A 70,684-nucleotide genomic window follows, 5' to 3' on the forward strand; every position below is an offset into this window, starting at 1 on the left:
GGAGAGACTAAAAGGCACACACGGTGAAACTCATAAAGATGTGATGGTCTGAGAGACCCTCAGAGAGAGGGAGGGAAGGGAGGAGGGAGAGAGAGAAAGAGAGGAGCTGATGGCAGACAGAGTCCTAGAAAGACTGGGACCAAAAAATATCTGGAGTCAGAGAGACAGACAGATAGACCCGGACAGACAGATCTGCCTGACAGAGATGAAGGTGAAGGAGGCAAAGAAGAAACAAAGAAAACAGGGATGCGGTGAGGAGAGGGGAGGGAGCGAGACAAAGAGAGAGCAGGAGGCAAGTGCAGAGAAGGAGGAGGGAGCGAGGCCGGGGAGGAGGATATATATTTTCTTTATGATCCTCTTCAATCTCACTCGGCTCACTGCTGAGCAGTTCCCCTCTCAGGTGCTGCCCGGTGGTGGATGTGCCCAGAAAGCTGATAGGTTGAAGCTGCTGCCATAGCTGCCCCCAGGCTCTCTCCCAGTGCCCACCAGGGGCATCCCAGAGACCCCTGCGTGAATACGAAAACCCAGCCCGCCTTCCTTACTTCCTCCCCCAAAATGCTGCAACCAAAAGAGGCTGAAGCTTGGCCCGAAATTTTGCAGAGTTAATGGAGCCTGACACAAACAGTGCGAGGTGGAGCGGGACAGAGGAGAGAGAAATAGAGGCAGGCCGGCAAGCAAGGCGGGCAAGTCCTCGAGGAAGTGCTGCGGACACACTTTGCTTAGGGATCACTTGGAGAAGAGCGAGGAGAGGGAAGGACTGGGAAGATGTCTGCCTTTGAGAGCTAAATAAGCAGCATGCAAAGGATAAGTGAAATAAGATACTCGTGACTGTCCATTAATTGGGGGTCAACAATGTAGACACATTCTGAGCAATCGTGATCAATGCCTTCAAGCAACTCTCCACTATAAAAGGCCCCCACGAATATACACATGAAATAAGAAACCCACAAAAAGGAGAAACTGAGGCACAGAATAGAGATCCTGAGGCCAGTGTACTTGCATGAATCTAGGTTTTAAGGGACCAGTGATGGAGCAACCAGCCAAGTTTCTGAAGACCTAAGACTTAGCATGGCAAGCTGGACCCCGCCTTCTTTCCCCAGGCTTTCTTGAGCTGAGCTCTGCAAAGACTAGCTCCCCCAGCTCCTCTCAGGGCAACAACTCACGCAGTCTGAAGGGGACTTGTTCTCCGCACCTCTTTCTCCGTCAGCTGCATTTGAAGGTCCCAGAGGCCAGATGTCTGATTACAGCTAGAGCCCAAAGAGTCTCTTTAGCAGCAGGAAGAATCTTAACACCGTGGGTTTGGGCCTCCCAGAGGTAAATTCGGAGGCTGCAGGACAATAACTGAGGTCACCTACCTCTTCCTACAGCCATCTCAAAGGGGTATGGGTGGATGGCCACCAGAGGACGGGAAAGGAGGTACATCACGAACCAGGGAAAAGGAAGACCCAATACCCAGGGTCCCTGTCAACAGCTAGGTAGGTCTGTACTTCTGATATAGGGACCAAGGTTGGGCAACCCAGGTTCCAGGCCAGCTGATGGATGCTGCGAGGCAGCTCTAGATCTGTTTCTTGGCTGGATCAAGCAAAGCTGCGACTGGGGAGCTCTGTAATACTAGAGGGGATCGCTAGGGAGTGCTCACCAACAGCCAGGCTCCGGAGAGGCAGGAGCAGGCGGACTTGGAGGAGACCGGAAGGCAATCGATCAGAGTCGCCCTGGCAACCAGGCTGAGCCTGAGACAGACAGCACATCGATAATGCAATCATCGTTAAATGACTTCAAGCCCTAATTAATAATCCGGGCCAACCGAGGCCATGCCTGACTGGGGTCGGGAGGAGGGGATGTCATTGTTGGGGGATCACTAGAAGCTTCTGGACAATTAATCAATTAATCCACTCACTCAATAATTGGCTCCTTTGTCCTGTGCCGTGCCCCCCTCCCCCACCCCATCCACCTCTGACTGCGGAGAGGGTAAGAAGAGCTGTGGGGCTAATCATTTCCAAGGGTCACGTGCCTCCTTCTCTCCTTTTTATTCACAAGTCTGTTTCCTGGACCAACTCCCAGAAACCTTCCCCAAGGTTGGACTTTCCTATGCTCTTCTGCAAGACCTACCAAAGGGTGAATATTTCAGGACCTGGATCCCTAGCTATCCAGACGCCTCCCTGTAACCCCCTACTCCTTATCCCATCGCATCCCCCAAGCGCACGCACACAGAGGCACGCACACAGGCTAATCACCGACCCACAGCCCACCCTGACTGAGGAAAGAGCACTGAACTCCAAGCCCAGAGGGTCAGGTAAATCCCAGCCACACCAGCCCACCACTAAATATGTGACCTTGGGCAGATAACATCTCCTCTCCAAAGACTTCATTTTCCCCATCTGTTACCTGAGGGGATCCAACTGATTTGTAAGATTTTCTAAGATTCCTTCCTGTCCTATATATAGTATCCTATTATGCTAATAATTGCAGCACCTGGATCATCTCCCACTCCTCTCTGCTCAGTTTCTTTACCTTAGGGAGGTAAGAGCGGGATTGGAAGGAGTGCCAGGCACTGATTTATCAAGTTCCCCATCCCCAAAGAATTCACCTTGAGACCTGGAAAAGGGGAGATGGCTGAAGAGTGTACGGAAGGACGCTTCCCCAGCCCATCCCCCACCTGCAGAATCCGTCTGGTCCTTGCCACCCACCTTGCTTATTGCTCTCCACAACCCCCAGCAGGAAATGAAAAAGGTACAGGAAATTGCACTTTAAATCCCCCAGCTCCTGGCTCCCTCCACCAAGCCAGGGAGCTTGGGACAGACTAACCTCCCAAACCAGGCTTTCTCTGTTTGTAATTAGTAAGCCACTTAGGAAGGGAGGGGGCTCCCTGCAGAAAGAGCCCCTCCCTCCAAAAGAGACAGACGGGCTATCCAAAAAAGGAGTGTTGGGGAGAGCGTGTGGGTTTGGAGAGAAGGAACCAGAAGATCTTGGAAAGATAAAGAGAGTCAGTGAGACACCTGGACTGGACAGGTGATAGCCTCATTTCTGGGAGAGCTGACTTATAGTGCCACCTGTAGCCGGGTGAAACGGGGTGTAGCCAAAGGCTGGGATGGGGAGGGAGGGTGGAGAGGAAACCCTCCAGAGAAACCCTGCAGAGAAGACAAGGGAACAGAACCCACCAGGTCCATCCCACTCCCATGGACACTTAGTAGTTTAATAAAGTTCAGGATGTCCAGGGCTTATGTGTAATTAAAGCCAGGAGCTGGGTAATTACATTTCTTCTCCAGGTTCTACCCTTTACCCTCTTCCTCCCCCACATACACACATCTTTCATGAAAGACACTGAACTTTAGAAAATATCTCCACTAAAGAGATGGGCTTCATTTCAGCAAAAGAAATTTAAAGTACACTTTGAAAAGTATTTTAGAGTTAGAGTTGGTAAATGCTAGAACACACAGAGGAACACACACACACACACACACACACACACACACACACACAAGTACATACCCCAAAGAGGAAAAGGAAAACACACTCTTGACTGCTATTTCTTTTCATGTGGGATTGACCTCCAGATGATGTGTCCCACATCATGGGGCAAAATACAGTCTCTCTAAACATGAGGAAAGTAATTTCCCCCTAACCCTAAGCTCCAGGAGGGAGATGATTGTTTCCCGCCAGGGTCATGGCAAACATGCTGCCGAAGGACTACACAGCCCATAGGTAAGAGCCCCACGTGCAGGTGCCTAGCCTGCTGTCCTGTCCCCCAAGCCCTCCCTCTTCCGTTTTATCTCAACCTCTCTGTACCTCTCAGTGTCCTTCCTTTGAACTCACCCTGTGAACCCAGTCCTGGGGAAGGGAAAGGGTCCAAAGAGAGGAGAAGACAGGGCCCTGATCTCTGGAATGTGAGAAGAGAGACACACAAGACAGGAGATCCAGGCAGAAAAAAAAAAAATGCATGTAAGTTAATAGAGTGTAGCCAGATCCTTCAAGTACTGAGAGGCCTATGGAAAGGAGAGTAGAAATAAAGATTGAGAGTATAAAGCAATATCAGAAAGGAGTAAATGCCAGGATTAGAGGCTAGAAGGTACAAAGGACTTGGGAGGCAAGAGGCTGAACTGTCCAGCAGGTATGGAGAGAATAAGCTGGGAAGATAGCAAAAGTGAGGATGAGGATGATTTAAAATGCCTAATACCTTTAGGGCTTCCCTGGTGGCGCAGTGGTTGAGAGTCCGCCTGCCGAGGCAGGGGACATGGGTTTGTGCCCCAGTCCAGGAAGATCCAGATGCCGCGGAGCAGCTGGGCCCGTGAGCCATGGCCGCTGAGCCTGTGCCTCCGGAGCCTGTGCTCTGCAACGGGAGAGGCCACAACAGTGAGAGGCCCGCGTACCACAAAAAAAAAAAAAAAAAGCCTAATACCTTTAGATTTATAAAACTTTACAACAATACACAGTTCTTTTGCATAAATCTCATTTTATCCTCAATCAAAAGCCACAGAAGCAGGTACTGGTATCGCTATTTTATAGATAATGAAATTAAGGCACAGAGAAGTTGAGTAACTTGCTTTGGTTCACAGAGCTGGTAAGTGGCAGAGCAAGGAATCAAGTTGTGTGTATGGTGCCAACTCCTGCAGGTTCTGTTTCTTGGGAAGCAGCCAGGCTTGGGGTCTAGTTCTGTAAAGAAGAGACTAATCCCCAGAGGGCAAAAGACCTGCCTCCTTGTGCCTTTTTCAGCATCTTCTGCTCAGGAGACCCCTGTTAGTCAACTTGTCTAGGCCTCATCTGTGAAATGGGGAAGTAATATCTTAACCTCTGAAGATGGAAGGCTAAACCAGGTAACTGATTGAAGATTTTTAGCTTTAATATGCATAACTCAATCCATGAAAGGGGTGAGTAGCCAGGATAAAGGTCTCAAAGCCTTCGGTCTTCCCATTACCCCTCCCCATTCCCATCTCCCTCTCCCTCTTTCTGTCTACTGACCCCAGGAGGCCTCTTCCCCACATTTCACAGTCTGAGCAGCTGTCTCCACCCAGCCGTGTCTCACTAGCCCATGAAATCCAGCCTCATTTATCCTCACGCTGTAAGAGGCCACAGCAAGGCCAGGGAAGTCAGCCTGGCTTCCCAGGATCTCGTCCACCCAGCCCAGGGTCACTGTGGAGCTACAATGTGGGACACTTATTGCTGCTCCACAACACCACCACAACGGCCACCCCATCATATCCCATCCCTGGAGTGATGGTCCTCTGGGACATCTCAGCTCGAAGCCCAAGCCGCTCCCTCCAGCAATGCTGCCCTCCCAAACTCTGCCTCCTCCAACCCCCTGCCTCCCCAGCACACATTCCCCAAAGAGAACACAGGCGCGTCTACATTCGAATCTACCTGTTTCTTCCTCATCATCTGCCTCCAAGGTTCACATTCCCTACCCCAAGATAATACACTCACTGAGAGCTCAAACTCTGTCCCTCTCCTCTCAATTTTCCTGCTCCCAGCTAACTTAATGAGTGCCATTTTCCTTGTCTCCTAGGAAGTCTTCTAATCCTCCTCGTCTTCCTCTACCTTCCCTCCTTCAGTCATTCCCAGTCTCCTGTCATCAGAGTCATGTTGGCATGACTGTTGACAGTCATGTTGTTGGCCCAGTTGCTTTTGAGCAACTCAACTCACAAGCATTTGATGGGGGAGTGCCTCTAGGTCTTGGCTATTAGCCTCATCTTACCCTCAGCCTAGGAGCTCTCCCAAGGCAGGGCCCAGGCTCCTCCCTCTGGATCTCCCCTCACTCTACTCAGGAAGAGTGTGTGACTCACTGATTCTGCTCCCTAGGAGAGAGGAAGGAAGTGAGAAAGAAACCCAAGCAGGGACAGAGTTCTGAGCCCACACTTTGCCCTGTAAGGTTTAGTGTCCAGGCAGCTGGAGGGAATTGCTCTCCAGCGCAGTACTGCTTTCCTTTAGAATTCCAGGGTACCTTTGGATATGTGTGTGTGTGTGTGTGTGTGTGTGTGTGCTTGTGTGACCCGCATGGAGGGGAGAGGAAGATGTGGATCCGAGGCTCTAGGAGTCTAGTTCCTGTCTGTGGTTGGAGTACTGGGGAATCTGGAGTCCTAGACACACTGCAGCCTCCCAGCAGATCCAGTCCCATGCCTGCATCTACAGAGAGCAGCCGCGGCAGGACTGACACAGCTTGGACTCTGGGCATGCCCCATACTCCCTGGGTTTGAATCTGCTCGGTCCAGTGCACCAATCCACGTGGTTTCCTATGTTCTGCGGTTCAATGCAATCCCCATCCTCCCTTCTTGTCCACACTCAGGGTTCAGAGCTTAGAGCATTTGTTAAAATTCCTGATATTCAATTGGTTTGGGGCCTATAAAGTCTATTACTTTGGTTCTTCTCTCCTCGAAACATTTTTTAACTCCGGGCTAAGGAGACGGGGGTGGGGTGGGGGAGCAAATTGAGGAAGGGTGAGGAATAATAATGGTCTAATATTTATTGAGTACATTCTGTGTGCCAAGTGTGTTACATCTATAATCGCAGTGCTAATCGCACCTAAGATTATTTCCCACATTTTACAGGTGAGTAAGCCCAGGTTAAGAGGCTACACGGTGAGGAACTAGGGCTGGTATTCAAACTTAGCCCAAGACCCACTGCTTAACAACTGCCACCCACAACCAGGGAAGTCCTGGCAGAGACTGGGAGCCAGCAATCCATGCCTGCAGCTTCACAAAAGGAAAGCAGAGAAAAAAAACAGACCAAACTCAAACTCTGGCTCAGACCAGAAGAGCCCGAATCAGGATGGGGAGGGGGCAAAGCCCAGGGACCACACCTGAAACCTAGGGGTAGACAGGTCAGAGAAAGCCCCGGGCAGAAACAGAGGGCCCGCTCGGGGGCTGGGAGGCCGCGGCCGCCGCGGGCGGAGCGCGCGAGATAGGAAGGTGAACGCGGAGGAGGAGGCCAAGGCGCGTGTAGACAGAGCTGAAGGACAACGGCGCGGAGGCAGCGGGCTACGTCGTCTACGAGGCGAAGAAGAGATCGATGGCGGCGGCAGGGGGAGGAAAGATAAAGTTCAGGGGAAAGTGTGAATCGGCGGAGGGAGGGGGAGACCCTGTGGAAGAAACACGGAGACTGAAACAAAAAGAGGACCCGAGGGTTAGAGGCAAAGCGCGGAGATGGGGAGCCGAAGTCAGCAGCAGTGAGGGAAAGTGGGAGGAAGGACGGAGAGAGAAGCGAGGAAGAGTAGACCCGAAAAAAAAGCCAGAAGCGCACTCTGGCCGTCTGGTGGGGGAAGAGACCTTCATCTCAAGGACACTGAGAAAGGCAGATGAATGGTGGAGAAATGGGGGAGCCGCGACCCCGGTGGGGCGGGCATCGGCCCAGCCGGCCGCCCCCGCTCCGCGCCCAGTGGGCCCCGAGCACGCCCGCACTCCCTGCCCACCCCTGCCTGGCCCAGCCCGTGCTCGGCGCTGGCATGAAATTGGCTGCAGCTGTAATGAGTCCGCGCCGCGCGGAGGAGGCTGAGGGCCCGCCAGGGAGCCCTGCGCGCCTTGTTTAGCTTGTTTATTGTTCAGGCCTAATTAAAACGTTCCACCGCGCTGCGTTTACATCCGCCCCCCGCTAATGAATTCTCAGCCGCCGTGAGATTTCGGAAACTGCGGCGGGCCGGAAGGGGGGTAGGAGGTGGCGGGACTGGCGAAGGAGTGAAGGAGGGGGTGCGCACAAACACACACCCTTACACAGCCAAAGGAGCAATTAAACATCCGGTGATTGGCTCCGAGGTCCGAGCGAGCGTCCCCAGCCCCGTGGCCCCAAACCCCGGCAGGCAGGCAGGCGTTTGGAGGGGATGGAAGGCAGGGCTCGGAGGAGGGGTGGGGAGAGGGAGGTCACGAGCGAGTGTGTATGTCCTGTGCGTGGCAGGCCTGCGTGTGACTGAGTACGTGTGCGTGTGAGTGCACCTGCTACCGGGAGCGCGACCGCGGAGCGGCCTGTGCGCGGGGACTGTGTGTCTGTCGATCTGTCCTGGCTGTTCAGGCCGGTTTCTCCTCCGCAGGGGGAGTCTCGCTTGGCTTACAATGTTTCTGGTCGCTCTGAGCGTAGCATTTTGCCGTTTTGCTGTTTGCCTCCTTGTCACGACCTCAGCGAGGGCAGATGGAGCCAGTGGAAGGAGAGAGACAGACGGTGATGCTTGAGCAGCCGGTGCTCCCTGCCGGCCCCATGTCTCCCATAGACACGCGCGCGCGCACACACACACACACGCACACGATCCCGCGCACATCCACTGCATGTAGCCAAATAAAACACACAAAAACCGAGATGCCATTCACATGTAGACTACATGGAAACACACAAATGAGCAAACGCTCTCAGACACAGCAATTTGCCAGTCACACACGCAGATGGAAAGATGAGAGCCTGGGGCACAAAGCCAAATGGATCACGCCCCCCCCCAACACACACAGAAGACATGCAAACTTGGGTACACACTTCTCCAGACAGTTGTGCGTGAATGTGTCACTGCCTGACACGTCAGTGTACCATCCATTGGGCCCCAATGCCTCTCACAGCAAATTCAGATCACCCAGCCCCACCTTCAGAATGTGCCCCTCTCGATTCCCCTTCATGCTGGTTCCCCACCCCAACTTTTTATTTCAGGCCAGCAAAGCTATCCCCTGCCTGGGTGATGGTTTGCTCCTGCTCCAGGGCCATCAGAGAGGTGTTCTTCCTCGTTTCCTACTCCATTCCATGCCTTGTTGGGTTTCTCCCTCCACAGCCTACATATAATTCTCCTCCTCCAGGCAGCCTTCCCTGATGAACTAATTGACTCTGAATCTGCCCTGGTCGTTTACACTTGTTGATCTGTGCAGTGGTGTGTGTCACCAGGTTACTTTGACTGTTACGTTGGCAGGGAGAGAGACTGTAAGCTCCCCAAGGGCAGGACCACTTGACCAAATATTTCAGGCCAATGTCAGGCTTCAGGGCCAGGCTGGAATGTTCCTGGGAGTACTATTACCTGGTTTTAACAGGCAGAAAAATGAAACTGGTCCTCAAGAAGCCATCAGGAAAGTCTTCTGTCACATCCTGCAAGTATCTCCTTCAGAATGACCTTTCAGAGCCACTTTGGAGGACATACCCTCCACTGGGTCTTCCCACATTCACCTTGTTCTTAACTGGAAATACTGCTTCCCAGTATGGCTTCCCAACTGGGTGCTACCTCATTCTGCACCCTTGGAGAAAATTTGGCTCTTTTCAAAAATTAGATTCACCCTAAAGAATAAAAAGTTGCCTCTGGTGAGGATGCTCAGAGCTGTACAGCAGGCTCTAAAGGTGATCCCCAAAGAGGAATGCCAGGAATGACCAGGCAACTGCAGGAGCAGCAGCCTGAAAGTGCTACTTTGAAGAAGATGGCATGCATTGGAATAGGTTCTTTATATTAAAAAAAAAAAAAAACACAAGGTCACCCCAAACATCCACAAGTTGACTGCCTCCCCAACTTACCCGAAGAGTTGTTTCATCCCAACCCAACCTCTTTGGAGAGACAAGTGCCCTGCCTGCTACACCCCACCCCCTTAGTCTCTCTCCTCTCTTCTCAACAGCCAAGTCTCTCTCCATTCCCCTCTCCCTCCTGCAGTTAGAGGCTCCCTCCCCCTCCCTGTCTTTCATCTACACAGGCCTCCATCATATTTCTTTCTCCACCTCTGTCTGTCCCTGTCTTCTGTCAATTTCTCTACTCCCTTTTTCAATATCAGTTTCTCTCCCCTGATCTCTATTGAGGCTCTGCCATTCCTTTTTCAATCTCAGTCTTTCTCTAACTTCCATCTTTTTTCTGTTCTCTCCTCCATGCTGCACCTCAATTGCTCAGAGCAGTCACTGCAGAGGGAGGGTGTGTGGAAGTCTAGTTCAGCACCAGATGATTCTGGCGTTTTGACTAGAGCTCTTAATGGCTGTGTTCCTGCACACACACACACACACACACACACACACACACACACACACACACAGCCTCTCCTCCCAACAGAGTCCCAGGTTCTGAGATGCCAGCAGAGCCCCAGACTCAGGGTCCCCATCCCATCCTCTGCTCCCATCCTCTGCAACCTCGACCTGCCCCTTCTCACTGCCTCCCCACCCCCTCCTCTGTCTCCCATCTCTTCTCTTCCCTTCTCCCTCTCTCTTCGCCCTGGCCCCAGGTGGATCTGCCTTTGGCTCTGGGTCCATGACTTTCGGTTTCCCCGTGGCTTAGGTCCAATTCCTGTCTCTGAGTCCCTGTCTGTCTCTGCTGTCTCTGGCCTCTGGGTGTCTCTGTTTTTGTGTCTGTCTTCCATTTTTCTCTCTGCTCTCCGGATGCTCCTCTCTCTTTGCTCTCTCCTGTCTCTGGGTCTCTCTCCTGTCTCTTCGTTTCCACTCTGCCAGTGTCTGTCTCCGTTCCCTCTGTGTCTCGATCTCTTTTAATCTCCAGGGTGCTGTGACCGACTCTGCCATGTTGGTCCCACAGTGTCGATCTTGGCTTGAATTTACTGGGCCTTTCTGTCCCCGTCTATGTGTCTGTCTCCCTCTTCTTTGCCCCTCCGCCCTGCCCCGCAGTCATGGGTGGGCTGTCGCGGAGGGCTTCGAGGGGACGGGGGCGGGCGGCCCTTTGTGTGGAAGATTGACGGCCGCGCGGCGCAGCCTCCGCAGCGCTGATTAGGATGCAGCGCTGGCTCCGACTGCAGCCTTCTCCTCCTCGCCCAACATTCTCCACGACTCCCTGCCCGCTACCCTGCCGCTCAGGGTTGTGTGGCTCACCCCTCCCCTGCCCCAGTTCGTCTACTGGGAGCCACTGTAAATCCTGGGAGGGGACCCGAGGGCCCCTTCTCTCACTCAGGTATCCACACGTCTTGCGCATTTTAAGAGAAAAGGAATGAAGAGAGGTGTGAGGTCGCCTGGAGGTACTTTGTCCAAGGGGGGCAGGTGTCGGGGGTGAGAAGAACAGAAACGCGCCCTGGAGCTTTGTCTCAGCATCATCCCGGGTCGAGAATAGCCTAGCAGCTCCTTGCACCCCTCAGATAGGCACACGTGAAGCAACAAGTCCAGGGAGAAGAGAGAGATGACTGCCCCTCTTTCATCCCCCCACATAGCACCTATAACCCTTCCTTATGCATAGGAAGCTCCCGATAAAATTATTGACTCACATTTCACCAGTTCTCTCAAAATTAGCACCTAAATCTGTGGAGCTCAATTCCCTTAAATATGCCTCCCCATTCCCTCTCCTCACTCACCCCCAGCAACTGCCCCCTTGACAATTTCCCCTGCGAAGCCTTCCAAGCACCCCAGTGATCATCGGACCCCAGTTCCAAATCCTAGTCATTCCAACCACTCCATCCCATCATCTACTTGGTGTTCCTCCCGCCTCCTCTCCCTCCCCAGTGCAGCCTGGCCCAAGAGGTTTCTCCCCAAAGATAGTCAGTCACTAAGGAGCGCTGAGTACTAGAAGGGGAGGGCCAAGGGCAGCCTGGTGGGTGGGAGGGGATTCCAGAGCTAGCAAATAACGAGCCCTGTCAGCATCTGTCAAATATGCCATCTCCCTCCATCATCCCTGTCTCCTGCCTCCTGGTTCCTGCCAATCCATCTGCCTGCTGACGACTGAGCTCAGGTGCAAATTCGAGGAAGCCCAGACGCATAATGCCTGGTCCGCTCCAGACCCATTTTCTCCAGGAATGTCACTACACCCTGATATCTTTGAGAACTACCGACGATCCTAGGAAACTGGGGTTGTAGATGGAACCCAAGAAGGAAGAGAAATTGCCCTCTCTGGTCAATATCTTGGTCTCAGCCCCTTGTCTCCACCGCACATCCCTCAAAGAAAAACTTAACATGTCAGGAAGACCTTCCCAGCTTTAAGGAAGTCATGAAGGCCTCCAGAAACTAGGAAGGTCTCCAGAAACTAGGAAGCTGGTTGAGGCGGAAAATGCTGTTGAACAACCGAAGATCGCTTCTTGTAATATACTAAATTTCCACCAGGGGGCGAGGGACGTAGCTCTGCGGACTTAGGTGGAACCTTCTCAGCGGCGACCTGCAAAGGGCTCGGCGGCCACAGGAGGGCGGCAGAGAATGGCGCTTCCTGCAGAGCCAGACCTTGGCCCTGTGTGCTGAGATGGGGCTGGACTGCCCAGGCTGGGGGAGTCTTGCTCCAGCAACCCATGAATTTCCGAATTCAGGAAATCCCTCTTGCATCCCTCTCCACCAGCATCTCTCCTCTGGTTCTCAGGCCCCTGAAAGGCCATCACCTACCAACCACCCCAGCCCCCTTCCATTTTCTGGCCCCCCAGCACTGGGTCTGCTGGCACAGAAGGGCCCTGTGGCTTTTCCATCACGGTTGTACAGCAAATGACACCGAAGCTCAAAGAAGGGACGTTTCATAGGGTCCCAGCTGATAACTGAAACCAGACCTAGAACCCAATTCTCAATACAGGGGTCTTCCCATTATGCTGGTTGCCTTTCCTGAAAGAAAAGCATACTTTACAGGCCCCAGTGGAAAACCAGCTTACAACCTTTGGTTTAAAAAAAAAATCAATGTCAGAAATTCCCTGGCGATCCAGTGGTTGGGACTCAACACTTTCATTGCCGTGGGCCTGGGTTCAATCCCTGGCTGGGGAACTAAGATCCCGCAAGCCACACAGACGCAGCCAAAAAAAAAAAAAAAAATGTCAAAGCTACACTCTTCCCCATGTTTACATATATAACTGGTGCACATGGGACTGTTAACCACAGCGTTGCACCCCCTCATCCTTAGGCGCACACACCCCTCTGCCCCTCTCTTCCTACTTCCTGAACTACAAGAGGAATTTCTCTTCATTTATAATTTGCGATTTTCACCGTATTTGCAGAGACTCCTCAAAGCTGAGACAGAGATGCACTTTCCCGGTTGTAACCTTGGTCCCTCCTACCAGTGCCCTGTTCAGATGGAGGAGAGAGGCCACTCTCTCTTGCCAGAAATCCTCTCTCCCAGGCCCTTCACTGCTCCTTGCCTCTCCCATCCTCTGCTGACCGGCCTCCTCCTCCAGACCCTTCTTGCCACTAGCCCTCCTTTAACCTCGAAAGCTGAGTCACCTGGGGAGGTGAGCACAGAAAAGAGAGAGAAGGAAAGGTGGGAGGGACAAGGAAGAAAACTTAGTTGCAAGCCAGGTGAGGGCTCTGATCTATTCCCTTTACACTCAGTGGGGAAGTTCTACTTAGAGTATGACCCCAGTCTTCTGTCCGGTCCTCACTCCTTCTACTCTCCTTGGGGCTAAAGAGCTGACAAAGGTGAGAGTGAGTGAGGAGGGGTGGAGCCTGGGGCAGAGGGGGACGCATGCAAACTCCAAACTCATGTGTGAGTACCTGCATACAGGGGTGCCACACCCCACGCCTTCCGCATAGCCCCCCACATGTGTACTCCACACCACTGCCCCATCCAGCACTCCTTCCCTATAAAACAAGAGGAGAAAAATATCCCAGCCTCTCAAACACCTTATTCCAACTATCATCCTCCAGGAGAGATCTGAAAAGACAAAACCCTCCCCCTGTCTTTCCCCCTCCCCATGTGCCCCTTTGTCCACTCTGGCTTTTGAGATGTCCCCCTCGGGTGCAGTACCCACACCCTCCCCAGTACTGAGGAGGCACCAGCCAGAGCCTCCTCCCTGCAAAGTACTGAGACAAATGCCAATCACGTTGGGGCCTCTCACGGTGCCCATTCTGCTATGAATTCCCAAGGTCAAAACCATTCTGGTGTTATTAAAAACATAAATGTTGCATACCAGGCAGCGGGGGGAAAAATTATAAGGCAGCCAGACGAGAGGGAGATGGAGGGGCCGGTAATTGTGTTCGTCTTCCCTGAGTCAAGCTCCACAGGGCTGGAGCCGCACACAGAACATTGCTTTTTAATTTAACTCAGTAAGGTCAGCGGCAGCAAATGAGGCAGGGGAGGAATGGCACCTCAGAGGGAGGGTGCCAGGGCATGGCCCCGACCCGGAAAGATGGTGGCGAGGACTCATTGACTCTCAGCCTGCCAAGGAAGGGGGCTGGACTGGGGCGGTGGAGGAGGAGGGATCATTGTGAGGGCTTCTGAGGAACCGGGATGTGGGTGCAGGGAAAGAAGAAGGCTTCACAGGGACCCTAGGTGGAACCAGAAAGACTCAGGCTGATGAAGACAAAACCCTGCCCCCATCTTCCCTCCCCACAATACCTGCTCTACAGAAGAGAATAACAAGGGCCATGATTGCAACTCAGGGGCTCGCCTTCCCCCAGCACCTGTGAATCCTGAAGCCCAAGCAGAGAGAGTTCTCCCATGAAGCGGACCACTCTGTCCCATCCCCTTTCACTTCCAAGGATCCAGTAGGGCAGGGGAGCAGAAAATGAAGGAGAAACTGAGGCAGCACTGCCCTCCCTCAGAACCTTCCTCACAGGTTCCTTTCAATGGCCACCTTCCCCTCTGCAGATCTGCTAGCTGTATGGTGGTTCTCTCCATTTCCAGTGCTATAGGAAGGACTGGAGTCAGGCCACAGAAGGGACTTCCCAGGTTAGCATCTTGGTCATAGCCACAGCACAGGCTGGGGTAGGGGAGGCTAAGGAACTTGGGCTTTTCTGAATAGGCCCAATGAGCTGAGCACGATGAGATCAGGGAAGCTGGAGAAGGTGGGCAATTTACTGGGTATGGGGGGAGGGGTGGCTTTGAAAAAGCTGTGCAACTATCAGAAGCAGTGACATCCAAATACACTTTGGGATTTATTAGGAAGTTCTTCTGCAGGTCAAACCTCAACTCCTCCTGCTTTCGTTTCAGGCTGTTTCCCTTTTAGGACTCTTTTGGAGAGGGAGAATTTGAATAGTAGGTTTGAGACTTGAGGACAGAGTTTCAATTATCTCTCTCCATGTAGAAGTGTCCTTGCCACTTGGCTTTCCTCCCAGGTTTCTACTCCCCTGTCAGCTAAGAATTCAAAAGCTCCCTGAAGAAACCATCAATGTCAATTAGGAATTCTGAGGCCTGCTACCCTCACAGCGCACACCCCTACCGGCCTTCCCAGCTCTCTTGCCAGGAGGTCCCACTCTTAGCACTAGGCCCCCATCCCTGCAGTTCTCGGTGCCTGCCACAAGGTGGCGGCCAACACACCGATTGGTCCAGAGCGAGAGCAGATGCCTCACCAGCGCCAGGACCCTCTCCTCCACCCAGACCTCCACTCATCCCACCCCCTCCAGCCCAGGCAGGATGCCAACCCTGTGGCATCATAGTGGAGCTGCCCGTCACTCCCCACACCAGGCCCAGAATCCCAGGGTTACTAGGGCAGTAGTCTAGAGGGGCCTGTTAACTGAGCCAGAGGCAACCAAGAACAGGAAGAGGAACGGGAGCTGGGGGTGAGGTCTAACCCAGAATAAACACCGGGAAGGTGTTTATTCTGCACTGCCACCTCCCTCCTTGGGAGGAGACCCAGTTGGATGCCGTTATCTCTGACATTCTCAGAACACAGAAAACAGGGCAGGGTTCAGTCAATTCTCCACAGCAGTCCTGACCTTCCTGGGGTGTGGAGAGGAGTCCTGGGAGGGAGGAGAAAACAGCCCTGCCCGCAGAAGCACCTTCCATTCAGAGGTGGGAGTGGGAAACAGGGACAAGGTACACAGCTGGAAAGAGGAGACAAAAGAATGAGGAGAGACTTGCAGCTCCCCTGGCAGTGGTTTAGAAAGAGAACGTTTGGGATCCAGAAACAGGAGGATTAATCAAGGAAGATTTCCCAGAGGAGAGTATGGGGTGATATTGCAAAGGGTCGAGAGGCTAGTCTGCAGAAAGAGGAGGAGAGGAAATGGTTCAGACTGGGGATAGACCCTGAGGCTAGGAGAGGGCAGGGGAGGACCAAATGCTGGGACGGCTGCCCAGGTACATCTAAGACAGCAGATGGCGGGCTCCTGCAAGGGGGATGGAAAATTGAAGGAACAGGTGGTGGGTAAGAGGCCTCAAAGACCAGCTGGGAAGGCTGGGAAGGAGTCGCTGGAGGCTTCAGCGAGAAGAAGGGAGACAGTCCCTCAATTAGCTGAAGTATTCCTCCCTCTCTCCCCACCCCCTTAAAACCAAGAGAATAGAAGCAGAGTCTAGGGTTCTCCAAATGGGACACAAGAAGGATTCCTAGACCAGGAGTCAGGGGCCTGGGTTTTCCAGAGGTGGCCACCATGGAGCAGGGGACACTGAGTGAGTATTCCCACCTTTGAGGCTCTGTGCAGTAAGAGAGTTGGAACCCACAGTCTCTGAACTCCCGTCTCTGAAATTGTCCTGTTGATCATTGCCCTCCTCCCCAAGAATGGTCCGACCCATCTGTGATCTGCCAGGCTTTAGCCCCCCATTCTCTCAGTGTCCCTAAACCCCAGACCCACTCCCCTATTCAGAGGAAACTGTTTCCATGCCAAAGGGCAGGAGGTGCTAGGTTCCAAGTTCACAAACTCGGCCTGGGCTTACTGGGCACAGGGTGCAGCAAGAGGATTTGAGGTTAGACTCAGGAAGAACTTCCCAGCACAAGGGGTCTGAAAGCCTCAGCTTATATGTCTCCAAGAGACAAGGACATTTATTTTGGACCTGTCTGGGTAGTGCTGACTAGAGAGAGGAGTTTTCACCGTGGTTATGGTCCCCCCAGAGTCAGAAGGCTTCACACAAAGACTTTCAGGGACTCTACCACCCTAAGGCGGAATGGGTGGAGCCTAGAGCTAGGAATTGCAGCCTGCTTAGAAGACATTCCTAAAATCTGGTGGGGGAAGAGGTGAAGAGTAGGCCTCACTCCTCCACTGTCTGGGCTCCACTGGTCAGAGCAGGGCCTCTGAGCACATCCAATACAAGCCCTGAGTGAAGACCTCAGGGCCCAGTCTTCACCCAGCCTCAGAACCGGGACCCTGACGCATGCCTGGCGGGGCAGAGGCACCCAATGATCAGGCTACCCAATCCCCCACGCCCCAAGCAGAAACAGCCTTCCTCTCCTGGCCTCTCACCTCAGCCCCACCACACACCACATCCTGGAACATGCTAGAGATCTGGGCAAATGAAAGACATCTTCAGCTGTGAGGCTCCCCCCGGGGCACCACACACATCATACACACACTCACCTGCACACACGCAGATACACACACACCGAGGCACACCCTCATACACACCCATAGACACATACCTTCAAAATACACACACATCCACAACCAAACATCACAAACATTCTCACACGTATGCAACACAAAGACACATACTCATAATCTCATACATTTATAGACAAGCATATACACACAAACTTACACACACCCCTACATTCATCGAACACACATGTATACATACATACATGTGTCTCTACTCCTTTCTTCTGACTAAGGATGAAGAGCCCAGCCCTCTAGATTCTAGAGGTCTAGAATGCCCCGGGTGGGGTGGGGTGGGGAGGAAGCATGGAAATCCACAGGAAACCTATTTCCAGTTTCCTGACCCAAACTGAAACTCCTTTGCTGTGTTCCCTTTCCTGCCTCCAGAGTCTCTGGGACTCTCGCCCACACCAGGGAAGTGGAACCTGCAAAGCTCATTCATTCATTGATACAACAAACATTTTGGAGCACCTATCTGTCACACACACACACACACACACACACACACCCCTACGTGCCTGAAGCTGAGGCGGACACATAAAACAGTAAGAACTTCTGCCCAATGGTGTGGTGAAAAGAGCAAGAGCCCAGGAATCAAGGACCCGAGTTCAAATCCTGCTTTTGCCTCTTAATAAACTGTGTTACTTAGGACACCTTACATAACCTCTCTGAGCCTCAGTTTCATCACCTGTAAGATGGGGTTAAATAAAATTTACCCAATAATTCTGTGGGGATTAAAAGACAGGGAAAGCCTCCATCAGCAACGTGTCCACCGTGGAAAGCACCTCCTCCCCTTCCCCAGTCCCCCGTGGTGAGCGTCTCCCCAACACCCTCCCAGTCCTGCAGTCCTTGAAACAGAAACCCAGTCTCCCTCAGCCTCAGACCCCCAGGTGCGTGCACCTCGGAAAACCTGATCTCGGACTTGGCCGGCTCCATCCGACTCCCCGCCCCCGCCCCTCCTGGTCCATCATGCCTCTCGCCCGTTTGCAGGTCGCGTTTTCCGTAATAACCTTTAATGCGGCTGGCCACGGCCCAAATGTTCGCAATGGAGCGATGGGCCCCGCGCATCAGATGGACGATGAAGTGTTAATCATCCCCCAGGGAGCAGTCCCGCGGAAAGTCGTCATTAATTTCTCTGAATTACACCAATTCCGAGACATTCTTTATGGACAGACAGTGCGGGAGACAGTTATATGACAGGACTTGCTGTGCTAAGCAGATGTGGGAGAGATTGCGTCGCCCCATGAATACTAAACAATCGCTCGGAAGAAACCCCACTAGCTTCTGCTCTCGGAGCTGGGAAGCCGCCCAACACACCCCCACCCCCATGGCACACCCACCCCAGCTTCTTAAGTGGCCTCCTCAACTCCCCTCCAGAGTCGCGCCTCTGCCTCAGAGTGGCAAGTGGCTCTGGGGGTCTTACCCTCACCTTCCTGGGACCCTCCAAGGACCCACAAACGCCCTTGCTTTCTCTGCCACAGCCTTTGCTCCCTACATTCCTTCCAGAGCCTGACCTGCTTCCTGAACTCCTGTCTGTCATCCCCACCCTGATCCTCCTCCGGCTCTCCTTCTAGAAGACTCACCACCCTGACCATCTCTGAGTTTCTATCTGGCATCACCCCATCCTCGTTCTTCCACCTCCCCACCCCACCCCATCTCTCTACCACTCCATCCTCCTCCACCTGTTCCATCTCTCCACCTCCCCACCCCGTCCCACCCCCATCTCTCTGACCCCCTCATTCTGCCCACCTCCCACTCTGCTCCCTTCCCCTCCTGGCTCACCTCCCCAGCCTGACCACCTGCTTCTCTTACCCATCTCCCAGCGGGCTCTGCTTTCCCATTACCTCCATCTCTCCAACCTGCTGCATTCTACCATTTTGCCCCATTTCAAGTCATTGCCCCTACATCTGCTTTCACATCTCTGCCACTCTTCAAACTCTAGAGGGGAAGGGCGAGGTTCAGAGCAGAATGAAAGGAAGGTTTGCCCCCCTTTCCTCTCTCCTCAAGCCCTCTGCCTACCCTCCTCCCTCTCTTCCTTCTGGCAGACAGGACAAGCGTAAACGAGAGCTGAAGAGACTTCTCCCCACAAGCAAAGCGGTGGGTGGGAGGTGGGGGAGGTAGAGGGTGACCAGGGAAAAACCTGCCGAGGCAACTCGGTCACACCTGAGAGAAGCCCCGCCCACTAAGGCGCGCCCCGCCCCCTCCTAAGTGGCCTCGCGAGGCCCGGCCAGGCCAGCCCACAGCTCGCCCCGCCCCAGGTCCGACAGGACTCTTGGCAGCGCTGGGACCTCGGTCACCCCAAAGGCACTCCCTCTCGGGAGAGGGCAGAGGCAAAGGGTGACTGTTCCCCCATCAGGTGGTCTCACCACCCTCGCCTCCACTCGGGCAGGAGGGAAGGGCACCCCCTCTGCTCCTAGCTGGGTTTGGGGGAGAGAAAGGAAAGTGCGCAGCCTCTGCGTCTTTTCCCCTCGCAGATAATTTATGTCTGAGAGCCGAGCAGATGGCGGGTAATTTAGCAATTACCGTGTGCAGGAATGGGACTCGCGCCTCCACACGGAAGCCAAAGATTCCCTGCCGCAGTCTCGTCTTCTTTTCTGCCCGTTTTCTCTATTCTGTCTCCCCTTCCCCACTCCCGCCCCGCCTTGCTGAATCCCACCGCTCAAGGGGAGAGGATCTCCTTCTATGGGTCCCTTTCCCTTCTGATCCCTTCCTGTAATGGCGGAGGATTTCTGCCTCAGGAAACGAGTAGAGCTGCCTGCTCACTGGAAGTTCTTCCTCTCCTCTCACCTTAATCCTTCTTGCTGCTGTAAGTGACCACAGTGCTCTGCGAAATTGTGAGGCTCTCTCCCAACCTTCTCCCCTCCCCGTTTCTTCAGGTTTTCCATGATATTTCTCCCAGATATCTAGGTTCCACATCCCAGGCTTCAGAAGAGGCTTCTGGGCTCTTAAGATAGACCCAGGAGCTGAGGAGTTCGGGTCTCTATCTGCAAGGGCGGCAAGGGGGGAGGCAGTGGTTATGACAGTGAGAACGGTGAGAGAGGCTTTTGGAGCTCTGTGCACACAGCGAGTGTGTAATAACTGTGAAATGGCTGATTGAGAAGCTGGGCTTAGTGAGGTGAGGGAGGGTAGAGGCTGGAAGGGTCTGGAATGCCTCCTCCCTGTTCCACTCCCTCTCTGGGCCACCTGGAGAAAGGATGCTCTAAGACAGGCCCTGAGCCTGGAGAGCTCCCTAAGCTGAGGGGGCTGTCCTCCCCTCCATCCACCTCCACCAGCCCAGCCCAGGACACCCACCACCAAGAGCCCAGTACCCCACACTCCCTCTCTTCAGCTAGGGCACCCAAGTCTCTGACCCCTAACTCTGCACACTAGCCTGATGCCCCCATTCCGGCAGAACCTTAGGTGACCTCTGGGCTCTGAAGAGCTGGGCTCTTGGGCTTTGAGACACCCCCACCATCACCTCCCCCAGATCCTCCTCATTCCTCAACACCAGAGGAGCACTAATTAATTAGTGTGTGCAACCAGCCATGGGCATGATCTCGTTACTTACCACAGGGACCCGCTGTTAACACACCAGACCCCTGGGACGCGGGCACACACTAATTACACAGCCAGCAGCTCAGCTAATCATAGCTCCTGGTGACACTGTGGCTCACAGAGGAATCCCCAGCTTCCCTCTCCTCTCCCCAACACCCACCCCTCCACACTCCTGCCTCCTAGAACAGAAGGCTGGAAAGGAGGGGGTAAAGACTGGTTAGGAAAAATTGAAACTTGCTGGGAAACAGGAGGCCAGTCATGGAGTAGCTGAGGGGAGAGTGGGGATGAAAAGTTAGAAAGAAAAGAGAACTTTCCTACTAATCACTTTGGGCTACAAACAGTCACTCCGAAATTAGTAACTGCAGCAAGAGGGAGTGCTGGTTAGACTACAGGAAGGACTTCCTGGGGAAGTGCTAGGATCGGATTGGGCCTGGGAAAGAGCAGCTTTTCTCCCTATAAGCAGGAGGCAAGAGACGATGGCCACTGAGTTGGAGGAGGAAGGGAGAGAGGGGCAGTTTCAGGAACTCAGGTATCTGGTTCCATCCTGTCCCAGCTGTAGTTCAAGGGTACAGAGAGGAGGCAGCCTCACCGCAGACACAGATAGACGACTTCCCCCCACACACGTCCCATTGACTTTGCCATTCCGCTGTCATTCCACAGCTTCTCCAAGATTTAACATATTGACTCTTCGAGCTGCAGAAAATTGAATTTTCTTCATTACGACTGTCTCCCGACAAAAGCAGCTCATAAATTCTCCCATCTTTTTCAGGCTTCCCACCCCCTCACCACCCAACATCTCTCTAGGGGATTCACATATTTGAACATACAATTCACACAGGTGTAAAGGCAAGGCATGACCAGCACTCTCCAGGGACATACCACCCACCAAGACCATCCCTCACTGCCCACACCCAGATACAGTCTACAGCCGGACCAGGCCGCTGCTTTCAGGAATGAGGGTGCATGTCTTCTACAACGAGGGTCCGTGTATATGGTACTCATGTGCCCCATAGAGCAGATACAGTTGGTCCATACCAGGGGACTAAAAGGCCCCATGCCTCAGCCATACGGGTACTTCTCCTGTACCCTAACAGCACTCTCACAGATGTCATTCCCGCATGGGACAGAGTCATATATCCTGACATGCAATATTCACTGCAGGTTCACCTCTGCGCTGCCTGGGCAGAGCTAAAGGCCCCGCCCCACAGCATCAGAGCTCTGTGCATGGTCCCACCAGGGGATAAGCCCACAAGTAGGAAACAGGCACAAGTTCACATGATTTGCATAGACACAGAGAGAAGAAGGGAGACATCTCCTAGGACCTAGTAGGGAGTCTTCCTTCACACCATAGCAACTGATGGTGTCTCCTCCCAACACTACCCCCAGCCCATATACACACTAAGGTGGTCTTCCATGGACTGCAGCCTAGCGCCTCAGCAGTCCTCCCCAAGGCCCAGACACCCTCTTCCACCATGGGGGGTGGGTGTTGGGATTGGTTCCCCACCCAAGAGTGTGCTCTCTGCATCTGACTCTCCTTCAGTTTGGCCGCAGGAACAGAATTGGGGGAGGTCAGGGCCTAGTAGAAGTTCCTTTTGATACCTGTGCCAGTCTGGCAGCTGAGGCTATAATGGATGGGCAAGAGGCCAGGCTGATGGCCAGCACCATGTGGCTCGTGCCCAGGGCCAGATTGGGGCGGGATGTAGTGGGCTGGGTGCCCAGGCACTCCACCCTCCAAAATGCCACACAATCTGTGAGTGGAAAGAGACAGAAAGAGGGACCCAGATAGATACAGACAAGGACACCCCCTGAGACCAGACGAAGCCAGTCTCTGCCCCCATCCTGGCCCCTCAACAGCTGCTCCCTCCCCCATAACTCTGACCCAGGCACAAAGGGAAGTTACCCTGAAATGGCAGGAGGGAAGCCAACCAGTTTTTTCAAGTATGAAGAGCCCAAATTTACACAACAGGAATTAGGGGTTTGGCGGTGCAACCAGAAAAGAGAAGGATGATTCCTCAATTGGGAGAGGGGCTGAGACTTGGGGGGGCCTTCTTCAATGCATTTTTATGTGCACTAATTAACGTGCAAATGTTATGTACAGTGAGTGCAGAGGAACATCTATTGTCTTTGTAATCCCAACCTGCTGCTAATGGTATTTATACACAAACACACACACATACCCACACACCCACACACCCCCCCCCCCCCCCACACACACACACACACACTATTTTATCTATGATTGGCTCCTCTGTTTCTCCCAATGCCTGAATTTCTGAATCTTCTCCTTTAAGAGCAAGTCTGGAGCAACAGAAAGATGGCCAGGAAGGCCTAGCTCCACAGTACAAGGAATGGCTTTCTGGAGACTGGGAAGTATTTCGGACCACGTATGTCCAGAAGCAGAACAACTTCCTCCACCCAGCCTCAGCCCCACACCTGCTCCTTCCACTAAGGTCCCCATCTCAAGGAGGAACTCCCATCCACCAAGCCAGGAATCTGGGATCAGCCATGACTCTTCCATCTCCCTGGGTTAGGGATAGGACTAGGGAGTCTGTTGCACTCATTGATTTAAGTGACAATTCTTTTAAGCTAAAAGTTTAACTTTTTTAGAGTCACACGTCCATAGGCATCAAAATGACTTGCCTCCCTCTCCTTCACTCCCACAACCTGCCCATGCCACCTCCTAAATAACTCTTGAGCCTACCCACTTGGTTCCATTCTCTCTAGCAGATGAGAAGCAGCTCTCAGCAAGATGACTGAGCTGCCTCCTTACTGCTTTCCCAGGCTCCAGGGTTACCCTCTCTATTCTCATGGCACTGGGGAGGCCTGCAAAGCTTAGGGGACGTGCCCACCCACACAATTTCCCAGGGAGAAGTATTTTGAAACTGCTAGAAAGGTGATAGAACTGTCAAGTGCATAAAATCAACGACTAAATTTATGACTATAACACAGCTTTGTTTATTTTGTAATAATGTGAAAAATTTCAAACTTTTCAGTAGAATATAAAAATAATAAAAACTATAGGAATAACGCTCTATTGAGGGGAAAAGACCACTTCTATCACCAGTCACTTTGGGGCCTGAGGCTCCACCAACATTTGAAGGTCTTTCCAGAGGTATCTTTTCTCCAGGACAACTCTATCAAATCTAGAATGTTGACTAGAAATTGACTTTTTGGTCAAGTGAAGTCCAAAACACATGTTCCTGATTAGCAGGTAGTTCTCTGCCAAGTAGTGATTCAGGGAGTTAGGTTCCTTCCTACCTGTGGCCCCACGATCTTTAACATTTAGCCTTCAAGTCCACTGTACTTAAGGTCCTATGCATCAAGCCAAAAAGGAAAGAACATGAAGGATCTCCCTTGGGAGGTTTCACAGGCCAGGCATGGAACTGCATCACTTAGAGGGAAACCGAAAAATGTGGTCCAGCTGTGTGTCCAAGAAAAAGAAGGAAAGAGATTCTGATAAACACATAGCAGGCCCTGCCTCACCTGGCATTCAAGATTCTTCACACCCTGGCTTAAACTTACCTTTCGCACTTGATACCATTTACCTTTCAAACTTTATACCATTACCCAGGTATGGCTATTAGTCAGCTTTGCTGCCAGAACAACCAATCCCAAAATCTCAGTGGCTTGCAGCAACAAAGACTGATCTCTGACTTACATATATGCAGACCATGGGCAGCACTTCTCATTCGGGGACACAGGCAAAAGGAGCAACCCTCATGTGGAATATGCCCATTTTAGTGGCAGAGAGAAACAAGAAAGTGTAAATTCACGTGCTCAAACATGACATGAGTCACATCTGTTCACAACCCATTGGCCAAAACACGAAAAATGATCGAGTCCAAAATCAATGAAATGAGACATATACTCCTTCCACAGGAGATACTGCAAGTCATGCGGCAATGGGCAGAGAAGGAGAAAGTAAATGATTTCAAACAATAAGTCAATCTAATACAATGGCCATCTTCCATCTGGAGTACATGACAGATATTACTGATTAATCCTAGCACTCTTTCCTCAGAATCCTGCTCAACACAACATTTCAGGCAGTCATTATCAATAATCTGAGTTTGGGGAAAAAAAGTTGAGATTGATGTGCTGTTCTTATATGAATTCCTAGGCTCCAGTACATGTTATACATTCCCACCGCTGCATCTTTGCTTCAGCCTGGCATAAGCTTATCCTTCTCAGACCCTGTCCTGTTAAACTATCCAATCCCTCCCTCAAATATCTATATTGTATTCTTATTCTTTCAACTAAATTTATTGAATACCTAGCACAGTACCTGTCACATCTATTTGTTGAATGAATCTGTTTAACATCACCTTGCACATAAATGTTCAGTGAACACCTGTCCCCTGAATAACAGTACTGTTCCTTAGAACAAAGGGTGTTGGTATTCCATAACAGGAGTTTCTGGGGTGGTAATATGGTGTACTGACTAGCTGTGCTTGAATCCTGATTCTACTTATTAGTTGGGTAACCCCAGGTAACTCTCTTAATTGTCCGTGCCTCAATTTTCATCATATGTAAAATGGGATTGATAATAAGGCCTACTATATAAGACTGTTATATTAAATGGAAAAATCCTTAGCATAGTTTAAACACATGGTAAACACCTAGCAAATGGAAGTTGTTATTACTTTTAGCTCCAGCTGAGACTGAGTAGGGGGAGCAGGATGCCCAAGCCTTTATTCTGGGTGGAAGACAAAAACCAAGAACAACTGAGACTTGGGTCCCTGAACAGGCCTCACTCTGAACCCACCCCAGGACCTTGAGCCATCTCTGCAACCACCAGCTTGTTCCGTAACTCACAAATCCTGACTAATGACACAGACATGTCACCTTAATGTTTGTGAAGCCCAATGACTTATTGTTAAGTGCTTGGAGATCTTCAGATGAAAGGCACCCAAGGGCAGGCACCAGCCACCCTATTCAGTCATAAAAGCAAAATACTACCCCAAAACTTGGAAAAGGCAGAGGCTCCGTAACAATGCAGCAGAGAATTAAATCAGGCACCCAGGAAGATCAAATCAATCTTTAGACTGTAATCCCTATTACGGAGACAGAGAGAGAGATCATTTTGAATGCCTCAGACTACTTGGAGGGTCCAGAGCAGATAGGGGGCGCAGGATGCCCAAGTCTTTAATGTGAGTGTGGGGGGGTGTGTGGGAGGATGTGAATCTTTCACTTCTTCTAAACAAAAGCACATGGATTGTTATCCTAATTACTTCAAACCAGTTAAGAGGCTTGGGCAAACTAGCCTCACAAGGGTCTTGTTTCTGAATTGTGACCCGTCCTGAATTATGCCAGGTTCCCTTTTCAACTTGATTCTTCTCACTTCAGCTTCCCCCTCTCCCCACACCACCACGTCAGCCAATGGATCCTCCTCCTGGACCTAGAGGCCATTCCAGGGATGCCCAGGCCAGGACTGTGAGTACTGGCAGGCCCCTGGCAGTGAAACCTTCAAGTTGGAAAAAAACGGTCAGCGGTGCACACAACACAGTTTTTACAGGGGCTGTCCCTGAGGTTGAAGCAAAGGAGAACCAGCTACCACAGCTGTTATACAGTTTCCTATCCCCTAAATGGTACGTAGGTGTGATGTACTGGCGAGAGCACTTGGAGTCGTGCAAACCTACCATCTCATAGCTTTGATACTTTAGACCGGTTCCGCAACCGTTCTGGGCTTTAGTTTCTTCATCTGTAAAGGGTGGATAACAAAACTGCCTACCTCGCAGGTTGGTGTTAAAAGTAAACGGGAGCGCGTACCCGAACTCGTTCGGCCCTCTCAGAAGTATTACTGTGGGGGCGTTAGAGCCGTAACTCCTCCCCACCCCCCAACCACGCACGGTACCAATCAGCAGTCGCCACTCATATAGCCTGCCCCCTCGCAAGGACTCTTGGGCTGTGAAGTCCTTTGCTGGCCACACCCTCGTTTACTGCCGCGGAAGTGAGAACTACGCCTCCCAGGATGCGGCGGTGACGCCGCTACCACAGCCGCCCTCTACTCCGCCCTCCTTGCGCACAGCCTCCTGGCACATGTAGTCCCAGATATGCTCAATCTCACTGGCAAAAAACGCGCGGAGGAACCACAAACCCAGAAGCCCTCGCGCCCACCCTTCTCCCTCCCCCTCTCGGAGCCGAGTGCTGTTTTTGTTGTTGGTGAAAGGTGAGGGGACAGCTGATCCGTCGGTGGGGTAAGAAACTTGGCCTAATTTGGGGGCGATCTTATGGGGGATCCCCCCACTTCCCAGACTGTCAAAGGATAATCTAAGGGAACCGTAGAAGGGGGAAGCAGGAGCGTTTGGGTGTTAACACTTTCCGTACTGGAGAAGCCACCCCGCTGTTTCGGGAGTTCTTGGTCTCAAGGGGGCCCTCATCAGGGGCTGCCCCCTGGCTGTTCTCGCCTCCCTCTCAGTCCTTCTCTATAAAGCTTGATAGGCCTAAGGGAGTTGTCAGGGAGGCTTAAGTCGGCTCGTTCTCGGCCCGGCAAGACTGGACCCCACAAACCTTCCCTTACCCCTAATCCCCCAAACCGCCAACCCCCGCGCCCCGCCACCAATCCAAAGGCCTTTACCACGCTGAATCCCTTGGCGCGGGGGAAGCTTCCAAGGTGTAGAGTGTCAAAGAACTCTAGAGCCCTACAGCGTGGGGGGCATGGGGACACCCCCCTCCCCGCCCCATGCAAACACCTGAATCTGGCTACACATATACACCTTAGTTGCCCAGAGTTCTCATTCAGGCGTGGGGGATATTTCCAGCTTTTTTGAATTTTGTTTGTGGGGAATAGTTGGGGTCCCCAGGACAATGTCTTTGAGGACAGTTCACCCCCTCTTAGAAAGCCAGAAGAATTGTATTTGGAAAAAAACATGGACTAGTTTTAACTAGGGATTTTTCAGAGATGAAAATTCAGAGAAACTTCTTGTCGTCAATTCAGTCTCTATTGTGGAGGAGAAGTAGCTCCTTTTTGTAGAGCTGTCCCACCTTCCCTTCTTTACTGATTTTCTGTCCTCTTTTAAAGTCCCTACCCACCTGGCTTCAGCCTGGTGTGGGTTTGTGATGTTTGGGGGCGTGCACATGACTAGTGGCCATGGTTGATTGGACGTGCATTACTGTGACTGACACAGGACAAAGCTCAGTGGGCTGGAGATGAGAGATGACAAGGGCCATCTCACAGCCCTGGGCTTAGGAGTTCTCTTGACTGTTGTTATCTTTCCTCACTCTAGACTCATATTTTCCATTGAACTCTCCCCACCTAACTTGGAACGCTTCGTCTCAATCCCATCCTATAGCATGCCTCCAACTACCAATCCAAGCAGATGGAAGGGTTCAGGCACTTAGAATTGAGGCTAAGGGGAGCAGAGAAAATGGGGGGGAGGGGAATACTAGCGATGGGTTAACGAACTGTCAAACCAGTAGTTTTCTAAGCCCTGCTCCTGGCAAGACCTGAAGAGAAGAATATGAGGTTCTTTTTGAAACATTTCTCCTTCTCTCAACATTATGTGTACATTTCCCTTCCCAGGGCCCCTTACTTCCAGGCTGCCTACCCGGGGGTGGGGCTTTCCTGGCTCCAGGCCCCCACATTCCATCTCCCCGCAGCACCACGTTCCTGCTGAGTGTTTCACTCCACCCTTTGAAGCAGCCGCCTCCAGAATTCTTGACTTCCTGGAGGAATGAGTGAGGGACAGAACCTATCTTCCCTTTTATCCTCCCTTTCCCTTTGTTTCTTGGATGAGAGTGCAGGCTTTTTTTTTTTTTTGCTCATGGCGGAAGACAGCTGAGAGACGGGGAGAGAGGGTGAGAGTTCAGGGGCTTGAAGATTGGTCTCTTCGTACCCCCAGCCATATTCCAGCTCCAAAGACTCAGTCGTTACTTTCAGAGTTGCTGTTTTCAGGTGTCCTAAGTCGTTCCTGCAGCACACACGTGGGATCTAGTTCCCCGGCCAGGGATCGAACCCAGGCCCCCTGCATTGGGGGCACAGAGTCTTACCCACTGCGCCACAAGGGAAGTCCCCTAAGTCGTTCCTGGGTATAGCTGGAGTGGGCAAGGAGGCCTGCTCAGAATGAGGGGGCCCCCCGCCTCAGTTGGATGTTGAATTCAAGAGCCAGAAGATGTAGGGGTTGGGGTGGGGAGATGGAGGCTGAAGAATTTGGAATGGTCAAGGCTATTAAGAGATGGAAAAGGAGGGACTACAGGAGGCCGAGCCTGGGAGACTGAGGCTTGGTCAATGGGGCTGTGAAAAGGGAGCAGAAATTAGAGAGCTCTTACCTCTAGAGAGAGTCTGTGACTCAGAGGGTACAGTGTGAGCCAGGATGGGTACTGACCCAGAAGGCCAGACCTATGCCCTAGAGACTAAGATTGATACCTCTAGAGGGTCCTAAACCCTCAGGGGCTGGAAACCAGATACGCCTTCATCTCCAGGAGCAGGGGCTGTGGGTGGGGACAGAGTTAGGGGGCAGAGAGAGAGGGGGAGACACTTCAGGATATTCAATCTTCATTTCATAGGAAGGCAGCCATCTCAGGGCCAGAATGGAAGAATCATCGCTAAGCCGGGCACCATCCCGGGGTGGAGTCAACTTTCTGAATGTGGCCCGGACCTACATCCCCAACACCAAGGTGGAGTGTCACTACACGCTCCCCCCAGGCACTGTGCCCAGTGCCAGCGACTGGATTGGCATCTTCAAGGTATCCCTGGACCCCCTTTTGGCTCAGGCTTACGGGCCATGGGTTGTCTGGAATAAGGGGAATTGATTTGGTTTCTGAATTCTCAACTTCATGATGATAGAGAGGAAGGGAGAACGATGTCACAGATGACAAGGCCATGTGTGTAAGCGAAGCCCATCTCCCCATCTTAGCCTTGCTCTCTCCTGACACACTAGCATCCCTCCACTTTCCCTGTCTCTCAGAATCCTTGCCACTGCAACACCATCCTACCCACCCCTGGTTCAATCCCTCAGCCTTTTCCGCCTTCCGGAGCTGGGAGTTGCATCACTATACCCCTCTCCCACCGGGGGCTTTGACAGGTGGAGGCTGCCTGTGTCCGGGATTACCACACGTTTGTGTGGTCTTCGGTGCCTGAAAGTGCAACTGATGGTTCCCCCATCCATGCCAGTGTCCAGTTCCAAGGTACAAGGGAAGAGGGAAAACCGGGAGGGAGGAGTCAAGGGGATGGAGGTTTGGAAGAGGGTAGTGGTCTCGGCAGATACAGAATCATGGGATTTTCAAAGAATCAGGGATTCAGACAAGAAAGGAACTGTAAAAGGGCCGCTAGTCCTGCCTCTTACCAAAAAAGGAGGAACTCTTCTTGTGGGACTAGGGGGTAGGGAAGAGGGAAAAGTGGCTTCATATATTAACAAGAAGATTGGTCATTAGATTTCGAAAGACCCAGGTTCAAATCTCAGCTCTAATTACTTACAAGCTGTTTGACCTTGGGCAAATTATTTACCCTCTCTGTGTCTGTTATCTTAACAGTAAAAGGGGATGCCTGGCTTACAGGGACAATATGAAAATTTTAAATGATACAGATAAAGCTGTTGGCAAAGTGCCTGGTATGTAATGGGTACTCAGCAAATGGTAACTAGCATTGTTGTCGCTGTTGTTATTATTATTATTAAGGAGGGTAGGTTTGGGAAAGAGAGGAAAGAGAAGGCTAGGCAGAAAGGAGGGAGAAGAGTATCCCAGAGATCAGAAATAGCCTGTGAGAGGTGGAGAGGAGAGAAAACAGTCTATAGAACAGGTAACAAGGGGCTGGGGCCAAAGACAATGGATAATAAGACACATCAAGGGGAGGGGGAACCTGCTGAGCACTTGAGGGCCTGGGATCATATTGGGGTCCTGGGTCTGTACTTCTTCCCACAGCCAGCTACCTGCCCAAACCCGGAGCCCAGCTCTACCAGTTCCGGTACGTGAACCGCCAGGGCCGGGTGTGTGGGCAGAGCCCCCCTTTCCAGTTCCGAGAGCCACGGCCCATGGATGAACTGGTGACCCTGGAGGAGACTGACGGCGGCTCTGACATCCTGCTGGTTGTTCCCAAGGCAACTGTGCTGCAGGTGAGAGCAGAGCAACAGAGTTGCTCCTGGGCGAGGGTGCCAGAGGATAGCATTGCAAGGGGCCCCTTCACGCTTCACCCTCCCCTCGCTGTAGCTTCAACTGCAGACCTCACTGGGAGTTATACAAAGCCTTGCCTACAGGAAAGTCTCAATCTGACACAGACAGACACGAACACATAGGGTAGGAAAGCAAGCCACCCACAGGCCAACATCACTCAAGATTTCCTAAGAATTTTTTGAGGCTTCCTTCTCCAGGAGCCTTCCCTAGGCGCTAGAGGAAGATGCAAAGGGTAGAGGGAGGCCACGCAGGGAAGGAACACTGCAAGGAAGGGGAGGATGAGACCCACTTCCACGGCAAGTGAGAAGTGAGAACAGATCAGCAGGGCCCCAGGCCTGTGCAGCCACTACCCACATGTGGCTCTTAAGCGCTTGAAATGTGAGTGGTCTAAATTGAGGTGTTCTGTATGGATAAAATACACACCAGATTTGAAGACTTAGTATTTAAAAAAAGAATGTAGGGAACTCCCTGGCGGTGTACTGGTTAGGACTCCACACTCTCACTGCCGAGGACCTGGGTTCACACAAGCTGCGTGACACAGCCAAAACACACACACACACACACACACACACACACACACACACACACAATGTAAAAGATCTCAGTAATTGTTTATATTGATTACATGTTGAAATGATAACATTTTGGATTGACTGGGTTAGATAAATGAATTCCATCTGCTGCTTACTACTTTTCTTAAGTGTCTACTAGAAAATTTTAAATTATTTATGTAGCTTGTATTATTTTTCTGTTGGACCAAATACAGAAGAATTAGGGAGTGGAGGCAGATGTTAGCAAGGAAGACTTCCTGAAGGAAGGTGAAGGACAGGACTAGGTGGGGAGGAAGTACATTCCCCAGACGAGAGGACAGGCCTGAGGAAAGCTCAACAGGTGGGAATGAGTAGTTTGTGATTTACACAAACTCCTGCCCTGTGGAATCCTCTAAACATATGGAATCAATACAAGAATAGGAAGATGTTTATATCTTACATAAGTCAGAGGTGGGTGATCTCCTACCCGTGTTCTGTTTTTACATTCATTGTTCTCATTTAAACCTTAAAACAACCCAGGCTAAGGGATCACATTACAGATGAGAAGAGAGACTCAGAGAAGTTAAGTAACTTGTTCAAAGTCACCTAGCTAGTAAAAATTGTATTGGAGATTTAAACCCACATCTGTCTGACTCCAGAACAGATAGGGTAAAATTAGGGGAACCATCCCCTTTGTCCATGTGGATTGAGAAAGACTTCTGCCAGACAAGGGGTTCCTGCAATTGCTGGGCAAAGGAGGGACCAGGCCTCAGCGGGGAAAAGATAAGAGGGGTGGGCAGTTCAGCGTGCCAGGAGCTGGTGTGTCTGATGGGTGGTGGGCAGGGTTCAGTAGCACACCAGGCCTCCCCTGACTCGCCTCTATAGCCTGTACTGATGTAACTTCCCAGCCCTGACATGCATCTGCAGAGCGGTGGGGATGGGACCTTGGAATGGGCGCTTCACAGGCAGATTCCCCTTTTCATCTCGTCCCCTGTAGAACCAGCTGGACGAGAGCCAGCAAGAGAGGAATGACCTGATGCAGCTGAAGCTGCAGCTGGAGGGGCAGGTGACAGAGCTGAGGAGCCGAGTACAGGAGCTTGAGACGGCTCTGGCGTCCGCCAGGCAGGAGCACATGGCACTGGAGGAGCAGTACAAGGTGGGAGCAGGGCTGCTGGGGGGAGGGGCCTGCCTGCTCACCTGGGGTCCAAAATCTGAACCCAGTGAAGACAGTAAAGGGGAGACGTTAGTGGGCTGTTAAGATGGTGCTGGCATCTAAGATATAGGTTTAGGCGGTCACAAGTAGTGTTAAACTGGATATGATGGGAGACACGTCCCAAATTTGTAGTGAGACTCAGTTATCTGAACACAGGAGTGCTGAGTTAGGGTGGAGGTAGCCGTCTTCACCGGGAAGGGGATGTTCCCTTACAGTTTCTTCTTCAAGGAAGGTGACCGGGTAGAAGGGTGGATAGTCAAACTTAGGAGTTCTCCTAAGCCTTTACTGCACTCTTTGAGAGATGCATCTCAGCTTCCCTCTTCTTCTTGGGGAACCTTAATTCCAGGGGCTTTCCCGGTCCCACGGGGAGCTCACGGAAGAGAGGGACATCCTGAGCCGGCAACAGGGAGACCACGTGGCCCGCATCCTGGAGCTGGAAGATGACATCCAGACTATCAGTGAGAAGGTGCTGACGAAAGAGGTGGAGCTGGACAGGTGAGGGGACCCCTCTACCCCCATTACTTCCCTTTGCTTCCTGTGACCCTCGAACCCCAGCCTCCCGTGTCAGGTAGGCAAGACCTGCTCTCCATCGCACATGGTTTCTCTTTCCCTTCTCAACCTCACTCAGGGTATTCCAATTACTGGGGGTAATTTTTCTGCCAAGCTCGCTTCCATCTTTCCTAACCTATTCTGTATTCCTTACCTTCGGAAATAATCATCATTACCATCTATTGTGCAGCAAAGGCAAAGCAGGAGCTAGGAGTGGAGGATTTGGAAGAAGAGAATGGATAGGATGGTCCAGGCAAGATAAGAGAGGATGGATTTCAGATTTTACCCCAGCAAAGCATAAGATTAGACTCTGTTCTCACTATTAGGAAACGTTAGAAGCGGTGATCCAGAAATGTTATGGGATCTCTGCCCTGAAAAAAAGGTACAAATCATAGAATCTTAGCATTGGGAGGAATGTAAAGTATTTAAGAGGGTATGTGAGGAAAGATCACTACCTCAGAAGGCAGCCTCTTTCAATATCAGACAGCTGTCATTTTTGTATCTCTTGTGTTGTATTTACCCTCCTGTAACTTTCATTCCTTGGTCCTGGTTTAGACCTCTGGGGCCGCATAGAATAAATTTCTTTCTTCTGCCAGACAACTATTCTTTCTACCAAATGGCACGAATATTGACCACCTCCCATGCCTGTCCTTCAGATTTTCACCAGAAGAAACACTTCTTTCATCAAATGACATAATTAAGTTTCTTTCATTCAGTACTGGTAGATTTGATATTTTCAGAAAAACTCTTTAAAGGAAAGAGGCATGCTATCCGAGACCCAGAGTAAAAAGTGAGTTGATCACTAAGGCTTCTTCAGTCCAGGATATGTTAGTCTTGCCCGAGGGAGATACTAAATGTCTAGGTTCTAAATCATGGAATAGAAAAATTGGGATCAAACCGAGCATCTGGAAAAGATCAGGGGCTGTGTAGACCAGGGTTCAGCAAACTATGACCCACATGCCAAATCCAGCCTGCCACGCACGTGGTTTTGTACAGCCCACAAGGGAAGAATGGTTTTGACAATTTTTAATGGTTGAAAAACAAAAGAAGAGTAATATTTTGTGACTGTGAAAATCATATGAAATTCAAATTCCAGTGTTCATAAATAAAGTTTTACTGGAACGGCCATACTCATTCATTTACATATTGTCCATGGCTGCTTCCACATTCCAGTGGCAGCGTTGAGAGGTTGCCACAGAAGTCCACATGGCCTGCAGAGCCTAAAATATTTACTGTCAGGCCCTTTACAGATAACATCTGCCGACTTCTGACCTAGATCAAAAGTTTATCGTCAATAATGACTGCCCCTTGTCTAGAAAAGACTGAATTCCGGTCTCTTGATTTATTGCAAACAACTGGGAAGCCATTAGCAGAACATCCCTTAAAGTGATACATAAGGAGAAAAGAACAACTGTTTATTTCTATATTCTGCTCTAAAACTAGGAATCTTGGGTACTTGGGGCTTAGAACTGGATCATCTTGGTTTGGGGATTTGGGCATCCCACAGAGAAGTGGAGGTCTGGGCTAGAGGAGCCCCAGCAGAAGGGCTCAAGACAGAAGTCTGAGTCTTTGTTCCTTCTCTGGTGACCAGTCGGTCTTCTGACATTGCATCCACCACTCACAGGGTTAGAGACACGGTGAAGGCCCTGACTCGGGAACAAGAGAAGCTTCTTGGGCAGCTGAAGGAAGTGCAGGCAGACAAGGAGCAAAGCGAGGTAAGGGCTCAGAGTTGGTTTGCTTTCTCAATTATCCATCCAGTGCTTTACTATAAATTTACTTTTATAAATTCAAATGTATAACATTTACTTATAAAGCAATGAAAGCAATCAGATAATTTTGACGGATACCAGACTTGGAAATTGGAGGTTATGGATGACTGTCTTGTCAGCCTCAGCAGCTAATATGTTTCTGTATCGTGTCATGGTTGTACAGTATTGAGAACACCTTGAGTCTCACGCACAAGCAGGTGCAAATGATAATTTTTAAGCTTCTACCTTGCGATCTCAGTTTGCTCTCCACGTCAATAGAAAATACAATTGAAACTTTATTCTGAGCTTTGCACAAAAATGAATTAACCTGGAAGCACATATCAGTGCTTGATGATCTCCAGTGTGCTAACTTGTGAGTTTGTGCATTGTTTTTCAACATAATTTTTCATAATTTGGAAGAAGTTGAAATCAAATATTTCAGCTTCTAAATGGCTTCATCAGAACCCTAGGCTTCTATGGGAGATGGTCTGAAAACCATTTGCTCAGCAGTGAAGAGTAGGTAGAATTTGAGTGGACAGAGATGAGAGGGAGGCCATTCTAGGAACAGAGGAACACGTGAGGAGCTTCCCTGGTGGCGCAGTGGTTAAGAATCCGCCTGCCAATGCAGGGGACACAGGTTTGAGACCTGGTCCGGGAGGATCCCACGTGCCGCGGAGCACCTCAGCCCGTGTGCCACAACTACTGAGCCTGCGCTCTAGAGCCCGCAAGCCACAACTACTGAGCCCTCGTGCCACGGCTACTGAAGCCCGAGCGCCTAGAGCCCGTGCTCTGCAACGAGAGAAGCCACCGCAATGAGAAGCCCGCACACCACAATGAAGAGTAGCCCCCGCTCACTGCAAGTAGAGAAAGCCCACCCCAGCAACGAAGACCCAATGCAGCCATAAATAAATAAATAAACACATAAGTAAATACATAAATAAAAAGCAAATACATTCTAAAAAAAAACCAAAAATACATGAGCAAAGGCTTAGAGTCCAGAACACTCAGAGCAGCTGAATGCGTGGGTAAAGAGTTTGAGGTAAGGCCTAGGTCAGATTGTAGAGGTTCTTGAGTTTAGTCTTTATTCTGTAAGCAGTGAGAGGCATTGATGATTTTCAAGTGGGGGACACATACTTAAAGAATGTTCTTAAAGAAGACTGATCTGGGAATTCCGGTCCAGTGCAGTCCAGTGGTTAGGACTCTGCACTTTCACTGCTGAGGGCTTGGCTTCAATCCCTGGTCGAGGAACTAAGATCCCACAAGCCACGTGGCGCGGCCAGGGGGAAAAAAGAAAAAAAGATTATTAATCTGATTGCCTTGTGGAAAATGAGCTAGTTGTGAGATTATTCAGTAGTCCAAGCAAGAAATGACCAGAGCCTGAGCTAATGTGGTCGTGGTAACAGTAGAAAAGAGAAAATGGCTGTGAACAAGATGGAGGATGGAGAAGCGTCCATCCTTTGGGCCACTAGGGAGAGAACAGAACCACACGTGGCACTGAGGTATCCAGCCCAAGTGACTTGAGAAGTAGTTAGTGCCATGGACAGAAACAAGAGTGGCAAGGACGGGGGTAGAGTGGGAGGTAGAATATGCCGAGCGTGTGAGGCCTGCAGGACATCCAGGTTGAGTTTTGATCGAAAAGGAAGAGCGGGGAAGCAGACATGGGGCAGGGGAAGACCGCAGGCCGTGCCACTGGAGACGGGTTGCTCAGGATTGAGACGCTTTGCACTGAGAACCCAGGAAGGGCTGGCCAGGGTTGAATGCTTGAGTTTGTGTTAAATCTGAGGAGTGGAACCTTGGCTTCTCTCATCACAGAGGCCCACCTCCATGGCCACCCCAAATATGTATCCCCTTTCCTTACCTGCTCTCTGCTGCCATCAGGCTGAGCTCCAGGTGGCACAGCAGGAGAACTGTCGCTTGAGTTTGGAGCTGCAGGAGGCCAGGGGCCGGCAGGAGGAGCAGAGTGCTCAGGCCCAGCGACTGAAGGACAAGATGGCCCAGATGAAGGACACCCTCGGCCAGGCCCAGCAGCGGGTGGTGAGTGAAGCCCCTAGGCAACAGGGAGTGGAGAATGTTCCAGGGCTGGTTGTAGACAAGTATGGGAGAAAGACATGGCTCAAGATTAAACAACCCAATCCTGAGTCCTGATGCGGTGGGGGAGTGGAGGGAGCCTAGTTACCTTCCGGGCTCACAAATGACTCACTGGGAGCCCTGATTCCATCTCCTCCTTTCTCCTGAGGCTGAGCTGGAGCCCCTGAAGGAGCAGCTTCGAGGGGCCCAGGAGCTTGCAGCCTCGAGCCAGCAGAAAGCCGCCCTTCTTGGGGAGGAGCTGGCCAGCGCAGCGGGAGCCAGGGACCGCACCATAGCCGAGCTGCACCGCAGCCGCCTGGAAGTGGCTGGAGTCAACGGCAGGCTGGCTGAGCTCAGTCTGCACTTGAAGGAGGAGAAAAGCCAGTGGAGCAAGGAGCGGGCGGGGCTGCTGCAGAGTGTGGAGGTAGAGGGATGGGGGGACCTGCAGGCTCCTGGCTGCTGCTGCGCGCACCTTGGTGTGGTCAGATCCCCTGGGAGGAGAGAGGCGGGGGTGAGAACCTTAGAGGACTTACGGGTGGGGAGGGGCTGTGAGGGAGGTACAGTCGCTGTCCAGGTGGGGCCCCTCCCTGAGCAGAGTGTCTAGATCCTGATCTCTGTAGCACCTGTCTTGGTTACCATCTTGATTCAGAAACATTTACCGTCCTAGGCGCCGGCCCTGCCGTGATACCCATCCCTGATCAGCAAGGCGCCCTGCTGTCAGGGACCTTCCTCCATTTGGGGGTACAGGGGATAAGGAAGGCAAGAAGGGGAAATCACTCCAAAATATTCAGTTAAATAAAGAAGGGACACAGTGAGGAATGGTGCTGTTGCCAGTGGCATCCCATTTCCTTTACCCTCCCGTTTTCCTTTTCGGCGTCTCCCAGGCCGAGAAGGACAAGATCCTAAAGCTGAGTGCAGAGGTACTTCGACTGGAAAAGGCAGTACAGGAGGAGAAGACCCAGAACCAAGTGTTCAAGACTGAGCTGGCCCAGGAAAAGGATTCTAGCCTGGTGAGGCGCCCGGCCACCCGAGAGTCCTGGGCCCGGGCGTCCTGAGGCATCAGTGCCCCTTCCCTCTGTCTTGGCTGTGGGCTCAGAAGTTCTAGGCACTCATTTCCCACTTGCACGCCCCCCGGCCCTCGTTGGTTTGAAGCATGCCATGTCCCTTTCTGCTCTCCACACATTCTGGGCCCAGTAGGGATGACTTAGGCGAATTCTAGAGTGCCCCCTGCTATGACCGAGCCCTCTGCACCCCAGCCCAGAGGCAGTCATCCTCTGGTCCCCACTTGGGAGACAGAGACTAGGACTCAGGTGAGTCTCCTGCAGCCAAGACAAGGGACTCGTGGAAGCAGAGTGTCGGGGCCTCCTGTGTGTCAGGGCAAGAGAGGAGCGAAGGCACGGAGAGTCGTGGTTCTAGATTGTTGCATCCAGGTCAGAGCCCAGCTTCTGGGAGGTACCTTCTAGGCTCCAGATTCCCTCTGGCCCTTTCTGCTCAGGTGCAGTTGTCAGAGAGTAGGCGGGAGCTGGTGGAGCTGCGGTCAGCCCTGCGTGTGCTCCAGAAGGAAAAGGAGCAGCTCCAGGAGGAGAAGCAGGTGAGAAGCCATAACCCAGCCCCCTGGAGGCCCCAGCGGGGGACTTGAGGGCTGGAAACTTGGTATCTTCTTGTCACCTCTTGGCTTAGAAACTGGCATCAGTGAAGAGGGCCCCGAGGCTAAAAATGGGACCATGGCTCCCCTTATTAGCCGCCTTGGCAGGACAGGGGAGGGTTGCTGGGGGAAGAAGGGGTGAAAGAGGGCTGGGGGCTGTGGGGGGAGGATCTGCCTTAAACTGCCCCCCCTTTGGCAAAAGCGTCTAATCCTGAGGCGCTCAGAGTTCACCCTGGATGCAAGAGAAGGCTGTGCAGGGCTGCATGGCTCGCATCTTCCCAGCCGCTCACATGTCCTTCCTCCCCACCTCCAGGAACTGCTAGAGTACATGAGAAAGCTGGAGGCCCGCCTGGAGAAGGTGGCAGACGAGAAGTGGAATGAGGACCCTGCCACAGAGGACGAGGAGGCCGCTGCGGGGCTGCGTCTGTACACCCCCAGTCTTGGGACACCTCTTCCCCGCTCTCCCTCCCTGTGTTGGGAAAGCTCCACATGACCCCTCTGGGAGCTGCCTCTGCCCTCTGTTTTGCCTTTTTCCTTCCCAGACCCTGGCCCCTGATTAGCTTAACTGTATCCCTCATCCAGAGAAGCCGACCCTCTAACAATGCTTCCTTCTTTCTTCTCCGCCCACTCCCTCACCTGCAGGCTGCCCAGTGGCTCTGACAGACTCAGAGGATGAGTCTCCAGAAGACATGAGGCTCCCGCCCTATGGTCTGTGTGAGCGTGGAGACCTGGGCTCCTCCCCTGCCACAGGGCCACGAGAGGCTTCTCCCCTAGTTGTCATCAGCCAGCCGGCTCCCATCGCTCCTCACCTCTCAGGACCAGCTGAGGACAGTAGCTCTGACTCTGTGAGCATGGAGGGGAGATGGGGCAGGGGCAGGGACAAGAGGTAGGACCAACCCCAAGTGGCCCAGCCTCCAGAGCAGGCAGTCTTAGCCATACAGGGCTCTCTTTTCTTGGGGGAGAGCGGGCAGGCACAGGCTCTCTTCAGGGCCACCAAGTGGACACCAGTCTGACCCAGTAGCCTCTGTGCTGCCAGCGGCTCCTCCCCACACCCGTTCTCTTCCTGTGCACCAGCCCTCATCAAAACACTTCTCCTGGGCTTCCCTGGTGGCGCAGTGGTTGAGAGTCCGCCTGCCGATGCAGGGGACACAGGTTCATGCCCCAGTCTGGGAAGATCCCACATGCCGCGGAGCGGCTGGACCCGTGAGCCATGGCCGCTGAGCCTGCGCGTCCGGAGCCTGTGCTCCGCAACGGGAGAGGCCTCAACAGTGAGAGGCCCGCGTACCGCAAAAAACAAACAAACAAACAAAACAAAACAAAAAAAACACTTCTCCTGCTCCACTCTTACTACAACTCTCTGTTAACAGTCCCGGCCTAGACTTCCCTTACCTGTCCCAGTGTGCTGCTCCCCCATCTGGGGACACTACCCCAAAACTCAACTCTATCCCTTTGGTGCCCAGGAGGCTGAAGATGAGAAGTCAGTCCTGATGGCAGCTGTGCAGAGTGGTGGTGAGGAGGCCAACCTGCTACTTCCGGAACTGGGCAATGCCTTCTGTGACATGGCCAGGTGAGGGCCAAAGGGGGAGGACAGGAGGGAGGTGGGAGGATGCCAGCGGATAAGGCATCCAGGTGAACAGTCCTCATGCCCTTCCCCCAACCTCCCTCTTCTTGGCCCCAACCAAGAAAAAGATACAGTTGTATTGACACACAAAATGACCCACCACTCCAAATCACTGGTGCCTATCAATGCACGTGCGCACTCAGAGGCCCTGCCTTTAACTGGCTTCTGTGTTGTTCTAGCAGCACCATCTTCCGTGGAGCCCAAATTGCCCTGCATCCCCTCTCTCCTGCCCCTACCCCTTCCCCAACCACCAGGTAAGTACCTAGGCTCTGTCAGGGATTGAAGAGAGGAGACCAAGGCCCCTTGGGACAGGAACAGAAAGAAGACTGGGGTCCAGCATCCATCTGGTCGCCCCTTAGATGCTATCCCTCTTCCCTGACTTCCCTGGGGGATGCTTTGGGTGGGGAATTCCAAGTATCAGATTGCCCGCTACCTTCCCTTTTCTTCCACAGTTCAAGAGGGGGAGGCAGGAGGGAAGAGAGATCTTATCATCCAGCCCCCTGCTTTGCCTGGATGTGAGATGGGCTCAGGGCAGGGAGCGGGTGATGCTGTCATCCTTCCAGGCTGGAGCAGGAAGATGAAGGACGATGTCAGACTCATTTTCAGCCTCATTAGGCAGCAGACGGAGATGGAGGGAGGAGAGCAGGAGGTTGGGGGATGGGCTCTGTACTAGAGAAACCAGCAGGCACTAAAGACAAGAGGGCATGGGGAGCTGGGAAACTAAGGCTTCCAGTATTGTGGGGAGAGGGATACTATGAGAGGCTAGCAGAGGGAACTGCCAGGGCGCTGCATTAGGAACAGGGTCATCTGGGAGCCCACATGTGTGGGTCCCTCTCCCAGAGGTCCAAAAGCCAGGAAGGCAGTGGAGCGCACTGACCTTCTCCTTTCTCCTGTCTCTTTAGTGGCTTTGCGGCGGGTCCCTTGTCAGAGGCCAGCACTGGGGGCCCTACCACCCCCCCATGGAAGGAGTGTCCTATTTGTAAGGAACGCTTCCCAGCCGAGAGCGATAAGGATGCCCTGGAGGACCACGTGGATGGACACTTCTTTTTCAGCACCCAGGACCCCTTCACCTTTGAATGATCCCACCCCCGCACCCCCAGTACACACACGAATACACACTTACACACATGCACACACTCATGCATAGACGTACACTTAGGTTTCATGCCTCTTTTCCAACACACTCAGCTCCATGATATTCTGTTGCCCGAGACCCGCTCCTGTGTGATTTCATCCCAAGCTCTCCAACTTCATCCTCTGCTACCTGGCTCTTCTGTCCAGGCAGGGGTTCCTTCTTGGAAGCAGTGGCTGAATTTACTCCCTGAAAGTGGTTTTGGAGGAACCCGGATGGAGGAGGCCTTCTCCAGGGGGAATCATATCACCCACTCCTGGTCCTGGTTGCTTCTGTCACTCACACCAGCCACTACACCACCACCACCACACACACACACACACACACACACACACACTCACACACTCACACACTCACACGCTGATGCCCCGAAGCCAATTCCTGGGGCACCCCACCCTCTCTTGTTTGGGGTGTGTGTTTGTTTACCTGAGTTTTCCCTGGGGCCTGGATTGACATCATGACCTCTTTAGGTCTCTACCAGTTCTGAACCTTCCTGGTTCCTCCTTCTTTTGCCCCACTGCCTTCCATACCCCAGCCCAGCCTTTTCTATACCATTAGATATTAAGTTTGGATGTTTCTTTTGTATTTTTGAGGTTTTCTGTACTCTATCTCCTGTCCCTCCCTACCACCACCCCCCAGGGTCCTCACATGGAAAGAAATGATGCGTTTGTGCCTTCTGTAAGGGATGGGAGAACAAATGGTCCCAGGTGTCCCCACTTGCCAGCCCTCCCTCCCTTTCCAGGTCCCCCCTCAGCAATAAGAGCTTCCCCCCTGCCATATCCCTCTCCCTACCTGTAGCTGGACAAATATATTTATATGATATGTATAACTATTCTAATAAAATGTGTTCTTATCATGAGGTGTGGCTGGATCAGAGAAGGTCAAGACCTCTGGAGCTTAGACCTTAGTGGAGGGAAGAGGGAGGGAGGAAGGGACCCCCTCACCCCACCCCCGCTGCCTAGGGGAGGAGGCTGTTGGTATTTTCCCATCTTGCCCTTCCCTGGTGTGCTGGCCACCAGTGGGAAGAGAGGAGGGAGGAAACTTTGTCTCAGGTGGGGTCTGGCTTGGGGAACACTGCAGTGCAGGAGGGAGCAAACTGAGGGGGAGGGAAGGGTTTAGTCCCAGGGGTGGGGCAGTGAGGGACCTCGGATGGGCCAAGGTGAGTGCCTTGGGAGTGGGGGGAGGTTTCCGCCGCTGAGACCTTCACTCTCCAAAGCAGCCTTCACTGTACTTTGAGCCAAAGGACAGGCATTACTCCTGTGAAGAGTGCACACCTGAGTATCCACTTCGTAAAAAATATCCTGAACCTCCTACCTCTAGAGATTATTTGAGTTCCTCCCAGCCCTGCCTCCCTCTCTCCCTCTGTTGCCATCCTCACACACCCATATGGACACGCAGACTCCACAATCACAAAAACACATTCATCCACTCTAACCAGCTTCACGGGCTAGGCAGACACACACACACACAGCATCACAAAGCATGTATTAAGGACCCACGTGCTCACCAAGACTCTCAGCAATGCCTGGCATTAACCGTGCCTACAGCCCCCTGGTTTCCATCCCAATAGCTCCCTTATCAGCCACCCCCGTTCCCTTCAGGGCCTGTGGGTGGGCCACCCCCACCATCCCCTCTCTCCATCCACCTGAAACCCTCCTGCCCACCCCCCTTCCAACCCCACCTGGGTGACATCTTACATCCTTCCTTCTTCCCTCACATTGCTGTCTCCTAGCAACCCCATCTCGTTCCCTGAATCCCTTCCAAGGAAATTAGAGATAATGGATCTCTCCTCTCTCCATCTCAACTCCTCTTTATTGATCCTACTTTAATGAAAGTTAATTATAACAATGATTTAATTAATAGAATCCCTCTCTTCCTTTATTGCTTCCCGCATTAAGACTATTAATAAATACGAGCCGGGCTGACAGAGGCATCCATCACCGGCCTGGGATTCCCCCCATCCCTCCTTTTTCCCTCCCCCTATCCCCTCCCTCTCTTGGCCTGTAAACTTGCCGGGGTTGTGGGGGTTAATCAGAGAGGAATTATGAGCCAACATCCCCAGCAGGAGGTGCATTTAATGAAATCGCTTGTGATTTATGTCTGGGGGAGGTTGGGGAGGGAAGAACCTGGAACCCAGACATCCTGCTTCTAGAAGGATGCCCCCCCGCCACTAGTGCAGAAGAGGAGGAAGGGCGACAGAAAGAGGGACCCAGGGCCTTTACTGCCATCCCACAGCCCCTGCAAAGCCGCACACACACCAGCAGGGGCCACATGGGTAGCTAGCTGCACAAGGCCATTGACACAGACACTGCCAGACTAAAAGCACTTACGACGACTGCAGCATAAGTTCTGTTCTTTCCCACCTCCAAAACTGCATGGGTCATTTTCACCTCTTTCCTTTCCCCCCAGCCCAGTTCTGCCTCACTTCCCCAAGCTTGTTCCATACTCCCCTCTTCCACGAAGTCCCCCAGTCCCTCATTGGACCCCTTAACCTGGGTATCTAGAGTTTCCAGTCCCTCCTTTCTCTGCCCTTCGTATGTCTTCAGGTGTGCAGTCAGCACCTTCAGACTAGGAGTTCCCCAGAAATGTAGAGCCATTTCTCTTCGTCACTTACGATTTGTCTACCCCAAGGTCCAGTGCATGGCCCCAACACAAGGAGCTCAGGGGAGAGTAGCTGACTGCATGGGCAGGGAGGGAAGACAGCTGGGTTCCAACTGGAGTTCTTTCTCCTACTCACCATGCGGTATTTGGCAACTCAGCCTTCCTACTGTATCCCTCCTGTAAGGGATCGTCTCTCTCCCTCTTGCTTCCCAGTATTCTTGCAGAAAGTGATGGACCTGAATGGGCTCAGACCAAGTAGCAGCAGATAGGAACTCAGGTGTTAGTCTTTGGTGAAAGATGAATGAATCCAAACATCACTCCCCACTTACAGAACCACAGTGGCTGCCTATTACCTACAGGAATGCGATGTGCAGATCGTTCAGTGTGCCCGTCGGGGTCTTCACCAACTTGCCTTTCCATTCCCCATCCTACCCTAAGGAACCCTGGAGTCCAGTTTTACACAACCACTCCACAGAAATAGGCACTGCTCTTGCATGCCTCTGAACACATGCTTTCGCCTCAGCTCAAAAGATAGCTCCTCCGAGAAGCCTTCCGTGATTTCCTCCATTATCCTCTGTGATACTACACATAGCACTTTGTAAAAACTCACTATATCATGTTCACAAGTTTTTCTTCTCTCTCGACTATAAGCAGCTTGAGGGTAGGTTCTGTGTTTGTACATCTCTTGTCCCTGAAGTCCAGTACAGAAACTGGCACATAGGGCCAGTCCTCCAAAAATAATTTTTTTAGTTATTTTAATAAAATACTCCATACATACAAAAGAAGATATATATGTCCATATACAAGGGATAAAGAATAATAAAGTGCACATTATTGGACTTACTAACCAGCTTTAAAAACATTACCAGTACCTTTGAAGTGCCCTGTGTGGCCTGAAAGAACAAGATGTGATGTCAGTTAGGATACAGAGATTCCATGCAAGCAACTATACTCCAATAAAAACTAATTTAAAAAAAGAAAAAGAATGGCAAAATACTCTACATTTTAAAAAATTAAAAAATAAAATCTTTACAGGAAAAAAAGAGATTTCATGCATTCATTCAAAAAAACTTTATGGAGTGTTCTTTATGGGTCAATTGCTGGGACTAGAGATGGAACAGTCAAAAACCCTGCCCTCAAAGAGCTCACAGTCAACATAAACTAACAAATAGAAGAAAACAAGGTAAGCGCTACTTTAGAGATACGCACAGTATGCTGTGGGACCACAGAGAACAGGTACTTAATTAACCAAGACTCGGAAGACAAAGCTTCCTGTGGGTGATGATATGGGGGCTGAGTCTTAAACAGTGTGTACACGGGAGCCCAGAGTGTGCAGGCAGATGGGACAAGACGGCAAAGACCTAATTCACTCAGAAATCTCAACACTCAGGGCTGCCGAATGAGGATCGGACACGATGTGGGAAGTGAGGCTGGAACGACGGATAATAGACCTTTACTCATACATTTCCTCAACAAATACTCACTGAATGCCCACTATGTGCCAGGTGCTGTCTTAGGCACTGGGAATCTGCATGAACGGATAGGAATGCCTGCCCTCAAGGAGCTTACACTCTATTGCCGGATCATGAAAGTCCAAAGAAACCAGTTAGGAACCCACTGTAATAACCCAGGCCAGGAAAGTGAGCCCTGAACTAGGGAATTCTCTGGCAGTCCAATGGTTAGGACTTGGCACTTTCCCTGGCCCGGGTTCAATCCCTGGTCAGAGAACTAAGATCCTGCAAACCGCATGGCAAGGTCCCCCAACCAAAAAAAAAAAACAACAGTGAGCACTGAACTTAAGTAGTGTCAAGAGGAAAAGAAGCAGAATTCTTCAGGGTACAGAATTAATGGGACTTGATAATCAGATATGGGAATTGAACAGAAGGAGTCCTGTTGATCCCAGGTTTCTGGTTTCAATGACCAGATAACCAGTGATGCCATTCACCAAATTAATAATACAAATGGAGAAATCATACATTGAGGGAAAAGATGATTCGTGCCGTTTTGTCTTGTTGAATTCCCAATGTCTTTGGGATCGTTCAAAGGAGAGAACTCCAGTAGACAATTGGATAGATATTTAAGTCCGGAGCTCAGAAGGGTTTAGAGCTGGAGATAGAGACTTAAGATCCTTGTAAATAAAGGTGATACAAGTGAAGATAGATTACCCAGGTCTCCCTGCATGTAGAGTGAGAGGTAAGAGGACCAAGGGCAGCACCCAGGAGACCATCAACATGGAAGGGAAGGATGGAGAGTGCCAAATCACGGAGAAGATAGAAGGATCGATCAGAGAGATAGGAAGCAACTGGGGACAGATGAGTCAAGGAGAAAGGCCAGCGGCGGCAGGTGTAGCAGAGAAGCCAGGGAAAGTATCCCTGGAAACGGCTGGTTTAGCAGCCAGGAGGTCACTGGCAGCTCAGCAAGAGGCGCTTAAGGAGTGTGTTGCCGGTGGAAGTTATTGTGCAGCTGGACTTCACAGAGCCTGCAATAGATACCCTGCAATAGACACGCAATTCTTCTGACCCGTGGGAATTGGGAATATGTCTCCATACTCACAGAAGAACAAGGACTCCTATGTCAAGGTGTCAGAAGAATCAAGGGTGGGAACCAAGATGTCTGGATCTAACATCAAAGATCCTGCAGGCTCGAGGCACGCTCTAAGCCTGCACTCCACTATGGTGGCCACCAGCCACATGCCGCTACCGAACACCTGATTTTTTTTTTTTTTTTTGCCACATGGCATTCGGGATCTTAGTTCCCTGACCAGGGATCGAACACATGTCCTCTGCAGTGGAAGTGCAGAGTCCTAACCACTGGACCACCAGGGAATTCCCCACTACTAAACGCTAGAAATGTGGCTAGTACAGATTGAGATTTGTCAACTGCAAACTGCATAACAAATCTCAGATTTAACACCAAAAAGAAAAATGAATTTAAAATAATGTTATATTGATTGCATGTTGAAGGGATATAATATTTTGGATACATTGGGTTAAATAAAATATATTATTAAAGTTAGTTTCACCCTCTCCCGTTGCACAGCACAGGCTCCAGATGCGCAGGCTCGGCGGCCATGGCTCACGGGCCTAGCCGCTCCGCGGCATGTGGGATCTTCTCGGAACGGGGCACGAACCCGTGTCCCCTGCATCGGCAGGCGGACTCTCAACCACTGCGCCACCAGGGAAGCCCCTTTTTTACTTTTTAAAATGTGGCTACTAGAAGACTTTATGTATGTGACCCATATTAAATTTCTACTGCACAGGGACTTCCGTGGTGGTCCAGTGGTAAAGAATCCACCTTCTGATGCAGTGGACGCAGGTTCGATCCCTGGTCAGGGAACGAAGATCCCGCATGCTGCAAGGCAACTAAGCCCACGCACCACAAATACTGAGTCTGAGCGCCTCAACTAGAGAGCCCATGAGCTCTGGAGCCCTCACGCCACAACTAGAGAGAAGCCCGCGCGCTGCAACAATAAAGATCCCGCATGCTGCAACTAAGACCCGACGCAGTGATGGCCAGTCCTGGTGTCTGAGTGATTCAATGGGCCCAGCACAGGGACCAACTTTCCAGAGCCCTGAGGACAAAGGGTAACACCCCAAAATATGGACTCATTTTCCACTCTACATTCATTGGCCGAGCAGCTGCCAAGAACAGAGGCCGCATCTCCCGATACCTGGCAAACAAATGCAGTATTGCCTCACGAATCGATTGCTTCTCTGAGGTACCTACCAGTGTATTTGGGGAGAGGCTTCAAGAACAAGTTGAGGAGCGGCTGTCCTATGAGACTGGAGAGATTCCACAAAGGAATCTGGATGTCACGAAGGAGGCAATTGTTCGGGCAGAGGAAGCAGCTGCTGAGATTACTAGGAAGCTGGAGAAACAGTAGAAGAAACGCTTGAAGAAGGAAAAGAAAAGACTGGCTGCGATTGCCCTGGCGTCTTCAGAAAACAGCAGTAGGACCCCGGAGGAATGTGAGGAGACAAGTGCAAGACCCAAAAAGAAGCAAAAGCAAAAGCAAAAGCCCCAGGAGGCTCCTCAGGAGAATGGAATGGAAGACCCATCCGTCTCCTCCAAACCCAAAAAGAAGAAATCTTTTTCCAAGGAGGAGCTGGTTAGTGATCTTGAAGAGACAGCTGGCAGTGGAAGTCTTACCAAGAGGAAGAAATCTTTCCCCAAAGAGGAACCAGATAGTGACCCTGAAGAGTCAGGAAACAAGAGGGTCCCCAAGAAAAAGAGGAAATTCTCTTCCAAGGAGGAGCCTCTCAGCAGTGGACCTGAAGAGGCTGCTGCCAGCAAGAGCAACAGCTCCAAGAAAAAGAAAAAGCTCTGAAAGCTATCGCAGGAAAATGAGAATGGACATTTCCCTAGTAGGGCATAACTTACAGAGATATTTCCCAACCCATCCCCTATAGCCCAATAAAAATAAAATAAAAAAAATTTTAAAGACCCGACGCAGCCAAAATAAATAAATAAAAAGACATTCTTCTATTAAAAAAAAAAAGGATTTCTACTGTACAGCACTAACACTGAATAGGACACCCACAACCTGGACATCCCTAGACTCCCAACAACCCTCCTAGCAGAAAGAGAAATGCCTGGAATTCCCAAGACTGCATTCTATAGGCACCTGTATGTCTCAAGCTCCCAACGCCAGAACCTATGGCAAGAGATTCCAGTGCTCGATACCCGACCTCTGGGTATCTCTGTCCCTGTCCCTCTTTCTCCAGGTCTGTTGATAATCAGGTAAGAGCAGAAATGTCCCGTTCTAACTCTCATAAAAGTGGACTTTTTTTCCCAGCTTAGAGTTCCGAATCTCTCTCCCAGCCCTAAATTTAGAAGCCATGTCTTCTCCCTGTTTTCCCCATTTCTCAACTCCTTCTTTGCCTTTCTGAAACCTTGAAAATCTCTCAAACTGGTAGAAACACGGTGTTGTGGCAATCACCAGGCTTTAGAGACCTCTAGACTTCATTTGTCATAGTTCCTAACCATGTGACCTGGAGCAAAACACCTCACCTCTCTGAGCCCTCATCTGCGAAATGTGGATAACACCTACCTGGAACAGTTCATGTGATGATTATATGAGATCAGATGTGTAAAATGCCTTGTACAGAGCTCCACCCACAGTAGTTACTTTGGAATTTGGGGTTTCCCACTTTGTGTTTGTCTTACCCCTGCGTGTCTGGAGAACTGGGAAAAGAAACAGCAAACTCAGGCTCTTATACATGGGCTGATAGAACCTCAAAACCAAAAAGGTGCTTAGAGATATATCTCCGACTTCTCATTCAGTGCAGCAATTCCCTGGACTCCACCCTTAGTTGATATTCATTCAACCTCTGCTTATACATCTCTAGGGGCCATTAATTGGTTCACTTAATAAACAAGAACAAGGCACTATGGGAGCCACAAAGAAGGGCAGACACAGATCTTGCTATTAAAGAGCCTATTTATATATTAGCACAAAGGATATACAGAGAAATTACTATAACATAAGGTAAATGTGGTATGCGCCAATCAAGATGCCATGACAGAGAGCCAACAACCTTGCAAGTTAATTCATGTGCAACGAAGTGTAGCTCTAGGGACTTCCCTGGCAGTCCAGTGGTTAAGACTTCGCCTTCCAGTTCAGGGGGTGCAGGTTTGATCCCTGTTTGGGGAGCTAAGATCCCACATGCCTCATGGCCAAAAAACCAAAACATAAAACAGAAGCAATATTGTAACAAATTAAATAAAGATTTAAAAAACTGGTCCACATCAAAAAAATCTTAAAAACAAAAAAAATGTAGCTCTAATGTTAAAATCCCTCCCAAATCCCAGACCTCAGTTTTCCCATTCATTTCATGGAAAATGGGACAAGATCCTTCCACACTAGATCATGGATCATTCTTAAGGAGGACATTTTTGTAATAACCTCTAAAATTTCAGGAGGGTGTGAACATGGAAAAGGCTAAATTGGATGAATGGGAGCACAGGTGTGAGGAGAACTGCAAGATCTTCTGGCCTCTTCTGTATCAGAATTTCTGGGAGTCCCTAGAAGTCTACCCCACCCTCTACATATTACCAGCAATTCCTGTCCCCCTGGAAAGCCCTGCACATCCCTACCCTCAGGACTTATCCAACTGTTTTCCTGTCTGCTTTTCTTTTCCTTTTCACCCCATCCTTCTTACATTTTCCCCCTCTTTTATCAGCATCTCTATAATTTTCTTTGGGTCCATCTCTGCTTTAGTCCCTCTCATCATGTTGATTTGGGGTATCTGTTATTCTCGAGGTCCTTCTGCCTCTGTCTTGGTCTCCCTCTCTTTTACTCTTTCATCATACTCAATTTCTTGGTGGGTTTCCATTTTCGGTCTCTGCCCTCGCTTTCTCCCCAGCGGCCGCAAAGCCATAAACCCAGCCGGCCCTGCAGCAGGCAGTCGCCAATCACTGGGCTCCAGAAGTTGCGGGGAGGGGGCTGCAGAGAGAAGGGGGCATGGAAAAGCTGGGGCGCTGCTGCTACACCAGGGGAGGGGAGAGGCAGAAAAGATCAGAGAGATGTCACTCCCAGAAGGCAGCCACAGCTTCCCTGCAGTGAGCAGACACCTGGCCCTTCTTTCTGTTGTGAGCCAGGGTACATGGGTCCCTCCACTGTACGCCCCAAATCGTGGTTTCTCATCCAAAAACCACAGGCCGCAGATCACCCACTCCACCAGAGATTTGTCTCCTCCTTCATTCTTAGGTTCTCCCAAGATGAGGGAGCTAAAGGACCCTGGGAGTCTGAGGATGTTTGCGACACATCCTTCCTTACACGAACATTGGGACAATAAAAGAACGGTCACGACAGGGTGTTGGGAAGGCACTGAGAGGAGGGAGAAGCTTAATTGGCCAAGGATGAACCAGAAGGTTGGGCACTCCAAGCTCCTTACCAGCTCCCTGGCATCACTAAAGCAGGATGACAGCCTGAATCCCTGGTCCCTGGTCTAGGCTGGGATTGGGCAGTTTAGGTGCTGCATAAGGGGCAACTATCCAGCTCGCGGTAAGAAGCTACAAGGCCTGGGGAAGGGGAGGGGGGCTAGAAAGGGAAAGCAGGAAAGGGGAGGGATCAGAGAGAGATTTTAGGAGAAGAGCAGAGGAGGAGGAATATTCTGTCCTGTTAGGGCCGAAGGAGACTGGCCCAGCAAGTGGTAATTCCTGGTGTGCTGGCGACCCCTGCTGGCTGCACACTCCACCGACTGGGAGAAGGGAAGGAACAGCCAGCCTCTGTTGAGTCCCAGCATGGGTTAAATGTGACAGTGAGTTTTGTGAGCGTGTCACTGTACAGCAGTGACGGTGCCTGTAGCACCACCCCTAATTATATATGGGCACCCCTGGGTGATGATAGTAATGTGACCGGGCACAAAGGCCATAATATTCAGCCTCTGAACCCCTGGCTCCCCTGCAGGGAGTCCAGACTGGGAAGGGTGAGGTCTTTGAGCCCAACATACTCCTCACCAACGTCAAGTCAGTGTATAAATCCACCCAGTGAGGCTCTGCTTGCGTCAAAGTAAAATTAACCTGTCCGAGTTTAGGGGGGAAAGTGTGGGCTTTGGATGCAGACTTACCTGGGTTACAATCCTGATCCCCTGTACTAGCAGTCTGACCTCAGGCAAGTTACCTAACTTCTTTGAGCCCCATTCCCTCACCTGTAAGGTCATAAGAATACCTATCTTACAGGGTTATTGTGAGTGTTTAACACAGTGCCTGGCCATGGGAAGCATTTAATAGGTGCTAATTTTCTGCCTCTCTCTTCCTTTACCTCGACCCACAAGGTCGGGCAGGGATTTCAAAAGGCAAATAAACTGAGGATGATGTTGACAATGATGACGGTGGTGGTTTATATTTACATCACTCATGCAAATCATTTTAAACATACTTTTAATGCGTGTCTTTTTTCCTTTTTATTAGCCAAGCACATCATGATCATGTTTTATTGGGATAGAAATATCCTGATGTTATGGCAGGTATCTAGAAGGACGGCCTTATGAAGTGATAACAAGGCATGACAAATCTTTCTTTATTGTGATACATTTTCATTACTCAGGTTAATCAGGAATTACCCATTAGAACAAGGGCTTAAGATAAGTACATGACAGTCATCTGTGGAGATCAGAATCTCCTGATTTTCCAATGGGTTTCTAATTGTTATTGCTGTGGTCGGGGGGATGATTAACGCTTTGATTGAACTGGTCTTAAAACATTAGAATAACTCGAAATAACAGGCAGTTAGAAATAGCGTATTCTGAAATTTAAAAGAAGACGGATTTCAATTCTACCACAGAACAGTCTAACCATTACAGCAGTCCAGTGACAGGGGCAAACTGCTTACGAAGTAAAGAGCTCCTTTTCGGCAGAAGTATTGAAGCAGAAGCTGGCTGATGCCCTGGCAGGCTTACTGTGAAAGAAATCTGGGCTGCAGAGGGAGATTGGATAAGAGGCCCTTTGAGGTCCCTCCACAAATACACTGCAGTGCATAATGAATACTTAGCTCGGTAGAAGTGTTGTTGCGAACGACATTACTGCCATACCCATGGCCATTGTTTGTCACCATGGGGTGGGATGGGGGGACAGTAATAATAACAACTATATGTTTTTCCGGTTTGAGACTTTGTTCTTCCCGAGGAAAGGGAAGATTCCAGGATTGTTCCCTCTTTAACCATCCCCACATTCCTCTAATTCTTTTTTTCTTTCTTTCTTGACTTAATAGGATCCATCTTCAAGTATCTTAAAGAGAATCTCGCTTTTTTAAAAAAAAGGCTTTTTGCATCTTTTCGTTTTCTGCCTCTAATAGGTGGGCAAGGAGTGGATGGGGGTGGAGGAGGAAACAGACATTTGTTGAGTTCCTATTTAATGCAGATGCTATAAGTTTTGCATTTAAGAGAAGTGTGTATCTGCTTTCGTGCTGGTAAATGTGTGTGTATATTGTTTTGTAAATGTGTTGTGTCTGCACAAATTTTTTGCTGTTCAGGCCTCTCTGTGAGATTTTAGTATCTAGCTGCATGTGGGGAAGTCTGTGTGCAGCTCCTCCGAGGATTTCAGTTCCCCCTGTGTGTACACAGACTACCCAGGAGTTATTCTTCTGGCTTCAGGATCTTTGTGCAGGATCCCTGCTTTGTCCCTATCCTGGGCACAAGGGTGTTGTCACATCAGGACTCATCTGCCTCCTTGCCTTCCATGTGTGCATGATTGCATTTTCCATCTTTGTCACAGTGCATGCAGACCCCTGAGCCCATCCCTGTGCCACATGAAGCCATGTGTGTCCCACAGTCCCTCCTCCCACCTCTGTGAAGTCCTTGGCGCCCCTCCCCTTCTGGCCACCCCCACTCCCCACTTTCCATGCCAGGAGAGATCTAATTACACAGAAATTAGTACAGAGAAGGATCGTTTGCTTTTATGGCATCAGAGCCAGGACAGCTGTAAATCTGGGGCTGCTGCTGCAGCCGCCTCTGGGCACTGTGCAGGCTGTAGGGGGGCTCTCACCTCCGCACCCCCCCCCTTTGCTCCATCTCTGTCCAGCTGCCTGGGGCTATACCTCTGCCCAGGACCCCAGAGCCCTATTATACCCATCTCAAAAGGGGGAGGAGGCCTGTGGAAGGGGAGGGTGTGGTCAGTCAGAAGATCACACACACTAGGTACTCAATAAATGTTCCCTGAATGAGAGAAGGGTTAATCCCAGCAATGCTAACTACTACCCAACTACCCAGCTGTGGTGGCCGAGGGAAGAATATTCCTACTAAGATTTCTCCCAAAATATTTAACACTTACTAGAATGTCTTCTCCACCTTCTTATGAACTCAGATGACGTATATGGGGCAATCAGTCATCTTGGCTTCCACTTTAGAGACCTTGAACACCTTCTCAGGCAGTATCAGTTAATGAAGACAGCCCAGGGTTCAGATCTTGGTTCTCCTGTTCACTAGCTAAGTGATCTTGAGTACCCCACACACAGTCACCTGATCCTTGGTTTCCTCATCTGTATAATGGCAGTCATAAAACCTACCTTTCAGGTTGTTGTGAGATATCCATGAGAAAGCACTGGACCAACGGGAAAGTGGTCCACTAATCGTTATTATCACTGTTAATGTCTTGTGAGCTAACACTTCCATTTTCCCACCACCCTTTAACTAGCCTTTATCCCAACCAACTCTCACTCAAGCACCACCACACAATTTGGGTCAACAGGATATGCAGGCAGGTTGTGTCCAACCTAGAATGAATGTTTCTTTATGTTAAGAGACTTATCCAAAGCCAAGGGTCAGGACAGGTGATTCTAACAATCCTTGGACACCTAGAGACACTGTTTCACCCATAACCAACTTTCTCTGAACTCCTACCTTGGCAATGATTATTTTGAGCTCCATTATTTTCATGGAGGTTATGAAATTATTCCTTGGAGTACTGGAGAGTCTTATAAATGATTAGGTAGAAAGAATCAAGGACTTAAGGAATTAGGAGAGCAGGAGTGGGGGAATTGGGGTGGTCACAGGAGGCTTAAACTCTAAAGAGGGAGTAGCAGAGACAGAGGCCAAAGGTCCAGGCTCCCAACTTCCTCCCAACACAGCCTCCAAACCCAGGGACTTGGGGTCTCCTCCCTCTGTCCTCTCCTACTCTGATGTCTCCAGCCCAGGGCACTCAGCCAGGAATTCCTGACTTTATCCCTATGTGGATAACCCTGGAAAGCTCTAAATGGTGTGTAGGCCAGGAAGGGAAGAGCCAAAGAAAGGAAGGGGTACTCTCCCTTTCCCAAACCAGGTCTGCCCAGATCTCCAAGCACCATTTGGACGGGACCCCCTGCAGGGACAGTCAGAGGGCAGGAAGCGCCTGTGGCAGGAGAAAGCTGAGGCACATCATCGGCAGCGTTCGGCCTCTCACCCCATGATCTGCGTCCCAGGGAGGGTGAGGATTTGGCGTGAAGGGCAGAGCGGCGGGGGATCTCTGGCCCCCACCTTCCCCCACCCCCAACCCCAACTCAGGCTGCAGTCTCTCCTCGTTGTAGCAGAGCGAGAGCAAAGGGACGGGCAGTAAAGATGAGTGATGGCGCGGAGACAAGCAGAAATACACCATCATGAAAATGCTAATGACTCCTTGCTCTCTTTCTTTATGGTTGGAGTAATACAGACTTCAATCATAAAAACAATCTCCCAACATTTTAATGGGCTCCATCATGCCCGCACTTGTCGGTATATTTGAAGAATAAATCACCCTCCCCGCTCGGAATGAATTCGCTGTCAAACTCGGCTCCCTCGGAGAAAATGGATGGGGAGTGAGGATGGAGGGTGTTTTTTTTTGGGGGGGGGACAGCACTCCACCCCTCTAACTCCCTCCTAAACTGGGCTTTAGATCGTTGTGTGAGATGCCTGGATCCTGAATGGGAGGAAGGGGGCAATTGGGAATTTGGAGGAGCTGAGCCCAAAGGGAGAATTTGAGGCAACAGGAGGCAGGGACTGAGGGACTCCACACGGAGAGAAGCCGCCCCTTGGATGGACGTGGAAGAGAGAAAGGGGCAAGAACTGTCGTGGCATTGGACGGAAGGGGCAAAATCTTGACATTGAACCGAGAGAAGGCAAAGCAGACGCAAAAAGCATACAAATTCGCCTTATTTTATGCGTTATTTCGTCGAATTTCTTTCAGACTAGGCCTCAGGCAGAGGCGCCGACGGAAAAGTCTGAGATATCGCTTTGGGGGAAGAAGCCCAGGAGTTCCGGCTCTGAGCTTGCAAGTTTCAGTGCATTAAGCCACAGGTCCACGTCGCAGAGAAGCGGCTGAGTCCCTTGTAATTCTCATTTCCATACAGGTGGCCGTCAGCCAATGAAAACTTGGGATGCGCATACTGTGAGCAGCCAATCCTAGTTAAGGATGAGCCGAGCTAGCAAGCCTAATTGCATCTTGATTGGTTGTGATGTTGCTAGGCAGAAATGAGGTCTTGGAGATCGATGTGGGCAAGACCGGAGAGACAGGTGGATATGAAAATATCTGGAAACCTACACTCTTGAATTGTCATTTTTCTTCCCGAGCTCCTTCATTCTTAAAGGATTAATGGGGTCAGGGAAATGACTCTCCCTTTTCTCCTCCACAGTGGTACAGAGCCAAAGAGGTATCATATCGTTTCCCCAAAACGCCTTCAGAGAAATCTGGTGCTTCGAAGGTCTTCTAATCCAAAAAATCTCCAGGAGGTATTCCAGCCTCACGCTTGGTCTTCCCACTAAGGAAGTCCTTTCTGAGGCCTATCTTCAAGCCTCCCGGCTGTAGTTTAAGACCAATTTTCTCTAACATGCTCAGGAAACGGAGAAATCTTGCCCCAAGTTCTTCTTTCATACCGCGAGCCTCAGAGAGCAAGAGATTTCCCTACCTCCTGGCCACTCCACCACGACCCAAGGGTGCCCTGCAGACCCTGCGAAGGGTCAAGGCGGCCATATAGGGGCTATATCGTGGCATTCCCAAACCCGCAGCTTCCGCGCCTTCATTTGCATCTCATTTGCATAAACCCAGTTCTCCCCCCGCCCCAAGCCAAACTCACCAGCCTCTGCCCTTCTCCCCGCCACCCCACGTCTGTAGCTCCTCTCCCTGTGCCTGACTCGCACCACCCCACACCCTACCCCTCTCACCAGCCGGCTTGCCCCACACGCCGGCGCACCCCCGCCTGCAGCCTCAGCTGCTGGAGACAGGGCGCCGGAGCCTCCCGCGGTTCCTGAGTCACAAACACCCCGGAGGCAGGAGGGGAGCGGCGGAGCGAGAGGCGGGGGCTGCAGCCTGGAGCTGCGAACCCGCTGGTCTGAACTAGACCATCCGCGAACAATATGCCACCATTTAAATCTGAACGCGCGCCAGCCGCCGATTGTGATGTTAATTCGGGGATGATTTAGGGGGGCGGGACGGAGTGGTGGCTGGCCTCTCTCTGTCAAATTGCTGTCCGGGGGCTTAATATTTGTAATTGAAGCTGATGAGGACTACGTCTCTGTTTACACTGATAAAAAAAAAAAGTCTGGGAGGGAAAAAGAGCAACTAAATTATGGGGCCGGGAGAAAAACATGATTAATCAAAGCTTTGAACTGTCGCCGTGTTCGAGGCCCAGTAAATCTCGCCCGGCCGGGGCCTGTGGAGGCCGGAGGATAAACCTCAGCCGCCCGGTGTTTGCCGCCCCTTTCTGTTTGCCTCTCGGTTAGCACGTCAATTAATTCGATAATTGGATTTGAAGAGATGTCAGGAGATTATCGAGGGGGAGCTAGGAGTGGATGTGGAAGAAAGGGTCCGGGGATGGCAAGGGAGGAGGCGAGAGCCGGCGGGGTCAGGTGGTGGAGGGACGCGGAGAGCCGGTCCTGCCCAGAGAGCAAGTCACCCAGCTGGCGAGGAGGAGATCCCACTATGAGCTATGAGCTCTGAATGGACCCATGATAACAAGCATCCTGTATACTAGGAAATATTTTTATTTAACTAGGAGTTGAGGGATGGAGTCACAGGAAGAAATTGGGTTCAGGGGTCCTTCTGCAGATCTCTCCATACTTCCCATCAGCCAAGACATTCATGAAGCCATTAAGGTCTTCATATATAACTTCTCAAAAAGGATACTCCTCTTATGAATGACACAGTATCACAAGCTGCCTCTGATACTATTGCATCAGAGGAGATACAAGGAGATGAAAGATGAGATTCAGGGAATTACCACCAGATTTAGGCAATTGAGGGTGGTAGAAAGACAAGAGGACTTGAATTCAAAAGAAGAGGCTTTAAGACTGGTGATCAGAAGGGGCCGAGGACCAGAGAGTTGAGAGGATTTCTGCAGGTCACACAGCAAGCAAATAGCAGGGCTGGCTCAAGAACTCAGCTCTCCACTCTCCCAATTCATTGTGTAGCCAGCACAGTGTGGAATCAGACTTCCTGGATTCAAGTCCTGTCTCTCCTGCTTCCTAGCTGTGCCTGAGCTTCCTCTTCTGTAAAGTGGGACAATAATCATACCAACTTCATAGGGTTGCTGTTAGGATTTAGCTAATTCATGTAAAGAAATCAGCAAAACATCCAGCACATAGTAAGTATTCAATAATAGCTGTTTTTTACCATGATGAATGGACACAGTTCTCATAACTCACAACCTGAATGACACAAATTGGCAAAAGGTATTCACCAATGCCTGTAAAATGTTTTGTGGTTTAATCACTAGGCCTTAAGGGAAGGAGTGAACACTGCCTTGAAAAGACAGTAGGCTCTCTGTTTTGATGACTCTAAAGAGCATTTCTCCCCTCAAACAAGTCTCACACCTTTATGTCTGCTAGAACTAGGTTCATATAGTAGGGGTACACCTGGAACAGCTGCGTCAGGGGATTGTCATCCAGTTATTTCATTCATTCATTCATTCATTCATTCAATGAGTGCCTAGTTGAAAAGCAGCATGGTTCATCAATCCATCAACCTCTATTGAGGAACCATTATATGCTCAACACTTCTGTAGGCAGTTATCAAACCATGAGTCTATTACTAGCTCCACTAGTGAAGAGGAGATATATATATATATATATATTTCATTTTTGTATCCCCAGTACCTGAACCCCAGTTCAGGCACTTGGGAACTCAGTAAATGTATATTAAATGAATACATAGACACTATGGGAAATGGAAGAGAAATAGAAATGTAGTTCCTTCCCTTAATAAGCTTAAACTCTCATTGGGGAGACAAGACTTGCATACATAAAAGGATAAGAGAACAGGACTTCGCTGGTGGTCCAGTGGTTAAGGCTCCATGCTTTCACTGTAGGGGCGCTGGTTTGATCCCTGGTCAAGGAACTAAGATCCCACATGCCGCTCCACCAAAAAAAATAAATAAATAATTTTTTTTTAAATTTAAAAAGGATGGGCCTTCCCTGGTGACACAGTGGTTAAGAATCCACCTGCCAGTGCAAGGGACACGGGTTCCAGCCCTGGTCCAGGAAGATCCCACATGTCACGAAGCAACTAAGCCCGTGCGCCACAACTACTGAGCCTGCACTCTAGAGCCCGCGAGCCACAACTACTGAGCCCACGTGCCACAACTACTGAAGCCCGCGTGCCTAGAGCCCATGCTCCGCAACAAGAGAAGCCACCACAATGAGAAGCCCGTGCACTGCAATGAAGAATAGCCCCCACTCACCACAACTAGAGAAAGCCTGTGCGCAGCAACGAAGACCCAATGCAGCCAAAAATAAATATATAAATAAATTTTAAAAAAAATTAAAAAGGATAAGAGAACGATATGAGACAGTAAACATGTTAAGACCATGAATAAGTTCTAGGTGATATAGACTAGGAAGAGCTCAGAAGAACTGGGGAGGGTTGTGGGCAAGGATGCTTACCATGGAAGGAGTGAGCCTGAAATAAAGAGTAGAATTTGGAATGGCTGAGAAGGAGAGAAAGGGCATTCCAGTTGCAGGAGTAGCAAGAGTGACAGCGCGTGGTAAGAATCTATACACGTTAAGCAACAATACAAGATCAGCTTAATAACAGGGCCAGTCTCTGTGTTTGCAAGACAGAATCCATCTGTGTTTGCAACCATGTGTTTCTTTGACCATGTTCCTGGTCCCCAAGAAATTATGTTTGGATTTTCTATTCTTTTAGATTATTCACACCTTCTTCCCCTATCTTAACCTGAAAAACAAGAATCAAAACAGTAACCAGCTGCTACCCTCAGCAAAACAAACAGATTGTAAAAGCAATTACGCTATTACCATTACTCATTCATCTGCATACAAGACAACTTACTCTCCCTCTTTCTCCCATATGGCCCCAGCCTGTGCTGGGATTACTGCTGCCTAGATTATTACTGTTTCCTTTATAAACTCATTTTTCCTGGACCCACTCTTCCCAGAAAAATTTACCTGAAACAAACTTCATATTTTTCCCCAGCCTCCATGGTCACTTTGAGGGAAACATGGTGGTGAGTGGGAAGAAAAACAATGTAAACTGAGCAGTGGTTATTAAATACCAGGTGCTTGGACTTCCCTGGTGGCCCAGTGGTTAAGAATCCACCTGCCAATGCAGGGGACACGGGTTCGAGCCCTGGTCCAGGAAGATCCCACATGCCGCAGGGCAACTAAGCCTGTGCGTCACAACTACTGAGCCTGTGATCTAGAGCCCCCAAGCCACAACTACTGAGCAGCCCTTGTGCCACAACTACTGAAGCCCGCGTGCCTAGAGCCGGCACTCCGCAACAAGAGAAGCCACCGCAATTAGAAGCCCGCGCACTGCAACGAAGAGTAGCCCCTGCTCGCCACAACTAGAGAAAGCCCGCGCACAGCAACAAAGATCCAATGCAGCCAAGAATAAATTTTAAAAATAATAATAAAAATAAAATTAAAATAAATAGCAGGTGCTTTGCACATATTAGCTTATTTAATTCTCACAATAACCCTATGAGGTAGATATTATTATTGCCGTTTTACAAGAAAGCAAACAGGCTCAGAGAGTTTGCCCAGGTTCAAAGAAGAGTAAATAAATATCAGAATAGGGATTTGAACCCAGAGGGATTTGATTTCAGAGTCCATGTCCTTAGACCTGGCAAGAGGGACCTCTACCCTGGGCACCTGTTTTAGAGGGCCTCTTCCTTCTGCAGAGGGAGGATAACTCAAGGCCAAGGGGATGTGCCTACCTAGAGCTCATGCCTCCCTGCTCCTAGACCATGCTCCAGTTGCCAGAAGGTGCTGCCAAGCAGCGCCAAGCCCACTTCTAGGGCCTCTTCCTGGGGTCCGATTTCCTGAAAGTACAGAAGGAGCTGCCAGAGAGCACACCATCAGCCCTGTTGGGGTGGAGTTTAAATGTGAGGCTGCCCCAAGCACGCTCTTTGGTGTGAGGCCCCTCAGGTAGTGGGACAGAGCCAGGAATGGCAAGAGAATCTGAGGGTCAGACTTGGGGCTGGAAGAGTCCCAGGATTCTAAATATAAATCTCCCAGCTGATATTGATATATTTGTCAAGATAACAGGGTAGAACACGTTTTATGTAACAGTTTGTTAGCTTTGATTTGTAACTTGTACATATTTAGACATTTGGTATGTAGGCTCTATTTTTTTATCTTGCCCTAGGCCCCACGAATATTAGGGGGTGGGGCTGCTCATCTCACTCTAACCCTCTGACCCTTTTCCAACCAGGGAATGGCACCATTCAGTGACCCAGGCCAGAGAACTGAGCACCATCTTTACCACTCTCTTCTTCATCCCCCACAACAATCACTGAGGCCCACTGGTTCTTCCTTCTAAACCTCTTGAGCTCTCTACTTCTCCCCATCACCACCATCACCTCAGAGCTCAGGCCACCACCATCTCCCACCTGGATTCTGACGACAGCCCCTTATGGCGCTCCATACCCCCAATCCTGCCCCCTCTCATCCATTCTCCACACTAGACCTACAATGATCTTTGTAAAATGCAAATCTGATATTAAAAAATAAATAACTAAGTAAAACTAGGAAGAATGTTCGTGACCCAGAGTCTGACCCTTGCGTTTGTGAAAGCATTTGGAGAGTTCAAACTAATTTCTCAGCACATCCCCTCCTGGGAAAAAAAAAAAGTGCAAATCTGAGCTTCTCATTCTCCTGGTTAAATGGCTCCTGGATGCTTTCTGGATAAAATCCAAACTCCTTAGTTTGATGCTCAAGATCCTTCAGGATCTAGCCACCAACCACCAGTCTCTGCACCCTGCTGCACCCACAACTGTTCATTCTGACCGCAATGAATTACTTGCCCTTTGTGGAAGAGACCACTTTATCCCTCTCTTCAAGCTTTGTACTTACTACTCCTTCTCTATGGAACATCCTTCCATTCCCTTCCTATACAGGTCCTTTAAGTTTCTTGTAAATGTCACCTCTTCCTGGAAGCCTTCCTCGACTACTAGTTCTCAGGACTGGGATACATGCCCTTCCTATTCGTTCCCACAGCAACCAGTGCTTACCCATCTTATAACACTATTGAATTGTGTTGAAATTATTTGCCTTTTAAGGGCAAGGACTCTAACTGATTCACTGTTCAATCACTCACAAAATTTCTATTGAGAGCCTATTATGTGCCAGGCGCTTTTCTGAATGCTGAGGATACAGTGGTGACAAGGTCTCTGCACTAGTGGAGCTTATCTTCTAGTGGGGAAAAAAGCAATAAGAAATACCAATAGAGCTATGATAGTGCTAAAAAGAAAAATGAAGGAGGATAATGAGATAAAGAAGGGAAAGTGGTGGCTATTTAGATCAGGTGGTCAGGAAAGGCCTCTCTAAGTAGGTGATATTTGAGATGAGACCTAGATGAAATGAAAGAGTGAGCATGATCTGGGAGAAGACTGATCTAGGCAGAGGAAACAGCAAAGGTCCTGAGTGGGAACAAGTCTAGTGTGACTGAGGATCAAAACCTCATGTAGCTGAACCCTGGAATTTTTTTCTATGAGAACTGGAAAACCATTGGGAGGTTTTAAGTTACATGATCTGATCTACATTTTAAAAGATCACTTTAACTACTTATTGGGTGGAGAGCAGACCTTGGCAAGACTAAACTGGAATAGGTGGAACGGCTAGGAGGCCATTGTAGTGGTCCAGCAGGAGATGTCAATGACTTGGACCCAGCTAGATCTTGGAAGTGGTTAAGGGGTGAGCCAATGTGGGATATGTTTGTATTCCCAGAGTCTAGCATGATGTCTGGCTAGACATTCAATAAATATTTGATGAATTAATTAATCCAACTAATTGAAGAGTCTGAGCTGGAACTGAAATTATCCATCCTTTAAGCCGCTACTAAAATCCCAACCCCTCTAAAAACTGGAAGGAGATAGCTGCCACTGACAAAGAATCAAGACTAGGCTATATATATTTGTTAATTCCTTAAAATCCATAGGGACATGACAAATAACCCAACAGGAAAATGGGGCAAAAGACATACATGAATAGGCACTTCACAGAAAAAGAAGCATGAGTGGCCAATAAATATATGAAAAGATGCTCAGCCTTGTGAATAATCAGGCAAATATAATTAAATATAAATTCAAACCACCATTTTACATCCAACAGATTGACTAAATACCAAAGCTGGTAAGGATAGGGTAGCAACCCGAACTCTTATAAACTCTTATATTGGAAAACAATTTGCCATTATCCAGAAAAGTTGAAAAATTCATGTGCTACAACCCAGCAATTCATATATATGTACCCTGAAGAAACTCTTGCCTATGTATACCAGGAGAAATGCTCTGAGCAACATTGTTTGTAATGGTAAAAAGCTGGAAACAATCCTAAATACTCATTAACAGGGGAATTAATCAACAAATTGGTGGGCTATTATACATCAATGAAAATGAATAAACTATAGCTACCTACCTAAACTTGAATGAATCTTAGAAAGATAATGTTGAGTGAAATGAGCAAGTAAAGAAGTATACAAACAATATTATATGACTTTTAGAATGGTAGAAAAAAAAAGACCAAAATAAGCAATATGGTAAAAATCTGAGGAAAAATCTTGAAATGATAAACATAAAATTCAAGGATTACTATAGGAGAGATGCATGTGGGGGCCCTCGGTGGTATTTTTTTGATTGCGTTGGGTCTTAGTTGCCGCACGCAGGTTCGTCGCTGTGGCTTGCAGGCTTCTCTCTAGTTGTGGCCTGCGCTCTTGAGTGCGCAGACTTAGTTGCCCTGCATCATGTGGGATCTTAGTTCCCCGACCAGGGGTCGAACCCTCATCCCCTGCATTGGAAGGCGGATTCTTAACAACTGGACAACCAGGGAAGCCCCCCCTCAGCGGTATTAGTAATTTTTTTCTTTTCTTAAACTGGGGGTTGTTTAATGGATGCCCATTTTATTATTATGCTTCATAATTTATATAAAATGTCAGCTCTGAGGAGGCAAGGATTTTGTCTTATTTTATTCACATCTGTGTTTCCAGCACCGATAACAGCGCCTGGCACGTAGTAGGATCTCCAAAAATATCTGTTGAATAAATGATATGCATTAATTGCATTCCTTTATGTGATTCATAAAAGAATGCAATTTTTTTAACAGAAGAAAAAAACCTACTTTTTAATCATGGTGCCCCTGGATCATTCTAGCTGGAAGTCATACTGCTTCCTCAACCCCTATAACCCATATAACCTATTAAATCTTGCTGCATATTATAGTTTTATATATATATATATGTCTTTCCTACTGATTATAAATTTATAAAGACAAGGGATTGTCCTTTCTCCTTTTTTATTCCCTTTCACAATACGTAGTACAATACCTCGCACATAGTACAGTAGATGCTCAGTTAATATTGGTTGATTACTTGAAGTCACAGGAGACAGGGCAAACCAGGAAGAATAGATCTATGTCATTTATATTTAAAGGTGAAAGAGAATTCAGTAATCATCTAGTGTTTTCCTACAAGTTGCAGTTGAGAAAACTGAAGTCCGGAGAGGTGAAGGGAATTTTTTCAGTCACATAATTAATTAAGAATAATCCCAAATCTAGGGACTTCCCTGGTGGCGCAATGGTTAAGAATCCGCCTGCCAATGTAGGGGACACGGGTTCGAGCCCTGATCTGGGAAGATCCCACATGCCACGGAGCAACTAAGCCCGCGCACCACAACTACTGAGCCTGCGCTCTAGAGCCGGTGACCACAACTACTGAGCCGCGAGCCACAACTACTGAAGCCCGTGTGCCTAGAGCCCATGCTCCGCAACAAGAGAAGCCACTGCAATGAGAAGCCCACACACTACAACGAAGAGTAGCCCCTGCTCACCACAACTAGAGAAGCACGCGCGCAGCAACAGTGACCCAACACAGCCAAAAATAATAAATAAATAAAATTTTTCAAAACAAAGAACAGTCCCAAATCTAGATTCAGATCTCTAACTTGCTGTCCTTAGGTCTTCACAACATATCACAATGACTTTTATTTTCTGTTTTGTCTAGGTTCTTCCCAGCAAAAACTTGTTTGGCCATCCTTCTGTCACCAACCCTCCCACTGATTCCTCTCTTGCAATCCTGGATACTAATGACCCTTTTTCTTCCTCCATCTACTGTTTTCTTTCTCCAGGAGTAGGGAGGCTTACTGATGGCTCACTGTCATGCTGTCCTGGGGAACTGATTTAGCAAGAGAAAGTAGAAAAATCCTTCAGTCAGTGCCCACCAGCCCCAGAAGCTTGAAATTAACAAGTACAAATAAATAGAGGAGCACAGGACCCAAGAATAGTCCTTATTGGCAGTGCAAAGTTACCGCTTCAACTTGTACAAAACTGTTTGTCAGAAAGAGAATGCTAGAATGTTAATATTGGATGGAATCTTAGGGATCACCTACTTCTCCCCCTCATTTTTCCAAATGAGGACACTGAAACTTTGAGAGATGAAGTAACTTGCATAGTTACTCAGCTAGTTAGTAGCAAGGGCTGGGACCAGATTCCTAGTCTCCTGCCTCCAAGACAGCTGTTTTTTCCGTGCATCTGGCAACATGTGCATTTGACAAAATGCGTCACAAAGCAGTCTCCTCTTAAACCATCAGGAATGAAAAACAAATTATTCAAATCCTTCCTCTTCTCTCTGGCGATTTTTTTTCTTTCGTTTCTCTGTGTCCTAGTCTCCCTCTTTTTATCACTCTTCTGTTTCTCTGTGAATCCCTCTCTCTGTTTGGGTTTCAAATTGAACTGTAGCCTGCCTGCCTGATTCTCTTGATTTTTCTTCTCTAAGCTATTGTGTTTCTAGTCCAAAGACAAACTTGCATAAGCCAATCAAGACTCTTTCTTGGTGACCTTTGTGGAAAAGAACTCAGAATTTCTACGTGAGAGGTGCTGGACCTCCCTCCTAGCCTATCCAGTCAATTAAAATGAGCCTCTGCCCACCCCCCACCCCGAGGGTTGTTAACCAATCCTAAGAAAGAAAAGATCAATCTCATTTCTTCATCACCGTGCAGGGAGGCGGCTACCCAGTCAGAATCTGCCACTAACAGTCATTAGGAAAACTGGCCAATCAGGCCAACCTTGTTACATGGTCTGGTAGGAAAAGAAGGGGATTGATTGGAAAGGATAGCTCTGGCTCCACACCCTTTCCTTCCTGGACCCCAGTTTTCCCTCAGTGAAGTGAAGGAAGGACCCTTTCCCAAGCCCTTAGTTAAGAAGATCCCTAGACCCTTAGCTAATGCTCTCTTGGATCATATTTTGTTGTCTTCAAATTCACCCCTCCACACATACCTCCAACCACTTTCTGTAGTCTCATGCCTACCGATTTAATTTCTATTTTCGAACCTGGTAGCAACAGTCCCCAGGATTCTCAGCCCTCCCCACAGACCTCCACCCACTAACCTGTCAAATAACTTCTTTTGTGTGATTTACGTAGGTAAAAAAGTTCAGTAAGTGATAGCTGAGTCTCTTTCAGGAGCTATCATTGCAAGAAGCTTGCACTAAAGTCTCTAGGGAGCAGAGCAGAATTGAGCTGCAATGCTCCCAACTATAACACTACTACTACTACCAACCAAAAAACTATTATTATTATTACCATTACTAGCATTTACTGAACTCTTACTGAGTTCCGCGCCCCTTGCTAAAAGCTTCACGTATATCATCCCAATATTTGCTGCGGAGTAGGCACTATTATTATTCCCAACTTACATAAAAGAAGATCGATATAGAGGGATTAAACAGCTTGCCCAAGGTCACACAGCGATTTGGGAAACCAGGTATGTGAATCCAGAGCCCACCACTGCAGGGAGGTGAGGGAGAAATAAGCATTGCCGACTGTGCCACGGGCCCCTTCTCCAATTCTCCTTTGGATTGTTAGCGATATCTGAGCGTGGTCTAAATTGTCGCAATAAGCAGCTGCAACAACCGGTTGGTGGTGGTGCCTCTTAAGAACTGTGGACTTTTTGCCTCGGAGGCTATGAAGCCGAGAGCTAAAAGGAATTCAGTGTGGGCGGGGTGGGGGTGTCTGGGGACTTGAGGAGATATTCTTGCCAGTCTGTCTTTCCGTTCTCGTCTGAGCATCTTACCCCGTGCCTGGCACCGCCTGGTACTTGGTAAATACCTGTTGATTGATTCCCAAGGATCCCAGCTCCATTCCTCACCTACCCCCAACCCCACCCCAAGTCAACAACTGGAACTGGAGGGAGATCTGGGCATTTCAGGGGAACCAGTGAGAATCCTCATCGGCCTGGGATCGTGGATTTAGGAAAGGCGGGAAGTCTCCCACCCGTCTCTCCTCGCCTGCTTCTCCGATTTCTCCCCACTCCTTCCCCTCCCTTTCAGGAGTTCAGGGCCATAAAAATGCAGATGGAGGATCGGTGTGAAATAACAGGCCCATATAAATCCCTCTGCCGCCCGCCTGCAAGATGGATTGGCCGCATTGAAATTCCTCCGCGAGGATAATTAAACTCGGGGCCTCATCCGGGCAAAATTACATTCCTGTAATGGCGTCGCTCGGGGTCCCGGGAAATTGCTCCGTGGGCTTTCAGCGGCGGTTTTTATCGCCGGCCGGGGTGTGCCTGGCTGCAGCTCGCCTCTCCTCCGGGACCGTAAAGCTGCTGCCGTGATTTATCCTCCCCTTCTCCCAAATCCGATTAAATGGAGGAGCTCGGGGCCGGGGCGCCGCGGGGCCCGGGAGCCGGGAGGGGGCGGCGGGAAGGACGGGGCCAAGGAGGGGAGGACAAACGGCCCCTCAGAGGGTGGCGGATTTGGCTTTATTTACAGCCACAGCCTTCTTTTTATTTTTTATTTTTTATGGGAGTTTGGTGAGCTTTCCCCGTCTTTCTTGTGCTGCGTTCAAATACGATGCCTGGACGGCCGAGGTTTGGACATGAGGGGACGTGGGTACCGACCTCTCTCCAAAGGGTCCGGTCAGACCCTATGTGGGAGATAAAGCAGCCAAGAATAAGAGGTGAGGGCCAGGCAGCCCCCTACTTCCTCCCATTGGGGAAAGGACGAGCAAAAGGACACGAGGGAGAAGCCGAGGGGCCTCCATAAGAGCACCTCCTGTGGGGGCTGCTTCTCTTAACTCGTGTAAATAAAACCTGGGCGGAGGCACAGGCATGCTTGACGTGATCTCGTAACCTCACCTCAGGTCACTGATTCCCATTATTCCTTGACTGTCTCATGACTCAGGAAAGAAGGCTTAGGGTCAGGGCACTTGAGTCCTAATCATCTTTAGCCCGTATCTTCTCGTTTGCTGATGCTGGTTTTCTCCTAGCTGATCACTAGAATAAGAAAGAAGGAGAGGGAAGTAAAGGCGAAGCCACAAGAGGCAGCTGGGGCATTTTGCTGACTATTCGCCCGTTGAACGGGTTTCCCATCCATAAAGCCAGGGTCCGCGGCAACAGAAGGAATCCCGTGACTTCATTTTCCTCCTGATACATTTTGGACACTGAACCCCAATCTTGATTGCATGCTATTTAACACCGAAATTCTGGGTAGTTTTGTTTATTTGTTTGTGTTTTGTTTTGTTTTTTTAATGTGACTGCGCATGCTTGAAAAAGGGAAGCAAATCCAAGATCCCAAATACCGTGCAGAGCAAACCGCAGGCCACGTTACGGATCGGCTTACACTGCGGAGTGCCCTCATTTCTGCACACGGTCGGCTCCGCCTGCAGTTTCTCCTGTCAAACGCCAGGTGGAATGACTGGCCGAATGTCGCCACAGAGCTGGCAGGCGGCGCTGTGGCGCCTGGGCCGACCCTCAACTTTGCAATCACTCTATCCTTGGCAGAGCGACTCGTTGGTCCGGGCCGCGCATGAGCACAGCCTTCCTTTCGCTATTCCCGCCCTCTCCCCGCCTCTCTCTTGTCTTCTCGGCCCTGGGAGCAGGTAAGGCCTTGGGCCCTCGCTCCCGCCTCGCGCCGCGCACGCGCGGGCCCGAGGCGCCCCACCTTGCGCCAATGCTCTGAGAGCCTTACCTTGCATGCTCCCACCCGGGTCCTCACGCCCTCCCTTACCCTCCGTATCCCCGTGCTTTAGGGCTGCCCCTTCCGCGTGCCTGTGACCTCCAACCGCGCGGGCCTGGCGCCATCTTGGATGTCTCGTGGGTTGGGGGAGCGTGCCTTGGAGCTGGCGAAAGTCAAATGCCGGGGTGCTCATTTCACCTGTCCCGACTCATCCTTTACAAACGCTCTTTTCTCATTCTCTTGTCCTTTCAGAGCTGTCCCAAGCCCCAAACTCTCCCCTCCTATCTCTGCTTTCTCTTCACATCCTGATTCGTGCCTTTCTTATTCTGAAACCTCTAGATTTTTGGCCCCAGGACTTCAGGTGCCGAACAATGGAGATTGTGGATCGTCTCAAGACACCACCCCCTCTAGTCAGCACCTCTCGATTTAAAAAGTAAACCTTGAAAGTGGTAGAAATGAACAGAACAGCCAAAACACTCTCTCCGTTCAGACTGTGGCCTGGGAGAGCGATAGCAGAAAAGAGGCCGGTTTCTTTGGAACCACTGATTGTCTCTCAGCGCCGTTCTTTCCTTCCACTGCGGTGAAGTTGGGAAAAGCGCAAGTCGTGGGCCGACACTGAGGTTTTCCGTTAGAGGCAGGAGGCCTAAAAAGGGGTGGGGCCAGCATGGGGTAGTACCAACCGGCCAGCTTTCCTGTCGGGGGTTTACCGAGAGTCCCCGGACTCTGCCCACGAGAGGGAAAGAAGGTTAAGAAAGGGAATGGTTAAGTAGCAGCCCTGTAACTCCTTGGCCCATCTACACTGAGGAAGAAACCCATGAATCTGGGTAGTGCTGTTGCCCAAGGTGATATTGAACAAGTGCAGACTTGGCCAAGGTTAGGTGGCCAGCGGAGGGGTCGCCACTTCATGCAGGCTCCCTTCAGTGCCACATCAGGCACTTTCCATATGTTATTTCATTTAATCCGCCTAAGAACTACATTTTACAAATGATGATATTGAGGATTTGTTGCCTTGGGGAAAAAACAGTCTTCCCTTTTTTAAAGCTTTAAAGAAATTTTGGGTTTTTGACCCAAGAAAACCTGAATAGTCTGACAGCACGGTTGAGTTAGAGTTAGGGTATGGGCAGAAATCAGAGTTCTACACAGGACAAGAGTTGAAGACATCCATTAATCTAAAAGTAACTAAGATTCTGCATTCAGAAGTGTAATCTGGGAAAGTATTAGTCCAGCTCATTCAAGGAGGTGTCATTTAACAGGCCTAAGTAATCACTGAGTGTTTCAACCTGTAGCATATTAGAAAGCATTAAGAGTGAGAAGAGAAAAAAAAAAAAGTGAGAAGAGTTCAAGTCCTGGCTGTACCACTACCATAGTTTCAAGACTGTTTTTAAGAACACGCTATGTACCTAAGAATCATTTGAGAAGCTTCATTGAAATAGAGGGTACTTGGGCCTTATTCCCAGAGATCTTGACCTGGAAAGTGTAAAGTGGGACCCAAGAGTATGCATTTTTTAAGTTTTCTTTTTTTTTTTTTTTTTTGGCCGCAGCTCATGGCATTCGGGATCTTAGTTCCCTGACCAGCAATTGAACCCGTGCCCCCTGTGGTGGAAGCTCAGAGTCCTGACTACTGGACTGCCAGGGAATTCCCCCAAGAGTCTTTAAAGGGCAACATTTTGAGGCCCAGTGAAGCCTCGAGAAGAGTTTCTTTTGAGTAAGAGACTGAGGGAAACTTAGGCAAAAGATACTGGGGAAATTCATCAGACAACCCCAGCATGAGGCTATGGAAAGGGATAACAGGTCTTTCTCTCTCTCTCTCTCTCTCTCTCTCTCTCTCTCTCTCTCTCTCTCTCTCATTTATTTTTGGCTGCATTGGGTCCTCGCGGGGCGTGCAGGCTTTGTCTAGTTGTGGCGAGCGGGTGCTACACTTTGTTGAGGTGCGCGGGCTTCTCATTGCAGTGGCTTTTCTGTTGCGGAGCACGGGCTCTAGGTGCACGGGCTTCAGTAGTTGTGGCACATGGGCTCAGTAGTTGT

The 70,684-nt window shown here is 50.1% G+C and overlaps 2 protein-coding genes and 1 pseudogene across 3 annotated transcripts in view; all 3 read left to right on the forward strand.

Annotated features, from left to right (window-relative positions):
* The first annotated feature begins 26,721 nt into the window (after positions 1-26,721).
* Positions 26,722-42,072, forward strand: CALCOCO1 (calcium binding and coiled-coil domain 1). 2 transcript variants are annotated; one of them, XM_024736893.1, is made up of 15 exons: positions 26,722-26,798; positions 29,107-29,286; positions 29,625-29,727; positions 30,460-30,650; positions 32,236-32,394; positions 32,798-32,946; positions 34,625-34,715; positions 36,627-36,782; positions 36,985-37,239; positions 37,700-37,825; positions 38,311-38,406; positions 38,774-38,882; positions 39,103-39,305; positions 39,921-40,027; positions 40,984-42,072. In XM_024736893.1, the coding sequence occupies exons 2-15, from the start codon at positions 29,131-29,133 to the stop codon at positions 41,159-41,161; spliced, it is 2,079 nt and encodes a 692-aa protein (XP_024592661.1). In that variant the 5' UTR covers positions 26,722-26,798; positions 29,107-29,130; the 3' UTR covers positions 41,162-42,072. The 2 variants fall into 2 exon arrangements, with proteins under 2 accessions (XP_024592661.1, XP_024592662.1); XM_024736894.1 differs by lacking the exon at positions 37,700-37,825.
* Positions 42,073-42,362: 290 nt separating this feature from the next.
* Positions 42,363-48,189, forward strand: LOC112393977 (nucleolar protein 56 pseudogene; annotated as a pseudogene).
* A 20,328-nt stretch (positions 48,190-68,517) lies between these two features.
* The window catches only part of ATP5MC2 (ATP synthase membrane subunit c locus 2), a 6,517-nt gene continuing 4,350 nt past the window's right edge, over positions 68,518-70,684 (forward strand). The window contains exon 1 of the mRNA XM_024736967.1: positions 68,518-68,582. The gene's annotated coding sequence lies outside the window, so the exon portion shown is untranslated. The remainder of the gene's footprint in view (positions 68,583-70,684) is intronic.

Source organism: Neophocaena asiaeorientalis, unplaced genomic scaffold, assembly GCF_003031525.2.
Source record: "Neophocaena asiaeorientalis asiaeorientalis breed wild unplaced genomic scaffold, Neophocaena_asiaeorientalis_V1.1 scaffold134, whole genome shotgun sequence".
Lineage (NCBI taxonomy): Eukaryota > Metazoa > Chordata > Mammalia > Artiodactyla > Phocoenidae > Neophocaena > Neophocaena asiaeorientalis.

Bases quoted from the DNA above. Each gene is read 5' to 3' on its own strand.
- CALCOCO1 (XM_024736893.1), top strand. From the start codon at position 29,131: ATGGAAGAATCATCGCTAAGCCGGGCACCATCCCGGGGTGGAGTCAAC. The intron at 29,287-29,624 runs GTATCCCTGGAC...GGGCTTTGACAG, and splicing joins ACTGGATTGGCATCTTCAAG to GTGGAGGCTGCCTGTGTCCG. The intron at 29,728-30,459 runs GTACAAGGGAAG...TTCTTCCCACAG, and splicing joins TGCCAGTGTCCAGTTCCAAG to CCAGCTACCTGCCCAAACCC.